Source organism: Ixodes scapularis, unplaced genomic scaffold, assembly GCF_016920785.2.
Source record: "Ixodes scapularis isolate PalLabHiFi unplaced genomic scaffold, ASM1692078v2 PGA_scaffold9__187_contigs__length_104089568, whole genome shotgun sequence".
Classification (NCBI taxonomy): domain Eukaryota; kingdom Metazoa; phylum Arthropoda; class Arachnida; order Ixodida; family Ixodidae; genus Ixodes; species Ixodes scapularis.
This window is the reverse complement of record NW_024609884.1, coordinates 75922588-75994676: the sequence shown is the minus strand read 5'-3', so window position 1 is coordinate 75994676 and position 72089 is coordinate 75922588. Positions and strand designations below refer to the sequence as shown.

General features: G+C 44.7%; 1 protein-coding gene across 1 annotated transcript; it reads left to right on the top strand.

Moving 5' to 3' along the window:
• Nucleotides 1-36974: 36974 nt before the first annotated feature.
• On the top strand, nucleotides 36975-55896 carry LOC8050953. The gene is made up of 3 exons (XM_002433508.3): nucleotides 36975-37214; nucleotides 37903-38014; nucleotides 55133-55896. Exons 1-3 carry the CDS (start codon nucleotides 37106-37108, stop codon nucleotides 55230-55232), a joined length of 321 nt encoding a protein of 106 aa, XP_002433553.1. The 5' UTR covers nucleotides 36975-37105; the 3' UTR covers nucleotides 55233-55896.
• The last annotated feature ends 16193 nt before the right edge of the window (nucleotides 55897-72089 follow it).

Here is a 72089-nt window from a genome sequence, read left to right as displayed (position 1 = left end):
AAGAGATGTGATAATATGTGAACGTGTTATAGCCACAAGCATCCTCGTTCGTTGCTGCACACTTATCATCTTCTCTTATGGCGAATTCCACTGGTCGTTTCGGAGCGCGCGGGGATCGACTTTTCTGGATCGAGCCTATTTCACTGGGCGATCGGAATCGAGACCGACGCGTTTCACTAGTCGTTTTGGATTAGCTCCCGCTCCAGATCTCGATCTGGATCCGAGAAAAGTCGCTCCCACAATTTCGGCGGATTCAACCGGAAGCCAGCCGGGCCAGCCCTCGCCGCACACACGTGACTTCCTTTCTCGTGGGCATCTCGCCTGATCCCGCCCATCTGCCTCGGAAGAAGAAGAAGCACGTCGCGGGCTGGGCTCCTAGATTGTCTCGAGATCAGAAGAATTGGTAATGGCCGCTGGCATGCCCCATGGCTCGACAGCCGGTTCGTTTTCCAGGAAGGAGAAGAGAAGGTATTGGCCGCGCTACGGGCATTCCGACAATCTTTGCTTGAAGCGCCTGAGCCGTTCCTGCCGCTCGTGCGTCGAACACGTGTTAGCGCCGCGATTGCGAAAACGTCTTTGAAACGACAGCGGCGGCCGCGGAAAGGGGATTTCCGGGCAGTTGAATGACGGGAAGGCATCCGCCGATCCCGGTGCAGTGGTCATGTTCCACAGGGGATCCGTAGGCGGCGCGACCCCGTTCGGACCGTGCGCTCCAGTCCGGATCTGGTCAACTGATCCCGGCGCGCTCCAAAACGCCCAGTAGAATTCGCCATTAGAAAACAGGATGCATTTTATTTTATTGTTTTGCTTCTTTCACCTTATTTCACCCTGTGTTAAAAGCTACTTGCTTTTTCGTAGTCAAACTTCTAGGGTTGGCCCACTTTATTTGTGAATTTCAACCAGGTTATCGCACCTCACTCACCCTTTTTGTGAGTCAGCTCTTTGTGAGCACTTCAAAAATGGTAATAGTCTTCCTTTCTGCTTCTTCTTCGTTTTACCCCAGTAGGACGCATCTTATCTCAAGCAGGTATTTTTACAAATAAAACATGATAGTGGCTGACGTAGACTTGATATTCTGGGCTTGAGGAGAGAGTGAAACTCGTGAGTGGGGCCATAGCTCGGCTTATCTAGTACTCTGCCCTTCGCTGCCCGTGGCATCAGCGGACGTCTATCTTGAGAACACCGGAGTAAACTAAAGCCCCTTGATAAAAGCGCTTTTTACAAGTACCGCCAACCATTGTTGTGGAAGCGCTCGAGACACGTGCCATGAGCGAGTGTTCCGCCGCCATTCGCTTCCAAGGCCCGCTCATTTCAGTGCTGCGCCGCCATTTGCTTCCAAGGGCCGCTCGAGACATGGGCCTCGTGCACTCGCGCATTTGACGCTACTTGCAAGACAAGCGCAAACACATAGAGGGGCTTTAGAGTAAACTGCAGTCGGTTCGTGCTCCGTACGTTTTTGAACGGCACCAAGAAAGGCACACACGGCAAACGTGCGTTTAGATTTTCTTGTTTTAACCGACTTACTAATTAATTGTTAAGAGTGGACCTTTTTTTTCAATTACTTCTATTTATATACTGGAAAAATTTTTTATTCACCAACGTCTCAACCGAGGCTCGACCTGTTCAGAAGTAAAGGAAGAAGAAAATCGAGCCAAACCTTATTTATTATTTAACTATCACCTTACTGTTACAACTATGCTTTGCTATTGTCTGGCAATATATGCCAGTATAGAAAAATGGACATAAATCAATTCTTATTCTAGTTTTGACTAGATGTACGATGACTTCTACAGATTCGCGATTTCGACAATGGAGCATTTTAGTAGATGACTCCGATAACGATATCCGATACTCCGCCGCTGCCTTTGCGCATGCATCATATTGTTATGGGGTACCGTTATCGGAGGTATCGGAGGTATCGGAACGATCTACTAAAACTCTCGAATATCAGGCAACAGCTTCAACGACGAAGCTTTGCCCTATCTTCGAGGTAGATAGTACTTCTATTGATTCGGTGAAAAAGCTCAATGCAGAGCATAAATATTTATGAGGCACAATATGGCACTCCCATACAGTGCCTCAGTTCAGAGGGTGTTCAGCGTAGCAGTAGACATCTTAAGTAAGAAATGACGCAAAATGTCTGACGAGACTTTCGAGAGTCAGCTGCTGCTCAAAATACTCAAGGTCATTAAATGGAACAGGTTGCTACAATGACAACTTGAATAACCCTCTTTAATTGAAGACACTGTTCTTGAAAGTAACGCCACGAAGGTAACGAATTACTTTTTGGGGTAACGGTCGCTTTCTTTTATAGGAGAGTAATTTTAATTGTAATAAATTACAATTTAGCCCTGAGTAATTGTAAATGTAATTCCTTACTATTTTTCAGTTACGTGTACAAGTGTGGAACTTGGATGTCGTCGGGAGAAACACCTGCGGCTATGGAGGGTTCCGGAAAAGCGCCAGGGGTTTAAAACCCGGGTTAGGGACGGTATCTCCATTCCAGGAATTGTTTTCGAGTGTTCTACGTGCCACGCGACAAGCCAGTCGCAAAACTAACCGATGGAGAGCGCTGAGAGTGTACACGTCAGTGCCACAGGAATCGGACTGAAAGCACACTTCTCATGTAACGCAATTTCCCAGCAACCTGCTATGTTTTTTTTTTTTTTTTTTTTTTTTTTTTTTGGGGGGGGGGGGGGGGTAATGGTAGATTTCGAGTGGGGGCGGGGGCGCTATATTTTTTTCCGGTTCAGTTCCGGTTCAGTTCCAAGATGGCGGCGAAGGTTTCGGTACGGTTCAGTTCCAGTTCGGCGGCTAAAAATAACGGTTCGGTTCGGTTTTCGGTTCGGTTCGGCGTTCCGGTTCGACACCCTAGTAGAGAAGTGATATTCAGACCGGAGGAGCAACAATGGAGTGACGAAGCTTGACCTCCGCCGCGCATTATGCAGCGATTGTACCGAGTGTACATGCAATCAGTACGTTAAAAGAGCGGAGTTAATTCAACTTGCACCGGACATTTCAATCGGCGCTTGCATTGATTGCTGGCGTCGTCCGGTTTCCCACAGCGAATGGGGCACGCCCCCCCCCCCCCAAAAAAAAAAAAAAAAAAAAAATTCTTCCATTTTATTGGCACCTCCTCTCCCCCCTCCCCCCTCATACAGCATTTTGTCATATATATATATATGATATATATATATATATATATATATTGTAAGAAAGACAAAGTAGAGATAAAAAACACCGGCTTTACTGGCCGAGCCCTGGAGCAAATCTGCCCCGCGAGCTCTAGCATGAGACACACACCGCCCGTGCAGGCGGTGCGCTGTTGTAGATTGTAATGATAGTGTGGATGTTGATGGTGATGAAGTTGCGCTGTTACAATATCCTCCCCGTAGAGGAAGATGGAGGCCTCCTGGCCGACCTTTAGGTTGGTGATGAAGTTGCGCCAAGGTCGGAGCGCTGGACGAAGGGCTTCATCCGGAATACATGAACGTTTTGTAGCGCCCGGCAGCGCCGATCGGTTGACGGCGTTAGCGGGGTCACGAAGTAATTGACTGGAGATGTTTGATGAAGGACAGTATATGGTCCGAGATATTTGCGGAGAAGTTTCTCGGAGAGCCCTGGCGTGCGTACGGGTGTCCAAACCAAGACAAGGTCACCTGGATGGTATATTACGGAAGTGCGATCTTGGTCGTAACGCTGCTTTTGTTGTTGTCGGTTGTCATTGGTGCGAAGGCGAGCAAGTTGACGGCATTCTTCGGCTCGGCAAACTGTTTCTGCTACGAAGGAGTTTGAAAGTTGCTGTCAGTGTACGGAAAAAGGCTGTCTATGGTGCAGGACACTTCCCGACCGTAAACAAGAAAGAACGGAGAGAATCCCGTTGTCGATTGGATAGAAGTGTTGTAGGCGAAGCTGAGGAAGGGAAGAATGAAGTGCCAATTCTTATGGTCGTTGGAGATATACATGCTAAGCATTTGTGATAGGGTTCGATTGAACCGTTCGGTAAGACCGTTTGTTTGCGGGTGGTACGTGGATGTGAATTGGTGAATAACCCTAGAAGCAGCAAAAACCTCTTTTACGAGAGCGGACAAAAACGCGGTTCCACGGTCGCTGAGGAGATATCGTGGCGCACCATGGCGTAAAACTATGTTGGTAAGAAAAAACTGTGCAATTTCTTGTGCAGTACCTGAGATGAGAGGAGCCATCTCGACATACCTCGTAAGGTGGTCTATGGCTACCACGATCCATCGGTGGCCAGCCGAACTCTTCGGTAGTGGTCCGTAAAGGTCGATACCGACTCGGTCGAAAGGCCTTTCGGGACAAGGTAGGGGCATCAACTGTCCATCTGACGCGTGTCGCGACGGTTTGCGGTGTTGGCAAGGAACGCACGATTGCACATACTTCTCGGTCGTCCGATACATGCCTGGCCAGAAGTAAAGGGACCGGAGGCGGGCGTAGGTCTTGTAAGTGCCCAGGTGACCCGCTGTGGGATGGTCATGGAAAGTTGCGAGGACGGTATCTCGTAACTGTTTCGGGATTACAAGTACAGGGTGCGGCCGTAAAAACTTTCACATTTGGCACGCCTAGCAAAAAAACGAATTTCAAACATACATATCTGAAATTGGGCACACGAACGTCGTTTATTCCAAAGTTTTTTGCCTATTTTTTTCAAGCATCAACTCTGGAGTAGCGAATTATTAGAAAGATAACAAAAATGGCAGGCGTGCATTTCCTATGGCCTATACCCACCCGTTCGCCGCCTGCTATCTAATTCGCGACGCCGCTCCCAGATGGCGTACTGAACGCAAAAACGCGGGAAACGCCGCACGAAAGGCTGGTGTCGGGCGAGATAATCGCGATAAAAAGTGATTTTACCGAAATATGTGAACGATTATGCCCTTTTACTTGAAATTTAGAAACTGACGGACGCCCTCGTTTAATAAAAATATGTTCTAAAGCAGACGAACGTGTGTCTTCATTTGTCGTCTGCTTATCTGTTGACGGGTCCGTTCCCGGTGAAAGCTCAACTTTGGAATCAAGAGTGCCGCTGTTGAGGCATCTTGATTGTTCCTATTTATTGCTTTTGTTGCACTGTCTTCTGCAGTTATTATCAAAATATTTTCCGCGCCGCCCTGCGATGCCGCAATACTCGGCAAGTGAGTGCGCCCAGGCAGTCAAGTGGTACGTGGAGCGGAACTCGGTGGCCACAGCACAACGAAAATTTCGCACTGCATTTCATAAACGCCCGCCTTCACGCCCAACTGTTTTGAGTTGGGCGGATCGTTTTGTGAGTGGAGAAGACTGTAAAAAGAAGAATCCAGTCAGTGAACGTGAGAGCCTACTGAAAAATGAGGAGCTCATTGAAGCGGTGCTTGCTGTCTTCGAGAGCGACCCGCAATTGTCAACAAGACGAGCAGCTGTACATAAATGATCTCGTCGCATCATGGTGTCTTCTTGCTTGCATGACGATCTGTCAGAAGTTGACTTGAAACAGGTAATTTCAACAATTGTTCATATATCTGGTACAAATCACTTTTTATCGCGATTATCTCGCCCGACACCAGCCTTTCGAGCGGGTTTCCCGAGTTTTTGCGTTCAGTGCGCCACCTGGGAGCGGCGTCGCGAACCAGATAGCAGACGGCGAACGGGCGGGTATAGGCCATAGGAAATGCACGTCTGCCATTTTTGTTATCTTTCTAATAATTCGCTACTCCAGAGTTGACGTCTGAAAAAAATAGGCAAAAAACTTTGGAATAAACGACGTTCGTGTGCCCAATTTCAGGTATGTATGTTTGAAATTCGATTTTTGCTAGGCGTGCCAAATGTGAAAGTTTTTACGGCCGCACCCTGTAGGTGCCGCGCGCCATCAGGGAGGTAACTGCGTTTGTAGAGGAGACCATTGAGGAGGACGAAGTTGCGTATTTTTCGGAGGAACTTGGTGTCTTGAACTGGGCTAGTGAGGGTATGAATTATCTTAGCACTCCAAGGATCTTCTGTTTGGTCAGAGATGAGATTTGTTGGTGTTAGGGAACTGACGCTAGGCAAATCGTCGTCGATGTCGTCGGTACGGGAACTCAGTGGAAGAGGGCAACGAGACAGTCCGTCGGCATCCAAGTGTTTCTTTCCACTTTTGTGAACGATAGTGAACTGATATTCTTGTAGGCGGAGGATCCACCTGGCTAGACGTCCAGATAAGTTTTTCATTCAGGATAGCCAACATAGGGCATGATGGTCCGTGACAATCGTGAACGGACGACCGTACAAATAGGGTCTGAATCGTCCGATGGCCAATACTATTGCCAAGCACTCTTGTTCAGTCACAGTGTAATTTCTTTCAGGTCTGGTTAGGGTACGACTCGCGTAAGCGATGACGTGAGAGTCACGGCTGGAGGGATGTTTTTGGAGGAGTACAGCACCCAACCCGGTTCCACTGGCATCCGTGTGAAGTTCAGTTGCTGCGTTATCGTCGAAGTGACTCAGTACCGGATCAGAAGTCAACGCGTTTCGAAGGGCGTTGAAGGATAATTCGCAATCGGTAGTCCATGTATGTGGGACACGGGGAGAAAGAAGATTATGTAATGGAGAAGTAATATGTGCAAAGCCACGGATAAAACGACGGAAATAAGAACATAGACCCAAAAAGCTTTTAAGCTGCTTTGTGTTTGCAGGGTGGGGAAACGAATGGACAGCTCTAATTTTTTCAGGGTCGGGTCTTATGCCTTCGTGGGAAATAAGATGTCCTAAAACTTTGATTTGAGCCGCTGCAAAATTGCATTTCTTTGCATTGAGTTGTAAGCCCGCATTGGTGATACAAGATAAAACTTCTGGCAACCGGACGAGGTGTTCTTCAAAGGTGGACGAAAAAATAATTACATCATCAAGATAACAAAAACAAGTACGCCATTTTAAGCCACGTAGGATGGAGTCGATTGTTCTTTCAAAGGTCGCCGGCGCGTTACAGAGGCCAAATGGCATGACGTTAAACTCAAATAGACCGTCGGGTGTCACGAAGTCTGTTTTTTGTTTGTCTGATTCAGACATCGGGATCTGCCAGTATCCGGATCTTAGGTCCAACGAGGAATAATATTTTGCTCCCTGCAGAGTGTCTAGGGCGTCATCAATACGAGGCATTGGATAGCTGTCCTTTCGAGTGACGTTGTTGAGTTTTCGGTAATCTACACAGAAACGGACCGACCCATCTTTCTTTCTGACCAAAACAACAGGGGAAGACCAGGAACTGTTGGAAGGACGTATGACATTTCGTTTCAACATTTCTGTGACCTCAGTTTCCATCTTGCGCCTTTCGACAGGAGCTATACGGTAAGGTCGATGCCGTATGGGGAAAGCGTCGCCGGTATCTATCGTGTGGTAAATAGAGTGAGCCCTGCCAAGAACGTCCGTCTGTGAGTCGAATGCGTGTCGGAATGACTCGATAAGAGAAAGGACACGTGCTTTTTGATCGTCAGGAAGAGCAGGATTGATTGTAAAGTCTAATTCAGTAGTGCTGCTGCTAGCTCGTTGTTCAGCAGGATGGTCAAGGGCAGAAACATCCAAGAGGTTGAAACCTGTCGAAGGAGTGGCTATAGCAGCCACCATAGAGTGCGGAACTACGATGTCCAAATTTGTTACGTTTACCGCTAACACGTCAGTACCAAAAGGGCCAAAAGTTGCCATACAAGAAGGCACGACAATACCCTTTTTCCAGATAATGTCAGGCGCAGATTCTACGAGAGCATCTCCAGTGTAGGCGTATTCGGGTGCAATGGCCATAATCACAGCCATTCTTGCTGGCACCAGGGTGTCTCTGGTTATAGTGCAACGTTGACTTGGCTTTGTGTTATATGGTTCGACAAAACTCTCAGTTTCTAATGACAGCTCGGGCGTGGCACAGTCTATAAAAGCATTGTTTGCGGCAAGAAAATCCCAGCCAAGAATAATGTCATGACTGCATGAAGGCAAAATAATAAATTGAACGTGAGGGTGCTTGGCCTAAATATTAATACGAGCTGTGCACATTGCTGAAGGGGAAATTACTCGTCCCGATGCACTTTTTAAGTGAATGCCAGTATACGGTGTGGATACTTTCTTGAGTTTGCGGCAAATATTTTGCCCCATGACTGACACTGCGGCTCCCGTGTCAATTAACGCCCTTAGAGAAAGACCCTCTACTTCAATATCGATTACATTTGGCGGAGGCATAGGAGGACTTGAAACGATGGAAGCGGTCGCAGTTGTGCCCCCGGGAACTGCGCTTACCAGTTTCCCCCAGAGCGTCGGGTTTCTCCGTTATGAGCAGGAATCATAGGAGACAGAGATCTCCCTCGGGGAGATGGTGATCTACGAGTAGTGGGTCGTGACGTGTTCGGCTGGGGACGCTCGTCCAATCCCGGGGACGGTGAGCGAAGCTCTGGACGTGAATGAAAAGTGCGGCGAGGAGCCCAGTGTGATGAGGAGAAGTGATCGCTGGGTGCCTGCTCTTGGCGGCGCCGACGGCAGTTCCGCTGGACGTGCCCAGGGATGCCGCAGTAATAGCAGACTGGGCGGTTGTTGGCAAAAGCGGCCGGTCGGTGATGGCCCCATTCAGCTACGAATTGAGAGGGGGTCGGAGAAAATGGTGCAAGGCCCTGGTTGTGCCAAGGTGACTGCACAGGCGCACGTGCGGCGACCTCGGCGTACGTTGGTCGAGGTGGTGGCAGAGGTTGCATTGCTGCCACGACTTCTGCTTGGATCATTTGTTTGAGTGAAGAGGACTCCGTAGGCTTGGCTTGAGAGGATGCTGTGATGGAGGCGATTTCTTCGCGCACAATCTCGCGAATGAGATTTCTAAGGCTCTCTGCATTGGTTGACGTTAACGCTGCAATGCTATGAGCGTCGTTGCTTGTGACTTCGGGAAAGGGGGATGTAACGCGTCGTGTCTTCGCTTCTTGAAGTCGAAGGCACTCATCCGAGAATTGTGTTAATGTGCTTGGTTTGATGACAAGAAGAACACGAAAGGCCTCTTCGTCGATGCCTTTGAGGAGATGTTGCAGTTTGTCCCGTTCTTGCATGTCTTTGTCAGCAAGCTTGATGAGGGACAGGACATCCTCGATATAGGAGGTGTAGGTTTCTCCTTTTTGTTGCACTCTTAGAGCAAGCTTGCGTTCAGCGACATGTTTTCGTGCTGCAGACTTGCCGAAGACTTCCAACATGCGCGTTTTGAATGTGGTCCAGGTGTCGAATTCGAGCTCATGGTTAATGAACCACGTGTGGGCTACGTTTGTCAGGTAGAAAATGACGTTAGAGAGCTTTAGATGGTCGTCCCAGCGGTTGTGACGACTAGCTCGTTCGAAGGAATCAATCCAGTCGCTCACGTCGTCGGCTCCGACACCAGCGAAAACGCTGGGGTCGCGTTGGCGGGACGTCACAGTCAAGGCAGGTACCGGTGGAGTGCCGGTTGTCTGAGTTGCGCTGGTAGTCATCGTTGCGCTGTCCGAGGAAACCACGGGGTTGGATTTGGCAGCGGTGACGGTTATGTTGCGGTGACGAAGCTCCATGATTTCAAATCAGGAGAGGGGCGGGAAGACCGTTGCCGACCTCCACCATGTGTAATGGCGAATTCGGGTGGTCAATCGCCGGCGAGCTCACGCCGGCGGCACAGGCAACGAAAACCGCGCCAGCGGCGCACCACGTGACCCTCTCCACCCGAACACAAAGCGCCTGCAACTGGCGTTTTCGTCTGCCTGGGTTGCTCGTGAACTTCGTTAACTTCTTCCACGATTATTTTATGATACAATAGGCACGCTCTAGGCATCAGCAACATATATTCGGACTCTGAGATGTGGGTAAACAAATTGTAATATATTTTGTTTAGATTCTCGAGGAACTGTTGCCATCTTACAAGGATCCTAGAAGGCTCACCAGCGTCGCCATTTTATATTCCATTTTCTTGTTATTACCTTTTTGCTGGAATCCTCAGCATTTTGATTTGACCCAGCCCTCTAAAATAGTAATGCGCGTTCAAGTGTCGAGCTGCAGCACTATCAATACATTTTTTACAGCGGTGTAATAACACGCTGTGTTCCATAGGAAACTGATCTTGCGGAAGCTTCCTTTAAAATATTTTATCTTTATCTCCGTTGTTTTTGCTGTCTTTCTCGGACCACAGAGGGGTGTCTGTCTCAGTGGCTTCGTTTTCTACTAGAACACGCTCTCGGCGACCATTGTTTCGTTTGGTTCCCTTTCCCGATTCGGATATGACGATACCGGATACAGTCTGGCAGACAGGCTGCCCGACCTCTTGGAGCTCGGGCAAAAATTGTGCCGGTAAATTGCCAGCACACGCCTGAGAACTGCCACCCGAACGGCGCGCACTCGCCAGCCTTTGACCACGCGAATGCCCTTGGCGGAGATATGGCAAAATATTTTGCCGGGAAATGACCACGCGAATTCGCCATAAGAAAGACAAAGTAGAGATAAAAAACACCGGCTTTACTGGCCGAGCCCTGGAGCAAATCTGCCCCGCGAGCTCTAGCATGAGACACACACCGCCCGTGCAGGCGGTGCGCTGTTGTAGATGGTAATGATAGTGTGGATGTTGATGGTGATGAAGTTGCGCTGTTACAATATATATATATACACCGACACGCGGGCTTGACGTCACGGAGCTGCGGCGGCGCTGCGATCGCTCTGGAGCCGTGGGTGTGGGCAAAAGCGCGCACCTTTCGCATGGGCGTCATAGCATTTCAGCATGTTGCGAAGCTGTGTTGCCGTTAATTGCACCGAAAGGTACAAGAAAAGCAGCGGAGTGAGTTTCCACAAGTTCCCGGCAGACTCTGAAAGGCATATAAGGTGGATAATATCCGTGGATCGAAAAGAATGGTCGCCTCGCGCGAACGACCGTTTGTGCGACAAACACTTTCTTGGAGGCAAGTGCGGCTTCCATTTTAATCTCCGTCCCGAGGCTTGCTTATGTGCAGGGAAACCGTTGTCTGATCGAGATCACCCGGATTTTGTTCCCACGGTGTTCGCGCACAACGCACCGGCCAAGCGCTCGTCGGAGGCTCGCTACGCACGTGCTACCGAGCAGAAGGGGATCGGCGACAGAACGGCAGAGTTGTAGGCGTTACCGAAAAAAAGTAACGAAATACGTCACTCGTTACTTGGAAATAAAAGGTACGCGTTACTGAGCTACGTTATCTAAAAATAAAAGGAACGCGTTACCGCTACCGATAAAAAGTAAGGCACGTTACTTCTGCATTACTTTTTTAAATTATGATTTAACAAATTTTACGGTTTTGACGATACAGGTCATATATCAAGCAGAAGCTGAACATAAATACTTTATCTCTTTTTACGGTTTCACCTAAATACTTACGAGAAAAAACGCAAAAAAAAACATGGCTTGACGCCTAAAACACGGAAACAATTAAAGTGTAATTTCTTTAAGACTTGGGAAGTAGTAACGACTAACGTAACTACGTTACTTGAAATAGTAACATAAGTACGTTACCCGTCACTGTGTCAAAAACGTAACGAGTAGGTTACTACGTTACTGAAAAAAGAAACGCGTTCCTGGTAACGCCGTTACTTGTAACCTGTTACCGCCAAGACTGCAGAACGGACAAACCTTTACTGGTTGTAATGCCTTGTGGTCACGAGGGTATGAAAAATATCATACCTTGACTTGAAGACGCTGTGTGTATTTAATCAATTAATGAATACACACACTTCCGCAGACCCACAGTCTGCTGATCCCGCCGGCAGTGCGGAAACCGACTCGATGTAATCGTAGGCCTTGAGAGACTTGTAGGCCTGCACCGTGTCGGGTGTGAACTGACTTGGCGAAAACTAAATAAACGACGACCTGAGCCGTCGACTTCCGCGGCAGCAACTTTACGTCGGAAGTCCAGCACCTAGGCCTTGTTTACGGCGTACGGATCCTCGTAGGCAACGCCGTCCACGCACAGTTTGTTTCGGTACCGCTACCGTTCAGGCTCGGGCAACAAGCTCAAATAGTCGGGCATAGCATACGACATACGTTATGCGGAAATACGACGCACAAATAAAGATACAAGCGTCCCTACAACGTCAACAACGAGCGCACGCCATAGAGCGCAATGGCGAAAACACGGAGAGCCGGGATGCTTTTGCCCACATAGCTACCGCGCATGCGCGGCCTTCCGGCCGTGTTGGTAAACAGAGCCGCTCCGCGTGTCGGTCTATATATATATATATATATATATATATATATATATATATATATATATATATATATATATATATCACCAATTTTCAGACGCGCCTGGGATGTTTCCGTGTTTTTATTTGGTGGTTCTTCTCTTATTGGAAAACTCGAATACCAGGAGTCCGAAAGTCGAATGGAATTATTCAGTCAATCACTATTCGATTCAAATTCGAATCTTCCCATACTCCAATTCAGAGATGGCAGTAATGGTATTACTGTAATAGAATTACAGTAATTAAATTACTTTTTGGAGTACGAGTAATGTAATGAATTACTTTCAGGCACTAATTTCGAGAAAATTACTGATTACTTTTGAAATTACTTTTGTCATAAATTAGAAAAATTGTTTGCAAACATTAAAAAAGAGAAAAAAAGTATGTTGCATGATGAAATGTTGTGAAAGAGCATCGGAGCATATAATCGACGGCCTCCTGAGCGCAAAGCCTTGTACGAAGAGCTGGACAGACCCAGAAAGGAGGGCTGGAATGGCGAAGGAAAAACGCTTACTTGTAGACATCGCTGGAAGGCAAAAGGCTACGAACTCCAGGCACGACGGATTCACGGCGCCGCGTCATCATGACGATACTATACTTCGTTCATCCCTAAGCTGACAGTGCGGTGGGAGCTGCAAGCTAAACAGAACCAATCAAACACCTGCCTCTAATCACCTGACCCGTCCTTTTTTCTGCGCGTGGGCATGAACAAGAGCGTGGTTACGTGGCAAAAGATAGACGTGTGACTGTTCCAGCGAGCACGTAACTTCCACCACACTGTCAGCTTAGGGATGAACGACTTTTAGGCTACAAGGCGAAGGGCACATCTCCAGTCAGGTCAACCCATTTTAAAACCTGAGGGGACAGAACAAACAGATCCCCAGTCTTGTACTTTCGTCAAGCAAGGTCAAACCGTAAGCTTCGACCATTGTGAACAACAAACGACCCGAATAAATAGTTAATTCCAAATGCCATGTCAAAGCCCCAGAACGTTTCGTGCGTCCTCGAGCAAAGCAGGTGCCGCTCGCGGTATGCCTTGCTACCTTCCCTTAAGACGTTTATTCGGGAATAAGCCTACAAGGAGATATCGCCCCCTGTTTGCTGGAAAAGTACACAATTTAGGAAGCTCGCGCCACTCCTCAACTGGCGACGTTTCTGCTTAGCAATTATCCAAGCCCTTTGGGTGACACTGCGCAAAAACTGGGGCTCTTCGGGTGTTAAGAAAAAAATGCTTCTTGAAAGAAATGACCAAGAATAGGTCAACTATACTCGTCGACAACTCTTCTTGGAAATGCAGCGGAGGGTACAGGCACGCATTCCCTTTCCCATTTTGAGCGCTGAATAAAGCTGCGCGCGGCCTCTCCTCCTCTTCACTGCATCGCCAAGAAAAGTTGTTGCCAAGCGTATAGTAAGTGCTTTTGGGAGAATAGAATTAGATTGCGTCTAAGACTGAAGGGAAACATTCCACGTGACGACTCCTTGTAAGAGCGAGCTGTCATTGCCCGACTTCACAAACTGACACGGACTACAACTTCTAAATCAGGAAGACGGAAACATATTACCCTTTTAGTAAGAAACTTCACCGTTCAATAAAGAGCGAAACCGGTGAATCGACTGCCTTTCTGAGCCGTCTAAAAAAGCTCTATTCATCATGTTTAACACTTATGTCGTGTGCGCCAGCAAAACCACTGTTCAGTATGGTTCACTTTGAGGCACGTAAGGTTGTTGCGGTGTGAACAGGAAGATCTGAGTTTTGGTACATATGGACTAACTCAGATCTTTGACGTCACATCACTGCGGTGGCGCTGCTGTCGGCACTGCGCATGCGCATCGCCTCGATTTTCCCGGATTTGGTTGCTACACAAGCGCTGTTGGGCAAACGAGGGCTTGTTTTGTAAACAGTGTGTTGGTTTATACGGTAAATAAAATGAGCACGAATTACTGCGTCAAGGTATTGAAAAGTAATGTCAAAGTAATTTCAAATTATTTTCATTACTTTTGGAAAGTAATTGTTATGTAAGGGTATTACCTTTAGTGTACGGTAAATTTTAATGTAATTTAATTACATTTTTCCAGTTTTCAGGAAAGTAATTAGTATGCAATTTAATCACTTTTTAAAGTAATTTGGCCATATCTGCTCCTATTGACTGATACCCTTATTTCGTGGGCAATTCAAAGGCCATCAGACCGAAGTTGATTAGGAAATTGGCAACCCAGCTCGCCGATCTCGACTCTGTCTCTCTACCCGTGCCCGCTGACGTGCGCTGCTTCGCCGCTTCTCTAAGGACTTCGTTCCGAAGGCCCCCGAATCGCCCGTCAAGGTAGAATTCCCAGAAAGTCGAGTGTCCTGTCATTGCGCTGTCAGCAAACCAAGGGGCCCACATCATTTGCATAATATTTGCTGACGGCGACCGCGTCCCGCTTCCGGGCACCGGGAAGTCCCTAAGCCGTCCTTCAAGAGGACCAAGCGGCCGGACTTGGAAGGCATTACGTCAAAGCCGCCTCCGAAAATAAATGGACGCAGCTGACCCGGTTGACCACGGATTCAGCGGAAACGCCCCCAGCGGAAACGCCCCCAGAGGATGTGTAAAGCTCAACATCCTGGAGCGAAAAAAAAAAAAAAAAAAGACGCACGCTCAAAATTTCACGCAAGAATGGAGAACCCGGCTTGGAATGAAAGTAATGCGTGCGTACTTTAGAAACTGAGAGAATGAGAGCGAAGACACGAGGCTCTCACCAGAGGAGGGACAACTCAAAGTTCGCCGTTCTCATCCTTTGGTAAGGGTGTTTATACGCAGTCAGAGTACCTAGCCATATGTGAATATGGTCGGTGCAACTTACTTGAAACCCAGGGTTTTTAAAGTGTCTTATGCAGTAGTGATTATACACGTCTTGCGTAATATTAAGGAAACTCTGAGTTGCATGCGCTCTTCGGTAATCACTCCTTCCGATGGGGATATTTTAATGTGTCGAATCATTTACCAGGATTCACATCCCGAAAGGAACAGCGACGGTGCTTGCAAAGGCAGAAATCAGCGTTTTTGTGCGTCTCTGCAGAACGTTCAAAAACTTCATTTATGCGCAAGAACAACTAAGGGCTTTATCAAAGGGTTCTTCAACTCACCCTTGAATTTTTAACAATGACCTTTAATTTTTCTTAAAGAGGCTCTTTTCGTACGATGGAGTCTTTATGCTCATTTTTAAATGTATTGTTATTATTTATAATTATTATTATTATCTTTATTATTATTATTGTTAATGTTATTAACGTCATCGACCATTCCCAGGCGCTACTGGAGCGCTAACAAGCCGCTACTGGAGTGCTAACAAGGCGCTACAGAAGCGCTAATCGCGCGCTATGTTAGAGCTAAGTCACGCGCCAGGAAGCGCCACATGAGCGCTCCTTGGAGCGCTCACGTAGCGCTAAATTAGCGCTCCGCTGTATGTGTGAACAGGCCTTTATTCTTCGACGTTTCGGACATCGTCCGGACTCCAGCCGAAACGTTGAAGAATAAATCGTCCGTTGTTGCTGTTTTCACCAAGGGTTTTTACTTCCCAGCTATATATATATATATATATATATATATATATACCGGGTGTTTTTTTTTAAGCTTAACAGATTTGTTTAAAGAAAGCCGTGAAGTTTACACTTATGCCGCTTGTGGAGGTGAGTTATACGACCAGGGGGACATATTATAGGGGGCTAATCGTAACGATCAATCGGCTAATTAATTAAAATTTGTTAATTAAATTTTTAATTAATGAAAATAGACATATGGTTCCAATTAGAAACTTGCTCAGCGTCATCGAAAACCACTAAATCAGTCATTGTCAGCAAGACTTTGAGCGCGTGAGAAGTGTAGTAGTGCACTAAAGTTACCACTCGTGGAGCAGGTACAAAGCTAGCTGCTGCGATAAGGCGCCCCGCGCGATTTTTCCGTCTCTTATCTAGCCCCAGCCTTGTACCTGCTCCACGAGTGGTAACTTTAGTACAATACTACGCTTCTCACGCGCCGAAAGTCTTTCTGAAAATGACTGATTTAGTAGTTTTCAACGACGCTGAGCAAGTTTCTCATTGGAACCTTATGTCTATTTTCATTAATTCGAATGTTAATTAACAAATTTTAATTAATTAGGCGACTGATCGTTACTATATTCATGCCCTATAATATGTCACCCTGGCCGTATAACTCACCTCGACAAGCGGCATAAGTGTAACTTTCACGGCTTTTTTAAAACAATTCTGTTAAGCTTAAAAAAAACACCCGATATATATATATATAAAAAAACACCCTGCGCCCCCTCTCAAGAAGCTACAACCGTCATCCCGCCGTCCTTGAAACTTGGCACCGACCGTCAAGCTTCTTCACCCGGATAAGAACTGCCCTACGCTTCCCCCTCTCGAAAGCTTCAACCGTCACCCCTCCGAAATTTGGACTCGACCGTAGCATTGTATAAATACCACCCGCGTTCATCTGTAAAAGTTCTTCCTGACGAAGGCCGGACTCCGGCCGAAACGTCGAAGATTAAATCGTCCGTTGTTGCTGTTTTCACTAAGGGTTTTTTTCTTCTCAGTTTTATATATATATATATATATATATATATATATATATATATATATATATATATATATATATATATATATATATATATATATATAATCAGTCAGAGATCTGTACTTGCGGAGGTGCTATGCTCGGAGTTATATATAATATCTATAGTCTGTCGCATGGACTAGGTCTTTTCTCACACCGAGGTCCTTTTCTTAAAACTCGATAATGCATTCTTATCTGTCTCCCTCATTTGTTTCTATAGACCTCCCGCAGAAAGTGCAAGGATGTTTCTTGGTGAGCTGAAGGCAACTCTCTCTGCTTTTTCCTCCATGCACCATCTTTGTTAAGCAGGCGACTTTAATATCGATATATTGAACACAACGTCCCCTATCGTATGTGACTACGTGAATATTTTATCTAATGCTGATTTCGAATGTATAATTTCTTCGTCAACTCGAAAGGAGTTTATAGGAACAAATTTAATTTCATCGTGCATTGATCATATTTGCCTACGAATGCCAAATGATCGTGTTGAACCTGCTGTGATCCTTGAAGCGTTAGCCGATCATTACTTGGGGATGTCGACTAACACAAAGTTCCGCGCTCAGCCCTGACTCTAGAGTTTCAAGGCCAGTTCAGATTATTGCCATTGTTTTGTTCGACAAATCGGTTGCTTCGCCTGATTGGGAAGGATTTCTAGGTTCAGTTAGCACTACCAGCGTATATTCACATTGTGCAGGTTTTTAACCATTTCACTGAAGTTGCTACACGAAGTTATTTTGAAAAAGCGTAGACCTCATTATCAATGGCTCAGCTCTAATATCCTTAAGCTAATCAAAGAAAAGGACCTTCTGCGGTGTTGATGTTGAAAGTGTCGCAATAACAACGAGCTGCGAAGTGAGTTTAGGCAGGTTATAAATAAAGTAAACGCAGTATATCTCTCTGCAAAGCGCCAATATTTGAAATCAAAATTTCAGGAATCAAGGTTTAGCTCGGCCAAAACCTGGTCAGTGATTAATCACTTCCAAGGCACAGCTGCTGAACGTTCCATTGATCAAGTTCTTGAAAGAAATTTTGGTTCACTTACATCACCACTAGCAGACAACTTCAACAACTTCTTCGCTAGATATTCTGGAGTATCTAAGGACCATGTGAAAAACTCGTGCACTTTGCATTCTGCATTTTTAAAGTCAGCTTTTCTTCCATCTTTAAATGATATTGATCTCCATTCTTTGCTGTTTAGTTTCAAAGCAAGCAAGTCAGCCGGTGCTCATGGCATTTGAGCTGATCTGCAGTGGTATTTTGTACGAATTAAGGATATTCTTCTAGGTATGCTGAATCGCTTTATTACTTTTGGTCACATACGTGATGATCTATAAATCGCCATTGTGGACCGCTTTTCAAAGGAGACGCTCGATATAAAATCGGAAATTATCGTCCTATGTCCATATTACCAAATTTAAGCAAAATCCTTAAGAATCAATGTATGTTCTTTCTTTTTTTTTTTGTGTACGCATGAAATATTTTTGTCCAGGCAGTACGGTTTCATAGCTGGAAAAGGCACACAATCGGCCCTTGATGACTTCTCTGATTACTTATATTCAACATTTGATAACAATATGTTCGCATGCGCACTTTTTCTTGACGTTTCTAAAGCTTTCGAAACAGTTAGCCACCCTTGCTTCTAAGCAAATTACATTGCCTTGGTTTTCGCTAACATTTATATTCTTTGCTAGAAAACTTTCTCATCGCTCTCAACTTGTATTTATGGGGGTTTCAGAAGCTCTCGTCTTTCACTAAAGGCGGGGTTGCCTCAGGGATCGGTTTTATCGCCTCTATTTTTCAATATTTGTGTTCATTACATGTATGACCACTGTTCTAAATCCAGGGATCCTAGGTTCAATCCCCACCCCTCCCCGTTTCGATCTGGATAAGCATCGTACCGGCGTGCGGTCGTGTTTCACTACTGCGTGGTGCGCGTTAAAGACCCCAGGTTAGCGGTCGTACAGCACTGACTGAATTGCTTCTCTTCAGCGAATGAGTCGTGGCAACTTTGAAATGGCAGACCGACTACACGCTGTATCAATATCCACACCATCCCCAATTATTATTAAAGATCTACCAATATGGCGATGACACCCTCCTTGTCTCGTGTCACATTAACCTTCATGATTCGGTCAATATGCTCGAAAATAACGCTACTTATATAATGGATTGGCTTGACAACATGCTAGACATAAACAGGTCCAAAACAAAGCTGGCTTGCTTTAATGACCCTCTCGGAAGCCACACTGGTAACAACAGTTTCGTTCTTCACCCCTCTGTTTGTGATTCCTGTAACCGCGCACCGGGGGGATCGAATATGTAAATCACGCTAAATATTTGGCATTTGTTTTGATTTCGATATGTCATGGAACACTCACCTGTCATACATATGTAGCAAACTGAGAACAGTATCCTGTATGCTTTATAATGTTTATTCCAGTTGGTGTACGGCTGTTAAACCCTCATGCGCGAGCGTATTGTTTCCTTCGCTACGGCGTAACCGTTCTTGGAAATTGTTCTGGTTGCTGGCAGGTCAAAGTTAACACTCTACTTAATTAAGGGAATACTTTCTGGCGTCGTATATAATTCCCATTGATCAACCAATGACGATGTTTGAAAACTCTCCAATTATCAAACCTCCGTTCACTTTATCGTCAGACCGTTGTAATTCGCAGGGTTTGAAATAACGATTTCGAAGCACCACTACTTCCGTTTCGCATATTGCGACGCACAGCTCGTTTGGTTGTGCCACGTTGCTCGACTCACTACAGCAAATGCAGGCGCGACTACTATGTTCCACGTATATTCAACGCTCTCCCGGATTCAATGCTGGATGTTACTTCACTGAGAACACTCAAGAACAAACTCAAGTGTATTGATTCTAGTATCAGTTAGTTCCTGATCCCAGTATGTGCATGGGGAATTTGAAGGGATATTTCTTTCCTAGATTACCTTACGTATTTTGTCTCGTATTTTTTTCTCCTCTTTTACAATATTGTAGCCATATTTTTAATAATTTCTTCTAATGCCCCATTCACACGGCCAGCATAAAGCTACCTTTCACAAAGGTCCCTTTGCATTCGGCGAATCAGCCCGTGCTCTTGAGTCGCGAGCACATGCCACGCGCGGAAGATCATGAATTCATTGGCCGCAGATAATCAATCAATAAATCAATAAATCAATCAATCAAACAATCAATCAATCACTCAATGTTTATTTTTCCCTTGTGCTAACCAACAGCTCGAAAGCCTACTGGGTTAAGCACACACACTTGAAATACATACAAAATACAGAGTTGACAAAATAAAGAGTTGTGAAAAAACAACATGCAAGCACACAAACGTGTATATATCCCAATTAAAAACACATGCATCAAAATGATCGTTCTCCAAAAGACAGGTTTGTACTAAAAATATTGACGTCAGTAAATTGCGTGTTTAAAAATATGCTGGAAACGCGTAACCGGTGATGCGTTTCGAATGAGGTCTGGGTAAAATACTCTAGGATTTCTAGAGTTCGCTCTAAGTGGAATGCGAAAGTGAACACATGTGAGGAAAGTAGGGCTGTCTATTGCATTATGAATTAGCCTATGTAAAAACTGGACATCCTTTTACATAAGGTGCCCAATGTAAATTTTGCTAAAATCGAATTATATTCATAAAAACACTTTCTTCTAAAATATCTGTCGTAAATGATGCGCACAAATTGGTTTTGTACATGTTTTATACTTTCACTTGCTGTTATAGATATGCAGTTCCACACTACAGATGAAAATTCTAGTTTCGAACGCACATGGGTACTATATAATCTCAAAAGACAGTGATGAGTGATAAATGGTCTAGTTAAGCGATACATTATTCCTAGCGTGCGTAATGACTGGCTAATAATGGAGTTTACATGAGAAAGGAAAGAAAGGTGGTCGTCCACAAGAACACCTAGGTCTCGCATCTGCGTGGTCCGACAGATCGTTTCATTTTCCAGAACATATACATAGGATAAATTGTGACGCTTTCTCGGCAGAGATATGACTTTTGTTTCACGTGGATTCAAGAAAAGATTGTTAGAACTGCACCATTCTACCACTGAACGAAGATCGTCATGCAGCAAAGTACTGTCAGTGATTGAGGTGACCTCCCGAAACAACTTCACGTCATCTGCGGACATAAGTGATTGAGAGTGTTTTACGGACGACACCAAATCATTTATAAACATAAGAAACAACAAAAGCCCAAAGTTTGAGCCCTGAGGCACTCCTAACATAGAAATGAATGGACGAGACAAGAAGCCAGATACCCTTACACAGTTCTGCCTTTTATGAAGATAACTCCTAAACCAGGTATTGTACTCAGGACTGAGGCCATAGCCCCTGAGTTTAAACAATAACAACTCATGATTGACCTTATCAAAGGCTTTGAACATATCCAGATATATTGTGTTTACTTGGCCCCGACACTGAATAATTGGAAAAGCAAAATTTAAAAATGTGCACAGATTTGTCTCGACGGATATCTATCTGCCTTTGACGAAACCGTGCTATACAAGAACAAACTTTCGTTTAAAATAATTATACAAACGATTTTACACCAGCTTCTCAGAAACATTTGAAAATGTATTGAGAAGGGAAACAGGACGATAATTACTAACATCACAAGAATTACCTGACTTGAAAATCGGGACGACTATCGAATATTTCCATATTTCTGGAAGCTCCCTTAGTGAATATACCTTTACGGTCGTGGGAATGGGGTATTACACTATATTAGTGCTACTATATGCACTTTTCTTGTCTATATTACTTTTTTTTTTGCTCCGGCCTTTTGCTTTTCCCAATATGTCTGATGACGTTACCGTACTTTTATTTTTTTGCATATTCTTTGTTCCTATTTTGTTTTCTGTTTCAAATTTATTTTTGTCCAAAATATGTTTGTGTACAGTTAATATTTATTTATGTGTATTTTTTTTTTTTCAGCGTGGTCTTGTCCATATGTCGCCTGCCATTTTTTCCCTCTGTGTTAACTTTTTTTTCTTTCTCTCTTTATTATTTTCCTTTTTCTTTTCTATCTTCATTGTCTTTCTTTTTTTTTCTTTTTTTTCTCGGTGAATTTCTTTACTTCCTCGGACTGTTTTCTCTAATAGTACTTATGAAGTGTATATATACTTATCTGTGCTCATTTTCTCTTTCTTTTTCCTTTTGTTCCTCCCTTTTCTTTTGTTGTGGTGTTATCACACAAGCCTATTTTTGGCCTTGATATACCCATAATCATAAAACTCATTCTGCTATGATGGGTGAAATAAATAGATAAATAATAATAATAATAATAATAATAATAATAATAATAATAACAATAATCTTTTTATTCACACAACGCTTTCGGTACGTCAAATGACGGGTGCGTCTAAGCCGACGATGGCTTGTAGGACTGAACCCAGCAAATTCGCATAGGCGAAAAAAAGAGCACATAAATAAACAAACAGGTAAACAAGGCTTCTGCTAACCAGACTCGCAAGGTAAATCCAAAAACAAGTATGCATAAGCGAGAACAAAACGAAGAACGCACATAGAAGCAAACACCCGATCATAAGCTTCGGCTAACCAACCTCCCAATTCAAGTCAAAACGAAAATAGCGCAATAATTAGCTTTCACAAGCATAATGACGAAGGCACTTTTTCAACTTTATCAAAAGATAATAATAATAATAATAATATTGCCCCGAAGATGGCGACAAAAAAGCCTCCTAGACACGCACTCCATACATCGATCACGGGACAGCAGTGTCGACATGTCGAGATGCGAGACGCCTTCATGGACCAAGAGGCTTCAGCTCGTTCGAACCCATTCTTTTCGCGGGAGGAAAAACCAAAACGGGAAGTCTAAATGTCCTTTAGAGAGAAAAAAAAAAAAAAAAAAAACGCAATACAAGAGGGCGAAATGTAGGCCAATGCCTCACAGGACCAAAACGCCGAGCGCAGTGGCTCGGCACTCATTCCGAGAGATGCTGAAATTCAGGATTTAAAGAGCTTTGCCGAGCTGGCCGGACAAGACATAGTATCGCCATCTATGAAGCATGAGGGCAACGAGAAGACAGGTTCTTCGTATACAGTACCTTCTGCGCGCACCAGATGGAAGGGTAGAAAAGTGTATATCGACAGAGCCTAGATTTAAGAGAGGGTGCAAATCAAACTATGGAGGGCGTTTGCAATTTAAAGACGGACGTCTCCTCCGCCGATAGGTCTCATGTGCGCATGCGTTGCGGCGTCGCGTGGCGAGAAAGAAAGCGGGTAGAGATGCGGAGTCGTCTGCAAGCGACACCCTTTCTTTACCTCCTTGCAGCTTCTAGTGCGAACGCGGTGCGTAAAGCACGTGACCTCGATCGAACAGTGGGAAATACTCTGAAATCTAGGCGCACTAGCTCTTTCGTACCTTGTGCTTGAATGGGAAGAGTCGACTGGAAGTCCGTCGATCTGGTTTCGTTTTCGAACTTGAAACGAAGTCTGCTTTGCGGGAATCCAATCGGCGGCTATAGCATGTGACCTAACCGCATTCTTAGGATGACCGCAACGTGCATAAAAGCGTACTTCGCGGAGAATGAGATTTGCGAGGCTAAAAGGATGTTGCGTGCGTCCTGCGGCGCGTCTCTCCGAGCTGTCATGTCCGAAATATTGCGTACATTTTGGTGACACTGGATTAACTGCACACGCAAAGGAGCGCGTCCACGTGATCCGACCGCCGCGTTTCACTTTACGCAGCCGCTTTACCAAATTTGGAAACCTGGTGCGTCGCAAATAAAGAATTTGAAAAAAAGAAAAAAACGAAAGCGACTCTAATTTTATTTATTTAGAAACGAAAGACCTAAGGGCCCCGGATGAGGGATGACCTAGCGACGCCACTGTTCTTCGATAATAACAGTTCGGAGCATGGCCCGTTATGCTAATTTTCGCACCACTCTGAGGACACCTGACGTCTCTTGGTAGTGGTGCGGTGGCTAGAAGAGGAAGTGTGACGGGCGCCGTATGAGTAGAGAGGGGCGCGAGGCGCGATGAAAATTTTGGGGACCACTGACTCGCCTGCTTGCAGCAGCGCCCCAAGCGGTCTCCGAAATTTCCATAGTGCAATTTTCATCGTGAATTGTTTATCGCGGAATTTAGGTGTACGACACGTTTAAAAGGTGAAACGTGCGCAATTCATATAGTTGAGAGACGAAGACAAAAACATTCATATACTTTTGCATTGCGGTTTGCGCAATTCATATGCTTATACATTGCGGAAACCTGAGTCAAAAGATAAAGTTATGTGACCTTCCAACGCACGCGCTGCGGGCAGAGCGTATGTTCTAAACGTAAGTGGAAAGCAGATTTTTTTTTTTTTTTCCGTTTTCGTTGAGTAACAGAACTTCAGTACATGCCGTTCTCTCCCTATCTCTCTCTCTCTCTCTTTCTCCCCCCTCCTCAAAAAAGAAAAAAAGAAATTATTAGCCTTCTTTTTTAATTCATACTGCTAATTTCTTTCGAGGTCGTAGCAGTAGTGGATAACACGTAAATACAAATATTTCACGGTACACCCATTGACAAAGAACATCACGAAAATCAGAATAGGTGGCTGCACTAACGACATTGGGTGGCAGGTTATTCCTCTCAGTTACTGCTCTTGGAAAGAAGGAATATTTAAATTATTCATTTTTATAGTTATATTGTTTCGGTGTCTTCTGATGTAAATATGTGGTTACTCTGGGGCAAAAAAAAAATTCAATCTATTGATTTTTGTCTATTTCCAGATCATTGTTAGCAATTAAATAAAGCAATTTCAGCCGATTTTGTTGCATTTCCTGTAACGTTTCGAGTCCTGCTCTATAACACAACTCTGTGGACGATACATAGAAAGAATACATATTATAAATAAAACACACTGCAAGCCTCTGAACTCTTCCTAAATCAGCTATGTTACAAGTCGTGTGAGGGTCGTAGACACTGCTGGCGTACTCTAGAATGGGTCTAAAAAAACATTTTAAGTAACATCAACTTAGTATCATATGATCCATGTTTAAAATTTCTGCGCAAAAGTACAAGTTTATTTATTGCTCTAGCAACAATTTGGCCAATAGTGGCATCGAGGTACTTATAGGAGGACACTCTAGGCCAGTGGTTCTCAACCGTTGATGTTGCGCGGACCCCTTCTAGATCGGGGGAGATGATGGAGGACCCTGTTTATATTGAGGGGAAGGGGAATGTATAGGTTAATTGTGATAATGATTTAATAAATGGATATAAATAAGGGTAGTGTGAAGTAGACACCTCTCATAGGCAAACACACAAGAAAATTCATTTGAAAGTTGGGACGTTTCTTCTCAATCTGAAATAAATACAACTTTTATTGCCGGGAGGCAGGGCTTCGCGGACCCCTAGGATGCCTTCGCGGACCCCAAATGGTCCGCGGACCCCCATTTAAAAATCACTGCTCTAGGCAAATGATGACTGCCGACAGCACAGTTAAAGTAAATATAGGATCCTATTTTCGAGTGATGGACATACGCATGGGCGTACCAACCCCGGGCCCCGGGGGGGGGGGGGGGGGGGGCTTGCCCCCCTTCCCCAGTTCTCAAAGTGGGGGGGCAAGGCATGTGGTTTGCCCCCCCCCCCCCCCCCACCCCCCTGAAACAGCCGCCACTGGGCAGGTCAAACACTAGCCGGCGGCGCCCAAGGGATACCAAATGTACCACCCTCCGGCCCTGGGGGGGGGGGGGGGGGTCTCGCTTGCCCCCCCCCCCCCACTGAAAAACAAGTTGGTACGCCGCTGGACATACGCACAGTTTGAGTAAGATTAAGTGACATTTGCCAATCGTTGCACCACATATGAATCTTTTCCAAAGGACAATGAAGCATGTCGCAGTCGGAGGAACTCTTAATTTCATGAAAAAAATACACCCATCTTCAAACAGTCGCAACTTGGCCGGAGCTCCAGTTTGAATGTCATTATTGGATATTAAAAACAACAATGACCCGAGCACTGAACCCTGCGGGACACCTGAAGAAAGACACCAGAGACACCTGAAAACCTATCATGGGATGATCATATCAATTATATTATATCTAAGTTATCTAGTATAGCCGGTATTTTATATCGTAATAAACACATCTTACCACTCAAAACGAAGTTAATTTTATATAATTAATTATTCTATTCACATATTATGGTCATCTCATATGGGGCACCGCAACCTATACCAACCTCCAGAAAATATACCTGTTGCAAAAAAAAGATACTAAGAAGTATATGTAATGTTGACATTGAATATCCGGTTAGTGATATGTTTGGTCAACTTGGTATAATAAAAGTTTTTGATTTATACAAATATCGTTTATGTGCAAAATATATTGTGGAAAAAAATCTACCCCAGCGTCACCTAGAAAACCTAGCGAACCTAAAACAAAAAGTGTATACGTATCCAACACGGGCTAAGGAACCCTGGGAAGTACCATTTTCTAGAACTAATTACGCCAATCAAACTATGGCATATACTTTACCAAATATCCTTAATCAGCTGACTAGGCAAGATATAGTTATCAACAGTACATCGGTAAGCATTTTAAGGGCATATTTTATTTCAAACTTTGTTATCAACAATGAGCGCTGATTTCTGTGGCGCTTAGTTTGAATGCACTGTGTGTGTGTTGATTCAATGTGTTATTGCTTTTTTGCTTTGTTAAACGCTGTTTCTTTTGTGTGACGATTTTTCATTTATGTTTATGATTTTGTAAAGTTTCGTTGTACAATTCCTCTGGTGCTTGCTTTGCGACTGCTTGTTAGGGGTGGCTAGGTGCCAGTCAAGCTGTTTTTACAGCTTTTTTCCCTGGTCACCTTTCAACTTTTTGTTGGAAAAATAAAGGAATTAATATTATTATATAAGCTAGGGAAGAGCGTGAGGTCTTCAGCTGCACATATTGTCGCCGATGAGACAGATAATCCTGAATGCAGTTTGATATTTGATCGTTTTTCAAAGTTGTGCGCAGTTTGTTTAACAACCTTTCGTGGGATACGCGATCGAAAGCTTTCGAGAAGTTTAAATAAAGTACGTCGATCTGTCCCCGTTCGTTAATAGAAGAGGCAAACTCGTGAACTAGCTCGACTATAGTTGCGTAATTGTGGACACTTTCTTCCGAATTCCACGCTGAACGTTGGTAAAAAAAATTGTTAGATTCAAGGTATGACGATGCGTGCTTGAACGCACATACTCTAGAATTTTACTACACGCACTCTTAAGAGAAACATGGCGATAACTGGAAATCATTTTAGAATCACCCGGTTTGGTACCGGTATTACTTTGGAAACTTTCCACCCCGCAGGGACAGTGGCAGTTCTTACTGAACATCGGAATATGGCAGCCAAGTATGTAGAACACCGTTCGGCATATCTTTTCAAAAATTCGTTATGAATACCGTCCGGGGCGTGTGCAGTCTTAACATTGTTAATCAGAAGGATGTTTAAGATTCCCTTGTCTAATATAACGATATCAGGCAAGGCATTCCTGTTTTGAGGATATAACAAGCGATAAAATATCACGCAGCGCTAGCCACATATCTACGCACGGCTGGCCGGCCGTAGCTCGCCTGCCGCTCGCCAGCCTCTCGCTCCTGCCCGTTGCACTTCCCCTTCCAGCCAGCATACTAGTGGGGTTCATCCACTGATCTATATGACAATTTGCTGGATCGGGCTTCCCCGCTTGGTCGCTGCAACGCAAGTGCGGCCACCGAATGTTCCGAATCGGCTATCTTGAACCTGCGTAAAGTCGGCCGGGTGAACCGTTGCAGAGGCCGGGCGGCTGCATGGATGCTGAAACTTGAAAGGCACGTTTTCCACTCGTTCGCCGTCGTTCGCCGAAGTAGTTTCTTGAAAACCTTCTGTAAAGGGTCATAGCTGCCTTTGAGAACCCGTGGAAAATTTTTACGAAAGCGCAGCACCGCAGGAAAAAGGCACAACACGTCGAATGCAAATCTCGTCGTCAGGCCCCCAGCGTGATCAAAAAGCATGCCTTCGCACACCGAAGTGCTGCGTCTCCGTGCCTTCTCACACTTGGATACCGATCAAGAACCGACACCTATATGTCTGTCTCTCATGTGTGTCTCCCCGTTCTGTTCTCGCCCTTTTGTGCTGTTGCGGGTTGCCGTTCACTGGATAGACTCCGGAATGTCGTGGACTCCAAGCGCCAAATAGAAGCTCTGTTCTTATCACTTTAGGCCGGCTAGCAACAAACGGGATTTAGGGTTGCTGGCTTTCGCTGGTTTTTCCGCAAACAATGAGATATAGAAGGATAAGGTTGTAATGTCGCTGTTGCCGTGCTGCAGTCTGATCGTGGGACGCAGCAGTATTAACTTCTTAATCTGATTTCAGATAACATATGGATTATAATTTTTTTTTTTGTCCAGGAGAAAAAACAATATCTAGAAGCGATGCATCCACAATAAGCTGCACCCACTGCGCCAACAATAAACTTCCGTTTATAATTCTGTGTGGTCGAACTCGCTTTTCGGTCGTCAACTTTATGATTAGCATTAATGGATTTATTACAGATACTGTATATCCATAATGCAACGCAGTAGAATATGAGCGACTTGCCCTCGTTTTAAAAAATACTTGCGCAACTGAGCACGCCGATGTTCCGCAGTACGAACGTGACGTCGCATGGCAGCGAAGTAACACTGTTGCCGTCCCTTCGCACAGGCAGTTTCGGATTTGCGGTGAGCCCCCGAAGAAAAACTTTAAATTCATGTACCTACACAATACAAAAGAAGTATATATATATATTTCGGAATTCCTGGGTTTTGACTTAGCTTAAAACTATCATAAACCCCCCCCCCCCCCCCCAAAAAAAAAAAAAAAAAAAAACGACGAATAAAGAGGAGGTGTTATTTAACGGCAGGGAAAAGTTAGCAGCATTTTCTGAGAATCAGATCGAACATTTGGTGCACAAATCCACACCAAACGTGTGGCGTCACTGCTCCCACAAAACCATTGCGAAGGGTGTTATTATGGAGAAATATTTGGGACCTGATTTCGCTCCGAAAGAGCGATCGTTCAAATATTAGGAGTGAAATTTGAGAATTTATACAAAATATATATTATAGAAGCTTGAAGATAACAAATATCACGACGAAAGATTGCCGAGGATTGTCTCTTTCTGAAATATTGACGACAGCGATTTGAGGCACTTGAGATGCCTGCACCATACGATATACAAAAGCTGACGACGGTTTCCAGAGAAAGAGAGAGAGAGAGAGAATAAACTTGATTGGCATTGCATCTGTCACGTCTCCACCTCAGATAGCCAGGGGCGGATTTATAGGTCAGGCTTGGAGGGAGGGGAAAGGGGGGGGGGGGGGGGGGGGGGGGATCCTGTGAGTTTTGACGTCACGGGCAAAACGTTGCGGATTTTATTTTTGTTTTACCTAATATTTGTCATCTTAAGAAAACCTGAACACTTCTTTCTAAACAAAGTTGGTGTCCCTAGCAGCACCCCGGCTCATACACCTACTTGGGCCAGTTTGGCGGAAGCTTGAGTCAGGCGTAAGTCAAGTTGGCTCTAGCTCGCGCCAGTCTGGCCCAAGCATGGGCCGAGGAACTGTGCTACTTGGGACGTAGGTCGCTTTCTTCATGAAATCTCCCCCCGCCCTTTCCTAAGTTAGCTCAGTTTGAATCGGTTGAAGTGTTACACGATTTCGATTTCGTAGTTATTGGGAACATTACAGGTCCAACACAACTCATCACGAAACTTTATTTTGGTGCGATACGAAATATTGTCTGACAAAAGTCAGGACATATACAGAAGATTGACCGCTTAAGTTATGCTGCTGTATAGAGAAGATCGACCGCTAGATATATGGCACTATATCGGCGAGGAACTCTTTTATGTCGCAGTAGGTGAAATTGAAGTGGCCTAAGACTTCATTATTTCAGGAGACGGATTTTAAACCAGTTCACGTACCTCTCCTGCTTGGACCCCTTGGGTGTTCTGCAGTATTGTTAAATAAATAAATCATATGAAATTTGCCAGGGAGCGAAAAATAAAGAAATATGTGGAAAGTAGAGCTGTGAAATGAATCGCTTAACTTACCGAATCATCCTATAATGATCACCGACGAATTTCTTCCCCGATTTAGCGATAAAAAGTGCTTCTTTAAGGTGGTGTCACGGACAATATGTTCGTCAGGCCTGTATGTACTTAAGTTATTTATTATAACCTTGAGAACTGATCGGGGAAGTGCAGGGTACATTTGTTCATCAGCCTCGACCCATACCGTTTGATTAACTGACAATTTTTTTGCGTTTAGTCCTTATTTCGAACTTCTTGTTCTCTTTCGGCCCATTAAAAAGCACGGCAGAAGAGTCGAAACAAGCACCTGGGTTTTTCGTGAGAGGAAAAAGGCGGAAGACACTGGGTGCCAGGGCGGGTGAATAGAGTAGGGGCAGAGGCAGAATATCATAGCCTAAGTAGTCACATATCCGTCACCGGTGCGTTATTGTGGCAAACGAACGTACTCCCTTGGTCAGTTTTCCGCGACGATTGATGACCTTCCGTAACCTAGTTAGAATGTCCCTTCAAGCTTACGAGCCTGGTTCGTCAGGTGTAAGTACATCATGGAAGTTCCAGAAAGGCTAATCGTTACCTTCCCCGATTACGATTCCGCTTTCACCTTCTGTGGTGGTGTTCAATCCGCGTGTTTCCAATGTTCGCTTTGTTTCTTTGTCTTAGGGTCGTAATGGTACACTCAACACTCATTCATGGTGATCAGGCAATCAAAGTCGTCATGGTCGGCTTGGTAAATCTGCGTCATTTCTGTTGCAGGTTCCTTTTGGAGATGTTTATTGCATGCGCGTGAGCCATCGCGGAACCAGGGGTTGTGGACCGTCATGGTGCGCGAATAATTGGACGTGCGCAAATCATTGGGCATTGTGGGAAACATTTTGAACTTGTCGAGACTACAGGGACGTGGGCTTGCCCCAAACCGATAATGTTCAAAAATTATCTTTTTTCCCCTTTCTTTTTGCAGCTTTCAACGCGAACTTTATGAACGCCATTCGTACATATTCTAAACGGGTCCCCCGTTTCAAAGCGCTCTCCGTATAGAGCTGAAAAGTTTCGGCCGAATGGACTTGCAATAGGTAACATGAAAATAACAAAACATGAAAAAACCCTGCTTCTTCTTACTGTCGACGCTACTTCGTCTAACTATTTCATGTAATTCACAAGGCTTACACTTGAGAATTCTTGTTTCTTTGCCCCAGAGAGGTAAATAAGCGGCACGCCTCTCGCAGTGACAGCAAATCCAACCGGTGGGGTGAACAACATCTCCAAGGTCAGACTTCCAGTCTGAGCATCCCGTGGAAAGGGTGGGCACAAGAAATTCGCTGGGTCCCGGCGGGCAGCGACCAACGAACTTTTAGTGTTTTAAAACCACCGCAGCATGTTGTATACTCGCAGAACAAGTTCACCCGGCAACCATCCTCCCCAGGAAGCCCAGGTTAAACAAGGTCCAGCTTCGTCGGCTTTTCACTTTCCCCGTGACCTTGACGCGTGTCCATTCCAGGTTCCCGACAAGGGTCATTGGCAGTCCATCGTACCCACACTGCCTGTCCAATGACAGGGCGACGAGGAGTCACGTGATAGCAGCAGTCCGATAGGTATTTAAATGACTTCAGTCGTCGCTCCGCAGTTTGGAAGGATACTGGGATTAGTCAGTCATGGACACCAGGACGCTCTTGCTTGTGCTCGTGCTCGCGGCCTTCACAAGCGCGGAGGTGTCGAAGAAAAGAGTGAACATTAAGAACGGTAAGACGCTTGTTACTGTGGTCTCCAGATATCCATTTCTGAAGAAACACTGCACACTAGCGGAAGAACATACCGAAATTACAGTTGAAGCGGCGGTTCCCGCTCCCACTTGTTTGCCGAGCTAATAGAATACAGGATTTGAAGGTCTGCGACGAAAAGAAATAAGCGATCTATTTAATGTAGGTTGCAGGTCTATACTGCGTGCTCTACAAGGAGATCTAGTCAATGTTCCACTGACTTTAAATAGTTTAGAAAGCAGCCGTCAGACTGCATGAGATATAACTTATAACTCACAGTGAAGTTGGTGCTCCGTTTGCTCCGGAGTTTCCGTTCAGCTGAGCAAAGGCTGGTTCATATAATGGCGTTTGACTAGGACGGGTTGCGTGAACCTCGGCTGTCGGAGCAACCATCTCGTTGTAAGCAGTCATGAGCGGCCGTAACGCAGTTGGTCACACTAAAACGCGAATGTCTGAACTATCCTTAAGTGTGAGGAACGTTGGGCGGAAGCGCAAGAAAACCGGTCTTATATATAAACACGTTCACAGGTGGGAAAGTTCATTAATCTGGAAAAGCACAGGTCTATGAAACTGCGAGTCCGAGGCCAATACAAAACTGTGGCGGAAACATGGCCAACCTTTCGAAGAGAGGCTATGCATTTTATGCAAGAGTCAGTGTTATACTGACTCTTGCATAAAAATACATAGACTACCTTCGAAAGGTTGACTTGCATGTTTCCGTCACAGTTTTGTATTGGCCTTGGGCTCGCAGTGTCATAGGCTTCACATAACGAGGCCTTTGTTTGAACGTCTTGTATAGTTAGCCTGTTTTGTTGCTGCTCTGTTTTGCGACACAGTGCCTCGAAGCCACCCATTTGAGTGTCTTGAATGTGACAAGTTTTATGCGAGCGCCTCCATTTGTATTCGCTGCTGGCGTGTGGGAACGGGCTCGGTGAACGCAGCGCGTATATGGGGTGCCGCGGGCTTTGGGCGTGATGGACATGCTCTCCGGCACATAAGTCGGACTCGTCTCCTTACCTGCGGAAGCACGTACGGTAAACTCGGATACCAGAGCTAATTTGCAGCTACGAACTGCAAAAACTGCCCAAGACTATACTCACTAAGAAATGGGGTGCGTCTACTTTCTGGCGAAGTGCTTGGGAGAGCGGAAATTTTCAATTTACGGAGGGAGAATGACGAGGCGAAAATATGTTTAAGTCTAAAAGTGAAGTCTGCGATGTGACACCGCGCATGTCCTTCCGCGTGCTTACGTGATGCTCTGTGTCACATGGCAGTCTGGTTTTAAGGTTTAAACATGTTTTTGGCCTTGTCCTTCACGGAGATCTGATTGTAGCAATTGGCTCTCTCGAGTGTTTTGCGGGAAAGTAGACGCTCCAGATATCTCAGAGTGTACGACAGTTCTTCATGACTTCAATTAGTATGCATCATTATTTTCGTCTAACAATGGTACACGTGTGCGACGCCGAAGCCAAAGTGGGAGTAAAATAGAAAGCCCTGAAAGCCAATTCTGAAAAAGCACTAAAAGTGCTCGTACGTGCTTCCCCGCAGAGTATGCCCAGTCCACGAAATGACAGCAAACGACAAGCCTCAAATTACGCTCTAAAATTCGTACTTAAAATTCACTTTTCACCAGATCGGGGTTACTGGGTGTCCAGAACCCGGGGACGGGTGGCTAACCACTCTTGTGAATCGTAGTGATCGGCTCTCCCCGCTCTCTGCACGAAGGCGAAGGCGCTTGTCTTTTCTAGCGCGAATACCTTGTAATTAGTTTCCCTTCGTACATTAAAAAAAATGTATATATACGAGGATCTAACTTCCCCCAGAGCTCTCGGAAAATCAATAAATAAGTGACCAGGCAAAAAAGAAAGTATGAAAAAGACTCGCTCTGAAATGAAGTATGAAATGTGACAGTCGCAGGGATTGGCCCTCCGAGCGTGCTGCGCGAGAGGAAATGAAATTTCGGTGGTCTGGTAAGTAACCCCTCATTTCACTAGCACCATTTTGATTCAGGTAAATGCGTGTACGCTGGACGAGAGATTCCCCACGGTCGGGTCAGGAGACATACGCCCTGCCAGCAAATCTCCTGCGACATCCGCAAAAGGGAGGTCACCATCGAGAGGTACGTCACCGATACCATCACAGCTGGGGCTCGAGCACTCCGCCGCAGAAATCGGATAGTGAAGTGGATTGCACGCTGAAGTATGTTACGCTGACCAGCCGAAGTTTAAAAAAAAATAGAAATGGTACGGTTTAGGAAAAAAAAATCTTTGATGTAAATAGCCACTTGATAAATCCACTTGAGCGGTTGTATACGGTTTAGAAATTTGTATTGTAAGGCAGGTAATCGGTAAAAGTTTATCTATTTTTGCTTTTAAATGCCGCATTAAAATATAGAGACGATGTTTGGCGGCGTAATTTGTGACGCAATTTTGCTATTGCATTTTCTCTTCCAGTTGCGGCCCAGTTCCAAGCCCACGGCCTGGTTGTGAAGTCAAGATTGACAAGTCCTACTTCCCTGACTGTTGTCCCAAGATTATCTGCAGATAGAGCGTGTAAATGTTCTTTAAAAATAATAATAAAAAATGCCCTAATCTATGCTTCCTATTTCCATCGTTAGTTTCCAGCGAAGTTTTGTTTTATCTTTCAGGCAAAAACGAACAGTTGCCATAAATCTCCAGAAATGGCTGTGTAGTGGAGGCAGAACTAACTTTTTGTATAGTTCAGATTTCGGCATCGAAAAGAAAGCAGACTGCGCATGGAGAGGCGGGGAGAAGTTTTTGGAACAACTATTGTATAGACTGCAAACGACGTAATTTTCGCGACTTCGCGAATCGCCTACAATTCGCGAAAAATAGGTTCCGCGAACAATTCCGGTAAAATGTAAACACATTGGAATCTATATTGAGATCCCACCGCGTCACCAAAATTAGAACCCGCGAATTATGCCAAAACTTCAGCTTTGACCTAAATCGCGAAATATTGAGCCCGCAAAAAATAAGTCGTTTACAGTACTTGGAATGCATTTTATTTTTCTCCCGCCGCACTGGTAAAGATAAGCGTCGACTTCACTTTGGTAGAATACAAAAAAACAAAAAACAAAAAAAAACGACGCTCAAAAACTGAGAACGTCAAAAACACATGGGTTATTTTCTACCTCCGTCGGGTCATCAAATTACTCGAAACTGGGGATAAGTTACGAGGCGATCCAGTTCCTTTACCGACGTTCCTAGAGAGTTACACTTCCGTACATATTTTTTTTTAAAGTGTTAAGCCGAATGCTTTTACCGTGTAAAAATGAGACGAAAAAAAGTTTCCTCGAAGTAAGAAAATATCTAGGAAACAAGGATATACAGCATTTGATGTTGAAGTTAATATTGTGTTACCCTTATCTCCGAGATTTTTTCCTTATGTTCTCAATATGTTCGCTTTTAGTATTATTTGTAGTAAACACTGGGCGCGTGATGATGTTCGCACCCTTTGCTTTGTGATTCGATCATCGGCGTTCTTATCGGCCGTAGTCTCATTGGCTGCACGGCGGTGATAAGATGTCCGGGACTTGCCATATCCTGCGTTCCTTTAGCTGTCAGCGACTATATAGAGTCACTGACCGCACAGCCCTCGACAACCAATCGCGGCGAGTCCTGAGCGCCTCATTTTCTCTCCACAGCCAATCAGATCATGGCATTAAGGCGATAAGAACGAATCGCGAGGCTAAGAAATGCACGAATAAGCCACGCAATGCGTACCCTTGAGCTCCTGCTGTGCGTGCAGATAACGGCATTCTCGAGACAGTTGTTTTGGGGTAGCCAAGGGAATTCTCAAGAGTGGCAAAAAAATAAAAAATACAGTCTGAGTTGTGACATTAAGCAATGCAAGCGTGACGTTTTGCATTGCTTAATGTCACAACTCAGACTGCGTGTTTTGGTCTAAAGACATGTTTCGGCGTCGTCATTCGCTGAGCTGCCTCCGTAAGCTGCGCTGATTGGCTCTCCGAGTGTTGTGCGGGAAAGTAGACACACGGGCTTTATTTAGAGTGCACGCTCTGAGAGATCTACAGCGTCTACTTTCCCCTAATGCACCCGGGGAGAGTCAATCGCTGCCACCTTGGGAGGGAGGGAGCTTCGCGACAAAGTAGTCACACCCGAGCTCTTATAGTGTACGAAGTGGAACAACGCAGGGGGTTGGAAGTGGCTCGAGTTCGTTCAAGTGCCAAGGTCAATGACCGCAGCGACAGGGCGTCTTGTGTCCGCAGTTGCGGTGGTGGTGGGTCCGAGCAATTTGTTCTTTTCGAGCTCTTTACGACATGGTGAAAGGAACAGCCGAATGTGCGCGCGTTACAGGTCCGTCAGTGACGGACAAACATCGCTGTTTGTAGCGCAACCAGAGCGCGGGCGATGCTGGTAGGAAAAGGCGCGATATATATTATTCCAACTCTGCCATGATTACCGCTTTCGACCACTGAGTTCTAGTGGCAAGGCTTTCAAAACGTTATTTCGAACTACTTTTGCACCCTCTAGGTTTGGCCAACACGGGGCTGTAAAATGTCGCCGCAATGACGAATAAACGAGTGTGTTCGCTCCCACATTGTTGCGCTTGAGGGTAAACTTGTCACTGATATTCATGGCCAGTTTGAGGCTGTCACGAGAGGCAGAACCATTTATTGTTGACAAAAAAAAAGGAATAGAAAAATAGCGCACCTTGAAGTAAAAGCATAATGTTCAAAGACGCTACGCATAAATTTGCCGATAGGAAACTGGTTCAGAAGTGATTTTGGATAATTCGCTTAGGTATCCAAAACATAGGAGGAAATGATACTAAAGGCTGACAGCGAATAATTCGTGCAGATAAATGCCATTGTTATTAATAATTCAATGACAATTTCGGGACTATCGCATTTCCCGAGCAGGGACTTCCTGACAGAGAGCTCGTCGGTGCGTAAGGAATCCCAAACAAACGTTCGTGTCAACCGAAGCGTTAGCACACACCGGGGTCGTCATGGGACAGTGTGCTTCCCACCGGTCGAGATCGAAACACAAAACCTCTCTACCCAGCATCGCACCAGATGCATGTTAAATGAAGGCCCAACAGACGCAAACATGAGCTACAACTAGGTCGCTTGCAACCCGATAGACACGCACCTACGCTGTGCCACATACAAAATAGCAGCGTCTGCGATCACGCCAGACACAAAGGCATTTCGACAGCTTCTGGGGTTGTGGGGCTCGACCGCGTCGTCGTGAACCTTACAGGGCTCTCGCTTCATGCCTGCTCTTTGAACTGGAACGATAGAGACGCCACGTGATATCCTCAGGAGCACTGGTGACACAGACGGCCTTGGGTCTGGAGGAGCGGAAGTGTGCACTCTGAAGCGCCGCATTCCTATAAGAACGACTCGCCCACGCGCGAGGAGACGCGATTCCTCTCGCAGCTTGTTAGCGTGCCGCCGAAGCCAGGATGCCGAAGCCGTGTCTGGTCTTGACACTAGTCGCCCTGTCCGCCATGGCCCACTGCATGACCATTGGGAACGGATACCGCGCTGACTTCGACATGCAGCTCGTCAACGGTGAGATGGGTTTTTCTCTACGCGGACTAAGTTGGACGGGGGCCAAGCCTTAAGCACCCGCGTGGATTGCCGGTTCGAATTGTTCCGTCGTTGGAGTTAAGTTTAGAACCAGCGGAGTCACGTTCTCAAGTTCCAAGTGGGAAGCTTTGTTGAACCGTGGCCCCAAAAGATAACTTTCTCAGGGTTCTTGTGTTTCGGACGGCCCAAAGCCTCTACGGTTCCACAAAATATTATTACTCTTTTTTTTTTTTTTTTTGCTTGCCAGAATTGTGAATAAACTTTTGAGTAAATCTAATTTCTGAAACGCCTAGGACAACACCGCCGTTATCATCAAAGAGCCCTGGATAGACCAAGGGTGTTGTTCTGGCAACGAGAAACGGTACAATAATACATAAATACAGATCCAATATATTACGCAATACTATTCTAGGGTTCCCGCCACTCTGTAGGGCGCCAATAAATTCCTAATTTCTCGCATTACTCGAATGTTTGTCAACGCAGTAATCAAAATTGATTAACCTACTGTAGTCATTGGAACACAAAAAGAAGTAACTGAATGTTTTTTTTCTGGCGTTTGAGTCGTTTCAACGGTGCCCAATTGCCACTGGGACGCCGCAGAAAACTCGAAAGTAAACATTTTTTTTTTCTATTGAAATCCTTCAGCCATGATGTCGGTTAACTTCTCCAGATTCCTGCGTCTTCGAAAACCTGACAATAGCCACGGGGACAAGTATACGCCAGGAATTGCCCTGTCGACGGCTAACGTGCGTCGGCCAGCACAAGACGGTCTTCATTCAAGAGTGAGTATCGCAGATACGGCTCGCGTTTCTTTCCCAGAGATTATATTTAGAGGGAATGCCGCCATCAGGCATTCCCCATAAATGGGCCGGGTCGTTTTAATTAGGGGCAGCCTTACTCTTGTCCTTTTTTTTTTTTTTTTTTGATGAAACAGAAACTCGGCTGTCCTTTTCAGAGCGTCGCAGACCTTCAGAAATGCGAACAATTTGCGAGCTTTCGGAACAACAGGCGGGCACGATGAAAGTGAAAGAAGAAAGTGAATCAGGACGGTGGGGATGAAGAAAAAAACAACAACATAAAGATAAAGCATGTTTCAGGAGCGCGCCGTCTCTTTCGATTATTGTATGCTATTTTATCGGCGACGTGAGGATTTATATAATTAGAATTTGCTTTGAGGTACCTTCTTTTTTTCATCTCTGAAACCGATAAGCAACGCGGCGTCGAAAGGCCGAGCTTCCGTCCTTATAATCGAGAATCCGGTCGCGGCGGATGTCATTAATGCTCCAAAAAACCAAACTAAAAAAAAAAAAAAAACAACAACACTAAGACTATCTTTTCCAACCTTTCATGAGTGTTTTTTTATTTGTACGCAAGGCTCTCTTTCTCTCTCGCTAGTATGCGCGGTTTCTAAAAAGTAGTAACGTCCCTGTTTTTTTTTTTTTTTTTCTTTTTTTTTTTTTTTTTTTTTTTTGTCGTGCTATTTTCGCTTTTTTAGCTCGTTGAATGCACAGTGGTACAGCGGCTTGTTTGAAAGGCCGTACACGTTTCCATGAATTATTCACGCGCATTTTCTTCTCGTTATTCGACTCGAAGCAACCTGTCAGCCGAAACATCTTATAACATTATTCTACTGCGTTTTTTCTTGTTTTCTTCCGCTTTCTTTATCGCCTTACTCAATGGATTTGGTGAGCGGCACACCTTTCTGCAGTTTCTTCTACACCATATGACTGTTCGGGCTCAAACAGCAAATATGTTTCACTTTTTTTTTTTTTTATCACGTGTATACTTGAGTTTCCTCTTTCGTTTCCAGGCGTTTGTTTTGCTAGAAACGGATGCGTACTCGTTATCCTTAACAGCTCAAACATAACGGCTAGGACGCAGCCAATTATGAAGTTTTTCGTTACTGTCCGAGAGGCTGACTAGCGTAGACGAGATGATCGGGGTTGGCCATGCCCTCGTTGTGTTACTCTCTCCCGCAGAGGACGAGCCGTCCTAGCCAATCGAGCGCTGTGATCGAATCACGTGACTGTGCAAATCGCGTGTCGCAGCGCTCCTCCCGAACCGGACACACAAACAGCATTGGATTCTGCCCAAATAATGCGCTCAAAAAATACATTTGTTTTTAACTTTATTTATTTTTTTGCTTTGTGACACCCACTTTGAGCAGACGCGTATTTTTGCACCATTCAAATTAATAATGGTCAGACTAATAATGTTGTGTCCTTTCGGTCCAACAATAAGTGAGAAAGAAAATGCGGTCACCCACCGCACCGAAGTATTCGTTTATGCGTTGGTAAGACACGAGTGCACAACTGGGAAAATATGACAGTAATCAATAATGGCGGCACCTCTTATTGGTTTCAGTTTTAAACACGAACCTGCGACTGTGTGCTCCGAACCACATACTTAGTAGCAACTTAACAATTATTGAGAGAAAAAACGCACGCAAACACTTGTCGATGAGGCTTCTACTTTCTTGTGGCTTGCACGGTTTGGGGTTTCTTTGCCCGAAAAACGTATTCCGCTCTTTCCCTGCCAAACAAGAACATGCTTTCCCGAAATAATTAATGATTGTTTTTTTTTTTTTTGGGGGGGGGGGGGGGGGGGGGCAGCAGTTTTGGCGACATAGAATGCTCTAAAGCTATCTTTTGTAACAATCAAGCCTTTCTTAGAGTTAGGAACAATTTTCCCCCCGATTGGCACCTTCCTTCTAAGAGAGTAATTTACTCCCGCAGAACATTCAATGATGCCCTTTGTACTATTCGCTCTGCCTTCTGCGATCGTACATGCTTATTAGCCGCCTTGATAAAAATGTAGAACCGTACCCACGGATATCCGCTTACGATCCGCATCCGCAGTCCCTGGCATCCGCCCCGACACGCAATCTGCCAAATCTCAATCATTTCTATCCCCATCGCCAGTTTACTGCGCATATCCGCGGATGATCGGCGGGTTATACGCGGATATGCAGGGAACTATGTAGAAATTCCATATGTCTACTTAAAGACTATTTATTTATTTATTTTAAATTTATTTATTCTTGAGTTGAAGATGTCCACCAACAGCTAAACACACTACCGGTGGTATACCATAATACATTCAAAACGAAACAAGCGATCCGAACACTGCAATAATGAAAGTACAACGGCAACATTGAATTGCAGATGTCCTATGTCATTTCCGCTACCACTATGTTTTCAAAATCGTTAAAACTCATAAAGACATCTTTTGCAGGGGACGTAAGATTATTGTACAAGTGCAGCATTCTCGTGAGATGCGAGAGGTTTGAATGCCTAGGAACATAAAAAGAAAAAAAAGAAAATTAATTATATCTCAAGACGCGAGATCGTATACGCTTATGTCTGTTAGCAAGCCTGGGCAAGCTACTCTGCCGTTCAATAGTTTGCGGAAAAATAACAAATCCCTAATATATATTCGCAAGTGTGATCATTTGCAATTTACGAAGTAACTAGTTATAGTCATCATAATATTTGTTAACGAGGTATCGGTCGTAAACCAAACAAAGAACACGTCTCTGCACTCCTTCAGTTCTCTCTAATCTAGAAAAAGACAATAAACTCCACGCAGTTGATGCAAATTCTAAATGCGAGCGAACGAAAACGTTATACAGTGCTATTACAGTTTTCGTGTTTAAAAGGTTCCTTGTGATTCTGGCCACCATGCCAAGCATCCTCAATGATGAAACAATTACAGCATTCACCTGTTCTTCCATTCGAAGGGCGGAATCCCAAAACACACCGAGATCTCGAATTTCAGACTTCACACATGCTCAGTATGTAAGAATGCGTATATACTATATTTTTTGGCTACATGTAATGACGTTGGTCTTTTCTTTATTTAAGACAATTATTCGAACATCTCATACTAACCAAATTAATATCTCTGCAATTTCAAGCAATCTCAAGGGGTTTTAATTTAGTGGAATATTTTTACTTTGTCTGCATACTGCAGCATCTAAGAAAAGTTCATACAGCCAAAAATATAATTGCAAAAAAAAAAAGATGTATAAAAGGGGAACAAGATTTGATCCTCGAGGCACCCCAGAAGTATGGCCCAGACATGACTACTTGAATGCGTACAAAGTTCTCGCGCCCCGACAAATAACTTCTGAACCTACTTGTTTACCTCTCGGCTACTCCATATGTAGACATCTCAAGTAAAAGAAATTCATTATTGACCATATTCAGAGCTTTCGTCATATCGAAAGAAATGACATCAACTTGTCCTTTGTTTTCAATCGCTGGAGCACAAAACTGCATGAACTAAGAAAGCGTTGTTTCTATTGGTCTGGCATTCCTGAAACCAGTGTTGTACACGTTCCTAAAAAAAGGAACGAAAGCTCGTTTCTCGTTCCTTCTGATTTTTGGAACGCGTTGCCGTTATAAGTTCCATTTCTGTAAAAAGAACTCGTTTCCGTTACAGTTAAAAAATGGAACGTATCGTTACATATAAGCAGGTTTGGGCAGAAATACTCAAAAATGTATTGGGAAATACAAATACTGGGATACATTAAAATAGTAGCTAAAATACTGATACTAATATATATCTGTAAAAATGTATCGCGATACGTATCGCAAATACATTTTAAATAGAGGCAAGAAGTATTGGGAAATACAAATAAAGGAATACATTTTAGGGAGGGCAGAAATACAAATACAGAAATACTGATACTGCAATACATTTTTCAAATTTGTTTGAGACACCAACTGAGATTAAGCTTGAAGTTTAAAGTGGAAGTTTTTTTTCAATCCCGAAATAGCTCTCCCGAAGGCTTGGCACTTAGCCTTGAAGGTAGTGGTTTCGGACGACGAGGAGTCTTCAATGGGCACAAGAAAAAAAAAAAAAAAAAAATACGTTCCATCAAGGACTGACCGAGGTCAATTCCCTGACATCCTGTCTGTCTGACGTGGGATGCAAGAAGACTTCGACCACTAAATAAATTATATTTCACCCTAAACCCCATCAAAACGCCACCACAGCCCCGTCCAATAAGGAAACCCCTGTCAAAATTGATCACATGACATGACGGTGGAATGAACTGGTATTCTTCATCTGTAGGTGTGGCCTTGAACGAGAAACTTTACCACGCTGCTGTATGAAAGGACAATACGTACACTCTTTGTAGGTTACCTCGTTAAAGATCGTCCACGGGGTGTCATTTGGAATTTTCGAGAATAGTGGACCACCTGAAGCATCCTGGAACGCATGTCTTATCTTCTTTTACGGTTGAAAAAACGCTACGGTGGCATCCCTTTTGTGAATGTCCTTCCTGCCGACCCTAAGCCACCGACGCATAGACATGCAGTCCTCAGGTTTCGTCTAGCATCATCCAAACAGAGACTTCGTGGATTGCGACCTGATATTGCCGGCACAGGTGCGAGCTCTCCGAGAAACAACGGGCTCGAGACGATTTGCAGGTGTACAAAGTCTGGGTCGGCTCAGCGAGGCCACGTCTGGCCTCCTTCCTGGGTTTTGGATGTTTTGGATGAACTTAACTGCGTGAGTCATCCTACTACTTCAAGTCAACCACCGCCAGGCTCGTGCTGCAACGGACTGTGACTCAGCTTTGCCGGCTGGGTGTACTGTGTAAGCTAAGGCAAGAGAGACGGTTAGCAGTGGGCATCGAATGCCAGCAAACAATGACTCCAGAAATCCCTACCTAAGGACCTGCGGCAGAAGATGCTCTGACTCCACTCCTGGCACGCCGCCTGGTTCGAGTCCCCGACTACGCAACAGTTCTCAGAAGAGAGGAGAGGACGCAAAGAAAAATAGTTTGGAGATCAGAAGGAACCTTGATCAGCATAGTAACAATGCCCCAGCATTGTTACTATGCTGATCAATGCGTTCGGACTTGCTTTTTTTTTTCCTGAGAGGGGGGGGGGGGGGGGGGGGGGTTAGGGAAGTATTTCTAAAAAATATAACGAAATACATTCCATTCTAATTGTATCGCGATACAAAGGACCATTCCAAATGTATTTCGATACAGGAATACAGATACTGGTGAAAAAAATGTATCGCGAAATGTATTTCTGAAATACTATCGCGATACATCTCTATCGCGATACTGCCCAACCCTGCATATTAGTGTATTTTACTGATTACCATATTTAGTTAGATCAAGCAAAGATTTTTTTGTTTTGCTTTTAGCTATCTCATCAAATGGGAACATACGAATTCGCATGTCGTGATGGAAGGGCACCAGGAGAAGAAAACAAGCGGGAGCAGGGTTTTATTTGTTGATATATTCAAGTTTAGAAATCTCAGTTTTAACCATATTCATGTTTGTGATGGGCGATTCAGACGAGGCAAATGTGCAACTGCAACGAAAAAAGAGTAGCACTAGTGACCGATGATCGGAGCAGTAAAATCGCGACAAGCGGCGCTATTGTTCCCGAGCGCGCCGATTGCGAGAATGCCAGTCACGTTCCATGTCTCAACGCGGGAGCGGCTGGCAGAAAATTCAGTTGTGAGATAGCTTTAAACTGCGAGCTTTAGAATGGACTGCTTTCTGCCGTCCGCCCCCGCGCTGAGACATGGAACGTGACTGTCACTCTCGCTATCGGCGCGCTCGGGAACAATCGCGCCGCATCACGCGATTTTGCCGCTCCGGTCGTCGGTCACTTGTGCTACTGTTTTCCCGTCGCAGCTGTACTGTTACCCCACACTGCCCGAACGTTTTACAACAACCTATAGCACGTTTCAATCTAACAAAGTCCCTTGTTCGAACAACAGTTGCTTCTCGATGTTGCTGTCCGCAAGCGAACAAGTGAAGAAAAGGGCAGGGCTTTTGGAAGGTCAGTCTCGAAAACCACAAGTACTTCTTTGCGAGGGTTGGATTCGTTGTTCAGTTTGAAGGTGGGGGACAAGGGGAGAAGAAATAAAGGTTAACTTTTGTCTATATTTTAAGTGATCAATGTTTGGGATACAAGGGTGCGTTCGATGTCTGGTAACCTGTGATTTTGTTGTAACTGTAGGTCTCTTTATACAAGTTCAGAAATGGCTGTAGTCGGCCTTAGATTTCTGGGTGTATGAGGATTCGTGAAAGCAAAGAAAGTAGCTGAGTTTGAAACGTCCCTTTTTCTGTGTCTTTTCCTGTGACTAAAAGTTTTGCTTTTTGCACCGCAGTCTTGGGCACACAAAAAAGAAGCAATGCCCACTACCTCTCCTGCACCCGACTCTTACCAAGTGAGGGCCACACAAAATGATCCCAAAGATAAGCAGCCAAATGGTTAACGAGTTAAAAAACAGTATCTTATTTAATATATAGTTTTTATACTTTTAGAATTTCCCTCTTAGAAATAAACTGAAAATTACCCCACTGGACGAAAAAAAAAAGGAACGCCGTTACTTTTTCCGTTCCAGCAAAGAAGTAACTCGGCGAGTTCCCGTTCCAGTTCCACCCATGCAAAATGTAACGGCAGCGTTCCTTCGTTCCTCCTAAAAGGAACGCGTTCCGTACAACACTGCATGAAACCATGCTGAGCAAGGTTAATTGTGTGTTCAAAAAAGCTATACCATAGTGTTCAAACAACCACCTCAAGAGCTTTCGATGCATCATACATCAATGAAACCGGCCAATATTTTTTTTCACTCTCTTGTTTAGGTCTTTCGATTTAGAAACAGGTACAATAACAGCGCCTTTCCACGCGGTAGGAAATGACTCTGACCTTAAGGACAAATCAAACAGAATTACAGGAGGAAGCTTAATTTTCGCCTTTACGAGTGGAACGCGTAAGCCGTGCATCATGTCGGCGTGGCCTGTTGAATAAAGCAAAAAAAATGACGGCGAGGCCTGTTCCGTAGCGCGTCTGCCTCGCAACCGAAGGGACGTAGGTTCGAATCCTGCCTAAAATTCTTGAAATATTTCTTTAAAGCAGACGTATTACTTGTAAAGTGAAATTATTTTAGACATGCGGCGACCTTTAGTTCACATTACATTTCACGTTTTAATCACTCTCATTTCACCTGTGACGCCACGTTTCATGCGAGCGTTGTGGGTTGTTTGAAATTCCCGCGCGAGGTAATCTGAAATCGACCAATCAGGATTTCTGATTGGTCTCTGACGCCTGCTCCGGCTTTTCTGCGACACGAGCTGCTAGAATTCACTTCTAAATCATTTTTTCCAAGAAGCTCCGGAGCTTCCATTGAACGCTCTCGCGATAAAATGTCTTAAAACGGGTGCAAATATGCTACAACAACCTTTCAGAATAAAACTGGGAATGCCGTCAATTCCCGTAGATACCTTTGCCTAGAGTTTCCTCACTGCATTTATTATTTCGGAAATCTCTACCTCATCCGCTAGCATTCCATTCCCGCGACTCCAAGGAGAGTGGAAGGTGTCAACATCGAGTGTTTGAGATGAAAACGATAACGAAAAAGCTGACAAGACATCTGGGAGGCATCTGACGGGGAGTGATAATTGCAAGCTTCTTCGTTCAAACTAATTTTCTGTCGAGGTTCTTTTGTGTATTTTTTCGTAAATTGCCCAAAATATCTCAGATACGTCCTTCGGTTTCCATCAACTCTCCTTTGAGCCTCATATCATCTTGCTGATAACTTCTTCACTAAAGATCTACACACACTGTATTTGAGATACCGATACTTTAATACAGTCAGCTTGTACCGCCTGTGGTAATTCAGCTTTATGTTACAATTCCGTCTCAGTTCCGGTGAAAACCAAAAAGGAAACTTTAAAGAATTTACTGTACCCACGGGAACGAACATACGGATTCCATCCAAAACAGTTTTCGTGAAACGCTCTGTCGCAGTGTCAACATCGCTTAATTTTGTTACCGGGGACCAATCTAAATCATCGTAATATCCCTGCAATCCATAAGAATCTCCTCTATTATACCGAAAAGAAGGACAGCTATTCGTTTGAGCACTGGGAAAACTTAATGAAACAAGGAGCTCGATAGGGGGGTGATACTTGTCAACCCTTAACAACGCAGCACAAGCAGCATTGACTTTGGGGCACTGGTCATTTAAAGGGACTAAATCCAAGACGTTACTAGCACTATTGAGAATGTTATTACATTGTGCGAAATCATTAAGCTGTGCAAAATCAAGCAAACGAAAGGCTCTTAATCTTGTTGGCGTGTCACTGCAATCCACTGTTCCAGATTGCCGCTCCACACCTGGGAGGTTGAAACCGCAATATATGTGCACACGGGAGTCGGACGCAGTAATTACAGACTCCAACATATCAATGTAGTCATTAAAAACAGCCTTGTCCGAGATCGCTGGAAGGTAGTAGTTTCCTATCAGGCAGCTTGTACCTCCAGCAGAACGTATCTCAATCCACACACATTCTCTATACGTCTCAAGGTCATACCTCCGAATTGCAACAATTCTCTTATTCACTGAAATATTCACACCATCACCTAACCTGCAGTTACGGTTGGCATAATCACGATTCCATCCGAAACATCACATAATTTGAAGAAAAATACTCGGAATTAAATATGGCACTCTGCAAACATGTTTCTGTTAAACACGCGATGTCATAATTTGAGGTCAGAAGGCCATGCTCGAATCCACTTGCCATCGTCCTCAGCCCGCGCACATTTTGATAATAAACTTTCACATTCATATTCATTCATCTGCTTTGCTCCTCTCGTTTTCTGAAAACTCAAAACGCATCGATGGCAATAATCGACCAAAGAATTGCCTGAAGATGCTGCCGTCGGGCCAGAGTTCGGGTGAGTTGACACGTTCAAACATATCATCTGCCACAGACAAAGAAAACGAAGAGCACGATGGGTGTTCTGGCTTCAAATTTGTACAAATCACCTCCTTATTGCCTAATACAGATGCCACAATCGTAACCACGTTCGTTTCGCTTTCGTTTGGCGCCAAGCGTGACACAAACAAAGATTTCGTTCTTGGGTGAGCAGAAACGGCAGTCATGGCGGAATTTTTAGCGACTCCCGTTTTCATCGTAGGTTTCCGTCTCACCACTTTGGTGAATCCATCGTCATCTTCAGTTGTAGGCTAGTAGCCTTGGCATTTTTCGCTGTTGCTGAATCCGCTCGTGATACCCAAATTGTCCTGCCGACGTCCCGTCGTTGTTGCCGTTCATTGGCAGCCATCTTCGCTGAGGCGCCGGAAGGTTCATTTTCCTTCACCACTGCAGCATACGCAGGCAAGGTCTCTGAAGCACAGGTCACACCATCCGAGGTAATTGAGCGCCCAGCAGACACACCCACCTGCTGGCGCAAGGCCTGACATTCTATCTTCAGATAGCAGACTTCGCACGTAAGAACGTCGACTTTCCTCAGCCGTGGCCGAATCAAGTCGCCAGTTGTTTGCAGATTACCTTCTTTCGAAGACTCGTCGCTTTCACTTTGCTTCCCGTTGGCCTCACTGGAAACAGATGAGTCACCGCCGCGGTGAGATGGAGCAGACCGTCTTCCGCACTCCGGCAAGTGCAATCACTGCTAGTTTAATGCGCTTGAGCCCTTTTGCACCAAGATTTCATACTCGGCAGGTCCCACGTTTACGCACTTACAGTGATAGCATGGCGTGGCAAGGACCGGAACAAGAAATAAACTGCTGCCTGCCTTGAATCTTGGCAGAGCATTTTCCGCAGACCGCTCGGGCCGCCATTTTGGAGCCTTAGAAGACGTAATCAGACTTCCGGAACATCTTACTTCTGCGGCAATTTGTCAGCTACATCTTTGATTAAGGCATGCAGGGAATGGCTCATTATCTTAACGCTTCTTGCTTCGTGATTCCTTCTTCGGCATTGTTATGAGATAATGCCACAATTTTGTTATATGATAGCTTATAATATAAGATATAAAATATTATAATAAGATAATATTCTGCTCGGGACTCACGACGCCCTAAGCGCTGCAACAATATTCAATTTTTTTTAGATGAACTTACTGACATTAGTTAGATTCAAGAATATTGGCCTACAACGTCACTGACCAAGTAACTTATTTTTTAGGGGTGAAGCTCCTTAGGGGCTAGCCATGTCCGTATGTCCGACCGCCGTCGGGTGCACATGCTCCTGCTCGTAAGCTCGCTCACGTGCTCGTGTAGGGAAAAAAAAACCGCATCTCCACGTGGTGAATGATGCAGAGCCGTGTATTGGGAGGGTTTGGCTAATAGGCGGAGCAAAGGCCGCCGCCAGCGCCGAATATTTCCCACACGCTTCGACCGTAAACAAAATTTGTGACACAACGTCGACCAATCAGGAGACCGCGACGTCACAATATTGCAAACATTTAAAGCGTGAAATAGGAGCGTTCAATCTCCGCCTCTCTACTCCATCTCACAAATGCCGGCAGTGAAGACAAAGGCACAGGCGCGTGAGCCTAGCCCAGCAAAGCGCTTTTGTTTGTACTAGAACCCGTGCATAGGAGTTACTTTCCAAAGCCACGCGCTGGTGCCCATGCCTTTGTCTGCACTGCTGATGTTTGTTCGCTCTGGGCCGGCTTGCTAGAACAGCGTCCTGAGACTGGCTGAAAGAAAACAGTGCAAAGGGTGGGGCGCGCTAGCGTCTTGAGACGTGGAGTCCCGCTCGGCTCGTGCGCTGGCCTTGGCAGTGCTTTCTTTCCCCGTCTCAGCTGAGACGCTGTTTCTAGCAAGTCGGCCCTGGTTTGGAGCGCACGTTCGTTTCTTCTACACTTGAATATTGGCGTGACTAAAACCTCACATGCACAAAGTTTTCAGTCACCGAGAGCTAAACCTTTTCACTCTAGCGACGCTAAAACGGCTCAAATTAGTCGTGTCACATATTTAGAGCACACGACCACCACTAGGGGCTGTTTCGCGGCCTGTGGTTGGCCCCGAGATGCTCGCCTATTCAAACCAATGTATGGCCAAACTCTCTCAATAAACGGCTCTGGAATGATGTTGATTGGGGCGAAGTAGTGCCTAGGGCGAAGCTCTGGTGGTGCTTGTCTGCGTAGAAGGTGAGCCGCAGCATGCCGAGCCTTTCGTTCGTTTTCATCCATGTCAGAAAGAGAATGTGTGGTCTGGAACGTGGTTATATATGCATTTGAGCATCTGACCGCAGCGTGACATGGATGAAAACGAACGAAAGGCTCGGCATGCTGCGGCTCAGCGTCTACCCAGGCAAGTACCACCAGAGCTTCGCCCCAATCAACATCATTCACTACGTGGAGATGCTTTTTTTTTTGTTTTTTTGTGGTGTAATTTCAAAGATAAAAACAAGCGTTTTCTCTCGATCTCACTTTCAAAAAAAAAAAAAAAAAAAAAAAAAAAAAAACTTGATGACCTAGCTCGGAGGTGTTGGCCTAGTCCCCCATGTGACGATTTTTGAATGCGGCTCATAGATCGGACACGAGCATTGCGTGAACACTCAACTGGGGCTCGTGATAATCAGCAGGGACTTTTAGCGAACTGTTAGCGTATTCCGCGTACCGCACTAGCGGAGCTTTTAAAGCATGCTTTTAAACGCGCGCTCGGGCGATATACGTGACCACGGGGCGCGCGCTTAAAAGCACTGCTTCAAGGCACCGGTATAGTGCGGCTCGCGGAACACGGTAACGGTTTGCTAATACAGCCTGCAAGTTCGCCTTCACCTGGCGCACCTTGTGCGTTTGTTTACCCCCGACCACAACCAATGACGGCGCGAGCTTGGCTGCCTTTATCGCGCGTTATCTACGCGCTCTATATATGTTGCGATTTGATTGGCGTGCCTCTTTTTACGTTCCGATGCGCCATAGACGCATTTTAGAACACTTGCTTGCCGTATAGCTCGAAAAGGATTCGGGGAGTGGCTCGTGTCCAACCGCTTTAATGACGGCAATAGCCGAACCCTAACAATGTTGGGAACTCAGCACATGTCTGGCTTTACCAACCCCAGCATGTGATTATGATAGATGTTCAATCAATCAATCAATCAATCAATGTTTATTTTTTCTCTTGTGCTAACCAACAGCTCGAAAGCCTACTGGGTTAAGCACACACAATTGAAATACACCCAAAATACAGAGTAGACAAAATAAAGAGTTGTGAAAGAAAAAAAAACATGCAAGCACACAAACGTGTATATATGCCAATTAAAAACACATGCATCAAAATGATCGTTATCCAAAAGACAGGTTTGTACTAAAAATATCGACGTCAGTAAATTGCGTGTTTAAAACATGTTGGATACGCGAAACCGGTGATGCGTTTCGAATGAGGTCTGGGTAAAAGACTCTAGGATTTCTAGAGTTTGTTCTAAGTGGTATGCGAAAGTTAACACAGGTGAGGAGAGTAGGGCTGTCTATTGCATTATGAATTAGCCTATGTAAAAACTGAACATCCCGAATAGACCTTCTTTTACCTAAGGTGCCCAGTGTTAATTTTGCTAAACTCGAATTATATTCATAAAAACACTTTCTTCCAAAATATCGGTCGTAAATGATGCGCACAAATCGCTTTTGTACATGTTCTATACTTTCACTTGCTGTTATAGATATGCAGTTCCAGACTACAGATGCAAATTCTAGTTTCGAACGTACATGGGTACTATATAATTTCAAGAGACAGTGATGAGTGATAAATGGTCTAGTTAAGCGAGACATTATTCCTAGCGTGCGCAATGACTGGCTGATAATGGAGTTTACATGAGAAAGGAAAAAAAGATGGTCGTCCACAAGAATACCTAGGTCTCGCATCTGCGTGGTCCGACAGATCGTTTCATTTTCCAGAACATATACATAGGATAAATTGTGACGCTTTCTTGACAGCGACATGACTTTTGTTTTGAACGGATTTAAGAAAAGATTGTTAGAACTGCACCATTCTACCACTGAACGAAGATCGTCCTGCAGCAAAGTACAGTCAGTGACTGAGGTAACCTCCCGAAACAACTTCACGTCATCTGCGAACATAAGTATTTGAGAGTGTTTTACGGACGACACCAAATCATTTATAAAAATAAGAAACAACAAAGGTCCAAGGTTTGAGCCTTGAGGCACTCCTGATATAGAAATGAATGGACGAGACAAGAAGCCAGATACCCTTACACAGTTCTGCCTTTTATGAAGATAACTCCTAAACCAGGTATTGTACTCAGGACTCAGGCCATAGTCCCTAAGTTTCAGCAATAACAGCTCATGATTGACCTTATCGAAGGCTTTGGACATATCCAGATATATTGCGTCTACTTGGCCCCGAGACTGAATTATTGGAAAGGCAAAATTTAAAAATGTGCACAGATTTGTCTCGACGGATCTGCCTTTGACGAAACCGTGCTGTACAAGAACAAACTTTCTTTTAAAATAATTATACAAACGATTGTACACCAGCTTCTCAAAAACCTTTGAAAATGAATTGAGAAGGGAAACAGGACGATAGTTACTAACATCACAAGAATTACCTGAGTTGAAAATCGGGACTACTATTGAATATTTCCATTTTTCTGGAAAGACACCACTCTGTATAGACAAGTTAAACACTTTTTCAAGAACAGGAGCAAAACATTCGGCACATCCTTTTAGAACGAAGTTGGGAATACCATCTGAGCCTGTGGACAGTTTAGAATTCAGCTTTCCAATAGCTAAAAGCACTTCGTGAACAGTACATCTAGTAAAAGGTAAATAGTCATCAAAAGTAGTATTACATGTCATGGGTAAAAGGGTGTTGACATTGGAAAAGCATGAACTGAAATGATGCGAAAACAACTCACAAACAGATTTTGGGGACGTTTCAATAACTGACCCGTTGCTCAGCGTTATATCGTTAACGTTCTTCGTGGTATGCTTTTTCACATAGCGCCAGAATTCTTCTGGTCGCTTGTTCAGGTTACGCTCCATCTGCCTGCGGTAGTGATATTGGTCGTTAGCAAGAAGCTTTTTTGTTAATTCACGACAGATGCTAAATTTTTCATACCATACGCCGAGCCTCGTTTTTTTATATAATCTGTGATAACGTAATTTTAATCTCAAGTAATATCGCAAATCTTTGGAAAACCACTTAGGGTACTTCTCTGGGCGGTTGGTGCGCTGGGGAACAAACAAGTTCATGGCATCATTGACTACCGCTGTGAAACTATCCACCATCGAATCTACGTCAGAGCATTGTAAGACATCAGTCCAATCATATTGTTCAAAATATTTGTATAAACTAAAGTAATCGCCAGCGCTGTACGCGTACTGTAGTGCACCAGACGAAACCCTTGACCTTAGAAACATAGGAAACGAAACCGTAAGGGGAGGATGATAAGCATCAGGGGTGACCAGCGGATCGTCTACACGAGCCACTTTCGAAGTAGGAATGTTAGATAAAACCAGATCAAGAATGTTACCGGAACAGTTCACGAACATGTTGTGTTGTGTAAAATCATTAAAATCTATGAAGTTAAACAAACAAGACGCTTTTTGACGTGTGCAGGAGCTTTCACTGTTAATACGACCATTAACCCAGTCAACTTTCGGTAGATTAAAATCCCCGTATAGTTGCACGCGATATTTAGTAACGTCTATTTCATTTTCAAGAAAATTAAAGTGGCTTACAAAGAGAGCCGCATCTGAAGCGGGAGGGAAATAATATGCTCCAATTAGAAAGTTGAACCCGTCACCAGACGGTATCTCGACCCAGACGGATTCTTGATAGGTTTCCAAATCATTTCGCCTATGTGCATTCAGTGATTGTTTGCAAGCTATCAATACACCACCTCCATATTTTATCCCGGAAGTATAATCACGATCTCTACGAAACACAGTAAAGGCAGGTGTAAAATATTCAATATTCGCAATGCCGTCATGAAGCCATGTTTCTGACAATATGACAATATCGTAATCGGTACCTAGCAGATTGGACATAAATTCATCCGATTTTGTTCTAAGGCCGCGGACATTTTGATAGTAAACGTTAAGATTTCGAGCCATGAGTACCTTCGGTTAAACTTTCCGCTGGAACCACGTAATGCCGGGAATTAGGTAACCTCCCCAAAAAAGGGCGAAAAAGAGAGCCATCTGGCCAGACGTCTGAGTTATTTAACACTTGCAACGACTCCTCGTCAACGGCAAGATGGAACGAGTTATACGTGGGGTATTTTGTTTTAAGTTGCGTGTAAATCACAGGCTTGTCCCCGATAACAGTTGATACTATAGATTCGACGTCAGTGACGCTAGTGGATGGGTCCAGACGGGACACAAACAAGCCTTTGGAAGGCGGTGGGCGAGGCACCGCTTTGACGGTGCAATTCTTGGCTTGACCAAATGAGGCCTGAGGCCTTGGACCTCAGGCATATAATCGGCTTTAGATGACGGGCCCGCATGTCTGGCTGCTAGTTGAGGGAGTGAAGGCTGCTCGTTTTTCCTTAATTATTTCTGCGATACCATTGCTTGGGGAGAAAAACTAATGCGTGTTCCATAGGCTCTAAACATCAGGGATTCATTCTAAGCGGCACTTGCTCAAAGTACAAACATCGTTGCGTTTAATATAATCCCGTATGAAAATGTCAGATATGGCCCTGATATATATTATATATGGCACTGTATGATGATATAAGGAGTCAAATATGGCCACATACCGCCATATATGGGAGAAAATACGGTTACATATCGTCATATAAGTGGCCAAATACTGCCATATATCGCCATATACGCGTGCAAATACGGCCATATGTCGCTGTATAAAAGTTCGAATAGTGCCATATGTAGCACGTTCACGACATTAATGGGTAAAAATATATCCCCTGATAACGATATTAGGGCCCGTTTCAGTCGTGCACGCAAAAAGTTATATGTACTCACGAAGACACTAGTTGATTTATCTATATTGCATGAGTCTCATATGATTGGTTAACTATTGTTACCATCCTTAAAGTGAAGTTATTCCAGATATTTGGACCAATTAATCAATTGCACAATTTGAATATTGAAAGACAAATGAAATTTGGTTTTATGTTTGACGTGTAACAATATGCCAAAGTGCATAAGATCGGAAAGCGAGTTAGTCAAATAATGGATTTTAGAACGCATCTCTTAGGCGCCCGTTTCCGCGTTAAGCGGTGTCGGCGTCGCTGTCGGCATCGGTGTAACCGCCCTGCTAAATTTAGCGGGAAATTGAACTGGTGCTTATGTCACGTGAAGTCAATTTTCGCGGTAAATCTAGCAGTGAAACTAATTTTGTTCATGTTTCCCCGATAAATTTAGCGGGGAAACACGAACCGTTAGCTTATTGAAGATGCAAGACGCTACTTCGTCGTCGCGAATCCTTTCCCCTTCGAACGACTGCGAAGCCGCTCCGCCCGGAGTACCCTATGCAGCATCTTTCAAGAACCGTTCGCGCAGCATCGCAACCTTCCGTTTGCGAGCGTCGGCAATTCATTGTGTGTTGAAAGTCGGAAGATGTGCTGTCCGTCGTGTCTTTTATGTGTAACTCTTTCGTAAAAATATATGAAATTTAAAAAACGCGAACCTAGCAGCAGTGTACACATAAGTTTAAATTTATTGGTAATATATATATATATATATATATATATTTATTTATCTATTTATTTGTGGACATCGTGCACAAAAAATAGTCGCGCTTATTTTTCCATTTAAAATTATAATGTGGTTAAACGGCGTAAAACATAGTATCTTAAAATTTGCATCATTTTGGGTCACTTTCGGGCTGGACAGCTTTCCTTCTCCTGCCCCTCCGCCCTCCCCTGCCCCGGGCACCACTCTAAATCAGTAGAAACCGAGGGTAATGTTTCAGTTACGAGTTTCCAGTCTCATTTCTGCTTAAAATGCCAACGAGCACAAGAAACAAGTACCTGGAAATATTTAACCTTACAAAAAAAAAACACGACACTTTGTAATAGTTTTAGCACTTTACGGCCAAAACAATGTGTGGGATGACGACGCAGAAAGGTTGTGATACTGCGCTTGTCCCAACTCTGAATGATGTGCCTGTCGCAGGTGCACCACTTACCACTGCCCGACCTCCAAGTGCCGACTGGAAAGGCGGGAGGGCCCTTACCCGGACTGTTGCCCGATGCCCGTGTACGTCGACTTCTGAGCCCTCGCCTTCTTTCGAACACGCGGGATCGCCTCGGTACTGTCCTGACAATTCAATAAACAATTACCCGTTTCTCCGGCAGCCTGACCGTCAAGAAGCGCTGGCAAACAGTATATCATAGACGCATCTATATGCTGTCGGTGGCCTCCGCCTTATAAAAAAATCCTATAGGGGTTCGATTCATTTGCGTATCCATGTTTATCGATACGTTGGAAATGCTGCGGAAGCTGTGTGCTTGCTGGGTCAATCAAGCGTCTGTCTGAAGCTAATATTTTTAGGAAAAAAGACATACTTTTTTATTTTAGAATTTCCGCGTGTTATTGGTTTAAATATTGGACTCTATTATACGTTTCTTTTTTTATTTTGTATACAGAGTTTTGGAAACTAATTTAAAGCAATTTTATACTGTCCATGGAATTGGAGATTCTCTACCAGGATACTTTTTTATATTCTGGCAGGTTTCAAGTGTAGCTTGGCAGATTAACTATTGTCAGGCAATTGTTCTGAATTTAGTTGTGCACCTGAAGAACATAATTACAGTAATTTCAAAATTTCAATATACTCTGAATTATCCAGCAGATTAGTTTGCAAGATCTTCTTCCGCGGAGGAACAAGTACAAAACTGTATGCTTTTCGAGTAAAATAAAAATTTTCTTAATGTTTTCACCTTTTCCTTGATGTCATTAATATAATAAAAATGACAACACCAGCATGGCCATTTTCATTACCTCCAAGTCAGTGTAATTTGCCGATCAGACATGGCATATTGTTTGGTTATATGAGCGGTTGAACTAATAAAAAAAACAATAAAATAAAAATATGTGTGCCTGAATCGCAAGTCGCCCGCGCCATGGTCAATTTTTCGCAAACCTGAAATAAAAACATTCTACACAAAAAAACTGTATCAAAGTTACAAAAAAATCCAATTGAGCGAAAACGCGATTTGCACTCGCAAAGCTGAATTGCTCAGTCTGTTAAAGGGACCATGAAACGATTCTGAAATCGAATTTCATCCACCGCACGTCGTAAAAGGTGTGAAAAGAAACACAAAAACGCAAAAATAGGGAGCCAAAAATATTCTTCGCAATAGAACTTTTTAAAAGAAAACCGGACTCTTTTGCGCCTTCTTTCCTTCGAAAGCTCTCTGCTTTTTCACTGCGATGCATCCGCGGAACCGCAGAACGTCAGCCGAATCCACGTCGCCTATTGGGTAAGAGCCTACCTCACCAGCACCGCGATCATAAACAATAAATAGCCGGCGAATGTTTCCTAAAAGTTTTGTTAAATAATATTCAGATCCACATTTTGTAGCATAATTAGAGATGTGACGAAAATTGACAAATTTGATAATGCTGAGAACCAAGCTCCATCTATCGTGTGGTAAACGAAGCAGCTACAATAGGGCCGACAGCGTCGCTCAGTTACTTGGCCGCGACGACCAACGAACGTTTATTTTTCTACGTGTTCTTCTCGCGCGTCCCGACTTCAAGCAGCAAGAAAAAAGTACTTGAAACAGACCACGACGAACAATAACGCTGGATCCACAAACACCCAAGAAAAGCTACAACGGCGACGAATCTACCGACGCCGACCAAGCGAGCTCGGCAGATAGGCCTAGCAGGCACTCCGACTCGGCGCAGCGTTGCTTCAACGGTACTTGGCTAAGACAATTATACATGCTCGTTCGTTTAAATTTTTTTCTTCATGACTTTACCACTAAACGGATAAATCAAGATGCAGATTGGATGTGCGTAACCCGTCACGAGAGGCTTAAAAACCGGTCTTGTCTCAGTCGGTCGGAGGCAAACGCAAGTGGTGAACGGGACTTCACAGCGGCGTCTCTAAGCCTTTTCCGACTTCATGCGACAACGCAGAAGAACGCAGGAGAAGAAAACAACAAAAAAAGCACCTACGAATTTTAACTGATTATAGCAGAATTTGAACTGTACTCACCGTTATTGAACTGGCCAAATTGTAAATCAAGCTTCTGAAACCAGACCAAATGGAAATCAAAATGGACAAACTGAGAAAGGGAACTCGCCCAGCTGGCGGCTTAACTGTCGAAAATGCTCAATAAGAAACAAACTAGACAAACTGAAAAAAAAAATAGTGTCGCCGAACTGGTGGCTGAACTATTCATAACGTCAGTTGAACTCGTGAAACTGCTAGCTGAACTGGTAGACGGGTTGTTAAACGTTTCAAAACTGATACTTGAACTGAAGTCTTTTTCAGGACAATCGCAGCGTCGGACTTCTCGAGGTACGTTCGAAGCTTGATGTTCAGAAGAGCAACGGATGTTCGAAGTTTTTGCTGAAGTGACCGCATGACCTCTGTCATAAATCACAACCCACAAAGATAAAACTCAATTAATCAATCAACCAATGTTTATTGTAGAGTTCAGGAAGAACAATGGACCTTTTCCGAGAAGCGTTCTGCGCACGCGCGAGCGCCCGATGCCAAGCGGTGGAAGTCGGCACGAAAAAATCGAGGAAATTCAAAATGAGGCTGTAAATCGACGAGTAGAATACGTAATTGCAGCATATATATAATTGCGTTACACAAAAAAAGAAAGTGGACGGAAAGAAAAACACGACGTTTGGGTGAACGCTACGGATTTCCTTCTTTAAAGTCGCGCTAGGCCTACCTCGTTGCATTGGGCACGCGACGCTGCTCAGAGAGCGAAGCAACTGGTAACGTAGCTCCCATTATTGATTGGTAGCGCAGGTCACTTCCTCGATTTTTTAGTTCGCGCAGCCACCGCCTGGTGCCGTCGGTATATGGAAAAGGTCCATTGGGCTTCACGATGGCATGTTTCAATAATAATAGGCTATATTACTAATAGTACTAATAATATTAATAATAAATACATTAGTGTTTATTACAGTAACCAGGAACATCCAATTGATCTTCGCACTGGCACAGTTCAGTAAAGTGGACACCGACACACGCGCGCAGACGCGCATACTGCAGGCGCACATGGACGCACAAGGAACTTACGTACACGCGCACGCACGCACAAGCACGAAGACACCCGCAGACGCGTCCACATGCGTGCGCACAGACGCACGCGAATACAAATACACGCAAATACAACAAAGGAACCGATATAGCTACGGTTTTAGACAATAACAGTAATACCTAAAAATATTTAATTTAAAGAGGTAGAAAACAAAATACGTTTTTTACCTTTTATTTGTTGCCAAAACAAATCGTTGGCAATGCTAAAATTGTAAATGAATACTGTGCAACGTTCTTTTTTTTCCATAAAAAATCGCGACCAGATTTCAAAATACCAAGGCTTAAAATACCTGTAGTTGGCGATCACGGGAGCCAGGGTTTCTTGTTTGCTACTACCACCTTCTCCGTTACCTCTAACTTTTGATCGGTGTCTCTCGTGTAGAAGTGCATTCGCGTCATAACAAAGCTAAGTAGTTGGGCAGTGAAGTTTTCACAGTGGTCTTTGCACCCCAGCCTTCCTATGTCCCATTCTCAGGGGCTCGGTGAGGTAGCTCAAGATGTATTTATTTTTACTTGAAATAAATCCTAGAAGCGTCATGACATCGATAAAACAACATTATCAAGAATTTGTTTTAAGTACAACTGTAACGTTAAGAAAAGAGTAGTGAACATAAATCGAATTCAAGTAACGCGCTCATGCATAAACACGTCAACAAACATGTTGCAGAATCAGGCACTGGAGAATGGGATCCCTGTCGTTTCATCGAAACTCGTTTTGAGGAATTACGTTTCGTGAACAACTATTCATGGACTTACGTTTCGGCTACACGACAGTAGTCACGCGAATCGTATGCTGTAGGGACCGTAGGGACATTTCATCTGGTATGTATTACTACCTTATTACAGAAAAAAGCTAATCTCGAAAACTGCCAAAGCTACGAGGGCCCGGCGGGCGTGAATTTACCTCAAAAGTCCCAGGAAATGTTGTATCAATCCAGACATTCTCACACTGGCAATAGTCGTTGGTAATACTCTCCGTGAACTCACACAAAAACTATCTGTTTCACGCCGTATCCAGGGGCATCAAGGCCAGTCACACCGAGCGGGTCGGGCGGGCTGCGTCACGAGCGCCGCTACGCGACAGTGAATGGCTAATGCGTAACTTTTTTCTCGGAGCTTGTCAACTTTGCCGCTCCAGTAACATTGCTGGAAACTTCGAGAGTCTCGCGAGTCACCGTACTTTCTACGTTTAAACCGTTTTACTGGGTATTTTAGATATCTTTGTTATGAATACTGTGTTCAAGAAGAGCAAATGATGACTGAGAGCTGGGTAACGCTTCTTCTTGCCAACGACCTTAAGTTGTGGACAGCCCACTGACGACCATACCTCGGCAAACCTCACTCATGAGGGCCCTCACTCACCCTCACTCACCCTCATCTTCACAGGTGAGGTGAGGGTGAGTGAGTTTCTGAACCAGGAAAATTCATGAGTGAGGGTGAGTGAGGGCCGTGAGGGCTGTGAGGGCGGTGAGGGCCGTGAGGGCTGTGAGGGCGGTGAGTGCCGTGAGGGCGGTGAGGGCCGTGAGGGCCGTGAGGGCCGTGAGGGCGGTGAGGGCCGTGAGGGTCGTGAGGGCCGTGAGGGCCATGAGGGCCGTGAGGGCCATGAGTGCGTAAGGGCGGTGAGTGGCGTGAGGGCCATGAGTGCGTGAGTGGTGTGAGGGTGGTGAGTGCGTGAGGGGTGTGAGGGCCATGAGTGCGTGAGGGCAGTGAGTGGCATGAGAGGCGTGAGGACCGTGTGGGCCGTGAGGGCGGTGAGTGCATGAGGTGGTGTGAGGGCCATGAGTGCGTGAGGGCGGTGAGTGCGTGAGGCCCCTTCAGATCGTGCATCTTTCTCAGCAATTTTGGTGTTAATGGCGGGTTGTTCTCTAGCTTTCCCTAGATCGACACGAATTGCTGAGTTCGGGTCCGGCTCGAAATAAGCAAGCAACTCGGAGCAAATTCGAATACGTTTGAAGCGGCTGCATCCAATCAGGGACGCAACATTTTCACGTGATACCTCTTGCCGGTGATGATGACACCGAAAGACTTGGTCCTGGTATGAAATCGATCGTTTTTTGGAAATAAACTGTTTCAGAAAGGTGCATTAGTATTCTTAACGAGATTTAAATGCATAAAAACACGTTTATAATGCGTAATTGTGTCTAAATAGTGCAAGAAAAATAAAATTTTATGATGACGATGGCAAATTGCAGCAATTGGTTGCTGCGTGTGATCGCGGGCGACCCGTGCTGCTGCTGTTGCGACGTAAAGTTTCTGGGCGAAATTGCCCCATCTGAAGCTGGCCTGAGTGGCGTGAGGGCCACCAGTGCGTGATGGACGTGAGGGGTGTGAGGGCCGCAAGGGCGGTGAGGGCGGTGAGGGCCGTGAGGGCGGTGAGGGCGGTGAGGGCGGTGAGGGCGGTGAGTGGCGTGAGGGCTATGAGTGCGTGAGGGCCGTGCGGGCGGTGAGGGCGGTGAGGGCCGTGAGGGCGGTGAGGGCCGTGAGGGCGGTGAGGGCCGTGAGGGCGGTAAGGGCGGTGAGGGCGGTGAGGGCCGTGAGGGCGGTGAGGGCCGTGAGGGCGGTGAGTGGCGTGAGGGCGGTGAGTGGCGTGAGGGCGGTGAGTGGCGTGAGGGCCATAAGTGAGTGAGGGGCGTGAGGGCCATGAGGGCGGTGAGGGCCGTGAGGGTCGTGAGGGCGGTGAGGGTCGTGAGGGCGGTGAGGGGCGTGAGGGCCGTGAGGGCGGTGAGTGCGTGAGGGCCCTGAGGTTCAGTGAGGGTGAGTGAAGGGCTGAAGGTGAGTGTGACTGTGAGGGTGAGGGTGAGTGAGGGGCTGAAGGTGAGTGTAGCTGTGAGGGTGAGGGTGAGTGAGGGGTTTAGGTGAGTGTGGCTGTGAGGGTGAGGGTGAGTGAGGGCGACCTAAAATGCCGACCTCTGCTGACGACTGGCGCAAGCGCCGGTAAGCGTTTCGCCGCTCCTTCATTCTTTGTAGCGTACCGTGTGCTTGTTGAGTTATGCTTTATCCTATTTATGTGTCTCCCCGGTGTTGCTTCGTTATTTGAAAACAGCGCACCTTTAAAACCTATGGCTCGCTCCGCCGAGTGAGAAAGATTCGCGTGCGCCGAAGCCGTGGGCCTGTTCTAAGCGCCGTCCCACGAGGCTTTGGCGAGCCGTTCCAATGCCGTTTGACGGCAGTTCAAGCATTCAGTCGGCCGTCAAGCGCAGCTAGGTCATACTAGTTCTGACGTATGGTCCCAACAGCCTCTCGCCGCCGATATGTTTCATAAAGAGGGAGTGAGACAAATGTGACAGGAGCGAGCAGCATGCTTTCTTGCCTACACTCTTAGAAAAAAGGGTCAGTATAGTCCTCCCTAAATTGAGGAACGCTCTTGACACATATGTTCCTTCAGAAAGGGAGAAACTTTCGTCCCTTAAGCAGGGGAGGAAAAGTTCCTCCGTCGACTGCATCTCATTATGGCGGCCACGAATCGAGCAAATCGAGCTCGGTAAGGCTTAACGAGAACACTTAGTCTATTGCACGAAGCGAGAGGAGCAGGAAATAAAAACGTAACACGAGCTTTCCGCGAACTGTATTTATTTCCGAAGTTTCTTTACCCCTGCAGGTAAAGAAACTTACGTTTCGAAAGCACGCAGTCACTCAGTCTTCTCATCGTCAGCACTGCGATGTTCAACGGAGACAACCGGCACTCAGTTCGCGCACTTTATGTCCTACCTTTGCTATTCCTCGAGCCACAATTCCTTAGTCAACCGTTGCGTCAACCGCACATCACGGAGGAGTGAAAATCATTCGCCTGCAAAACCAAAAGCCGCTCTCAAAAAAAAAGGAAATCCGAAGCAACCTCTTGGGTTATCTCAGCACGGTAACACGAAATTATGGCGTAGCCGCGTAGCGTAAAAGGATGTTTAATCGCTTGCCACCAGATGGCAGGGTCAAGCAGAGTAATCGCACGTAGCTAGGCTAGGTGGCGCTAGGTACCGCCCAATTCATGTTTTACAAAAAAATATCTTTATTTCCTTACGGCACAATTGCGTTTGCTTTTCTTCGGAATCTCTAACACATGTAGACACGTTGCGCACACTACAAACACCAGGTCAACATATATTGAACGCATACACAGCCATCGCACATACAAATATCAATAAAACAGCACACTACCCCGATCACTACTACCGAGCCCTGCATTTCCGTCTTTTATAGTGGTCGTTTTGAACGTACGGAATTTTTCGGTGACTCCCTAAGCAAAAAAAAATATTCCGAACATGTTCATTTTTTTCCAGCAATGTAATACATCTGAGGCTATTTTTAATGGCTTGGGGGATGAATCTCTTATTAAAAAGAAGACGCTCGATCATGCCATAATTATTTGAAAGCCAATAAATCGAGCCGCTCCAATGTGGTTCCAAGCCATGAGTTTGTTTTCCCGCATGGCCCTTCGTAGCCAGTATTTATATTGTAGTGTTCGTTTTTCTATTTGTGCTGTTCGCGCAAAGCTGCAATTGCCGTCTTGAATTAATCTTTGTAGAGCGGATATCCACTCAGCTGGAAGTGATGCTTCACGGGCACAGAAATCGCTTTTCGATCAACTTGAATGCAGTCAAAGCCGCGACTTGCGACAACTGTTAAGTGTACGGAGCTGCGCCGTTGCGAGCTCGAAAACTTCTAGCGCTCATCCCAGCGCGCCACTTAGAGGGCAGTTTCTACAGGAACCGTAATATATTTAAACAGTAAAATAAAGGATAGCGGTTTTTTTTTTTTTTTCGATTTCGCCTGTCTTTTTTTTTTATGCTAAACTTCCATTATAAATATACGTACTTTCCGTCATACTTTTGTAGTGTTGTCTTTTCCCCAGAGCGCAATCGCTCTCGGGGACCGACAGTCACATTGGCCACTGTACGATAGGAGCTTACCGTTCAGACCAGCGTTCCAACATGACTATCCACACGTCGATCGACTGCACCTAATCCCTCAAGTGGTTTTAAACTCTTTAATGTAAAGCGGAATGTCATCCTGCGACACCCCGGCCCCTCCGATAACGGCCCGACCAGCGGCATCAATGCCCGACAGTTTACGTCATCTCATCTTGTTGTTACACCACTGATACGCGAACACACGGTCACATCGGCGATAATTCCAGTCTTCTGTTCACAACCCACAACACTGCCATCACGATGTCGCTGACACGAAGAAATACAGAACCACGTTGACGATGTTGCTGACACGCAGAAGAATCACGTTGAACGCCGGTTGGCACTCGGCACGGGACAACGGAACCGAACTCAGCACGGAAGGCACCCAGGCAGCCGGCAGGAAAACCTGCCTTCCTTGGACGCAGTTCCCGCGATTTCCATAACGTCGAAAACGTCGACACAGTTCCTCGTGGTTTCGCCGTTTCGCTGCTGTAGGTCCGCGTGTGTCCCGCAAATTGGAGACGGCCGTCTTACCCAGTGTATGTAGCGCTGCTGGCACTGCTCCGGAACTTCGCTGTTTCTAGCGGCTTCGTTAGCTCGTTTGATAAAATTAGTGGTAAAAACGTCAATGCAACCGAAATGTTCTGCACGTTTGGACTAGAAGACGGAATTACAGGCGGCCTTCGCTGCCGCTGAAGCTCAATCAACTCAACATTAATTTATTAAACAACGTGCGCGATGTGCTCGAAAAACGAAACCGAAAGAAGATGAGTCGGGAGGGCGAAAGCTTTCGCCGGTCTGCCTGGAGGAGGAAAACGTCTCGGAGAATAATAAGGACTTTAATTTTCCTTTCATCGGTCTGGGTTTGTTTATGTGTGTTTTGGTAAACAAAAAAAATAAAAAAAAGAACTTTACAAAAAAAAAAAAAACACTCTTTTGGGGATCGAACCGTTGACAACTTGATCAGTAGCGCGATGTTCTACCCCTGCGCCAACTGAACAAGAAGGAACTCGCCCTCCTCCTTTCATCTGAACTGCCGTTCCTCCCTTCTCTGGGCAACTTGTCCGCAACAAGGAGGAACAGTCGCTTTTGCTACCTTTCTCCTCCCTTTTTTCTTAGAGTGTATGTTATACCTGTGTCGTAGGGACGCGCGATCTCTTCGCGTTTTTATAACCTTGGTTTAGGTGTCTATTATTTCACATTCTATTTCATGTGTTTATTATTTCATCACATCCGTGGAGCAGTGGTGATTTCGTCGTTTGACATTGCTTCTGGCCAACGGTGGTGTCTGTGCGTGTGTGCCTGTGTGTGACACGTCGGCCACACCTGTACCCGTTACTTTAAGAAAGTAATGAATTACAATTAATTGACTCTTAAAGTAACATATTACAGTTACAAGTTACTCACTGCAAAAAGTAATCGTATAATTACTTCGTTACTTCACTCGATTACCTTTCAGTTGCTTCCAAAAGGACCTGCAAAGACGGGATTTGCACTCAGCATCCTTGTAATGAGCTGTTAAAATTAGATTTTCGATTCGGAGATAGCAAATAATTTATGTTTGTCTTCCGCACAGCTGAAGTGAACCAATGGCTGGCGGCGTGACAGTTCAACCTGTCAACGAATAATCGGTCCTTGATTTCCTTCACGGCGGTATATCGCCCCGAATGCGAACCCAAATACTCGGTGATAAATTGATCGTTACCGAGCGCAGTCTGCCTGACTCATGCTCGTATACAATTCGAGAGTTGATTCTGGCTTTCGTGCGTGGACACCGCGGATTATTGCGAAGCTAGAAAACTGGAAGTAGCATCATATATCAGATTGCCATATACGGGGCTGATATTCAGATATATGACATTTCTGTAAGGGAACGCTCCTCTCTGCGGTGCAAATGTCGCGTCTGTGCGCGTGCTACGTATTTTGTTCTTTTCGCAAATAAATGGACAATTCATTGTCAGTATCTTAGTGCAGAATGAAACATGAATTTGTGAAAACTTAACGCGCAATAAAAAAACAAAACGTGCAACTTTTGATATTTTCAAAGACATGCCTCTACGGATTCCATGGTTGTGGATTTATAATGCATCCAAGTCGTGTTCTTATTTTTTTAATGAAAATACGAAGGACTCGTGTGGTTCTGTACTCACGTTTCTTTATTAATTATTGCACTTATTTTTTTTTAATATTTATTCACAAAGTGCCCTTTTTATGTGATTTTGAAGTGTCGTAGCTCAGTTTCATATCATTACGCAGCAACTACATTCGAGGGCAGGCTCCTGGAAAACATAAGAACTCGGCATAAAAAAATATTAGCAGGGCCAAAGCCATCAGTTTCTTTTTTTTTTTTTTTTTCGTAAAGAGCATTTGGTTATGATAATGATTCCAAAATATTCCCTACACGCGCTTGTTTTTTTTGTTTTTTTTTTTTTTTTTAATGGGATTCTGGCTGTTGATCTCATTTTCTTCGAATTGTATGCTAGAGGAACTAGGCTGGTACTTTGAAGGGCAGGCTTGGTTGTATTAATATTCAGATTCGTTTCAAATTATTTTAAATCATGGTACTATTTTGAAGCTATATATATATATATATATATATATATATATATATATACTCTAAAAAATGCCTGCGGTCTACTTACCCACATAACACTCGAAGAGCCAATCCCTGGAATCTACAAGACCAACTCAGCGAATGATGAAGGCGGAACATCTGTTTAGACCTCAAAATGAAGTATGTGCTGTGGCATTACGCAATGCAAGCATGGCGTTTTGCATCGCGTAATGCCACAGCGCAGACTTAATTCTGAGGTCTAAACGGATGTTTCGCCTCATCATTCGCTGAGCTGATTGCGCGAATCACAGAGATTGGCTCTTTAAGTGTCTTGCGGGTAAGTAGACGCGCAGGCATTTCTTAGAGTGTGTGTATATATATATATATTATTTAATTATAGCTTTTCTTGGTGTAATTGAAATCACTTTCCATGACTGTATTGTTTTTAAAGCGTACTGATTGTCCTAAATATCAGAAATAACATGTTGTAGCAGACAACTCGCACTTGCGCCATCTTTTAAAAGGTAGCGGAAATTCGAGGTTGAGAAGTTCCGAAGTGGCGCTGATTCTGTCCCTGACGCAAAGCAATCCTGTCTCAAATATTTTCTCGCGCTTCTTACTCTTTCTTGCAGTGAATCTAAGTTAGTCGTGCGAAAACGAAAAAAAAACAAGAAGCGAGTAGCCCGTCACATGGGTCACGAGCAAGTTGCTGCCCGCCATGTTCCGGCCACTGATCTCTATTATAGGGAGATCAGTGTAGATCCTCTATGTGGATATCAGTGGAGACCCTCTAGTGGAGATCAGTGGTTCCGACACCACGAAAGGTGCAAACATTAAACTACATATGATGACGATGACGAAGTTTCCCTTCACTACAAGATGAACAAACATACGTGTTTTCCAGCTTTCCAACCGCGCCGGTTCTATTCTGTCCGCCGTCGTGCAGGATTTGAGATCTTCAGTTTAAACATTACTCGTAGACAACTCACGGAGAGTGTTATGTGCAAAACGCAGTGATTGGACTTCAGGGTGAGGCGACAAAAAGCCAGTCATCGTGGCGCAAATCTGACGCTAGGAAAAGGGCCTAATAAACCTCTTTCCCGTGAGGTGCGCTATCAAAAGCGTTGTACAAGGGCGAAACCCTCCCTAGGTCGTCTTTCTTTGAATTACTTTTTAGTTCATATATTGGAGCAAGAATCACGTCAGACGACCAACTTTCACAGTGTTGCTTTAAGAATAAAACGGTTCCAAGCCTCCACTTTGCGCTTTGCACCCACCATGACTATTGTCCTGTTAAACTAGTGATAGGCAGCCGGGGTCGACTTGCTATAGAACCGGCGCCTCAGCTCAGACTGCGGAAAAGAAAACACTGCCAAAGCCAGCGCACGATCTGAGCGGGATTCAAGTCGCGTCTCAGGACGCTCTCGCGACCCAGCCTTTGCAGTGCTTTCTTTCACCCAGTCTCAACTGAGACGCTGTTCTAGCAAGTCAGCCCAGGATCACAACTCGTTGCGTTTCCTCGAGCTTCTCTTTCGTTCTTGCAAGTAACCACATTCAGTGTTGCGAAATAAAATCAAGCGAGATTCTCAGTGTTGCCCTGCCATGCTCTTCTATGACCGTGCGTGAGAGCAGTTTTTCTTGCTGCCTTCACTGTCGCCTGGAAAAATGGGGCTTCTTTAGCCGCGGGTGTGTGTGACCACACTACCATGCCCAACACCGCCTGAGCTATCCGGAACAACTGCTCCCCGTCTACTGCGATTGCAAATGTGTGCCATTATACTTATTTGAAATAACTGTAGTGAGCCAATTGACATAAGTTTTGCCTTATGATAATTAAATGTTTCTCTATACAAACTAGTTTGTATAGAAAAACATTGTATATACCCAGCTAATTGAACTAACTCACGACTTGGCGGAAACAATTAACGAGCGGGGACAAACTGATGTGGTATTTTTGGATTTCTCAAAGGCATTTGATAAGGTTTCGCACCCAAAACTAATAGTCAAGCTTTCAAATGTACTAAAAAACTCTCAAATAACTGACTGGATCACGGCGTACTTAACAAACAGGACCCAATATGTTCATTACAAAAAAGTTGACTCCTCCAAACTTCTGGTCACGTCCGGTGTACCTCAGGGGTCTGTACTTGGTCCCCTTTTGTTTTTAGTCTTCATTAATGACATAGCTGATAACATCGACATTCCCCTGCGTTTGTTTGCTGATGATTGCATAATATATAAAAAAATAGGTGACCTGGATGATAATTATAAGTTACAGAATGCACTCGACGAAATATTTAAATGGTGTACTCAATGGAAAATGAAACCAAATTATGATAAAACAGCTGTTATGACAGTATCATGTCAAAAAAGACCAATTTTATTCAGTTACAATCTCAGCGGTCAATCATTACAACGGGTAAACGAATTCAAATATCTTGGATTAATATTCGATAACAAGCTAAACTGGAACCTGCACCTGGAAACGACCGTCAACAAAGCAAGAGGTACCCTGTTTGCGCTAAGAAGGAAATTAAAATTTGCCGATCCTGATACTAAGCTCATAGCCTACAAAGCATTCGTAAGACCAATTTTAGAGTATGCCTCATCAGTGTGGTCCCCTTACACAAAGGTTGGTATTAACAAACTCGAAAGTATTCAAAAGCAAGCAGCCCGATTTATATATAATAACTTTAACAGGAATACATCCCCCACTCAGTTACTTGCAAGGGCCCAGCTTCAATCATTGGATAAAAGGGCCGATGTCGAAAGGTTAAAAATGTTATATAACATACTAAATGGCAGCATTCACATTGATAGCACCAGTTACTTACAGCCATCATTGTCCGGGTCTTCACGATTAAACCACTCTAGATCTTTAAGGCAATACAGGTTTACAAATGACTGTTACCGGTATTCTTTTTTTCCTCGGGCAATTCGCGGCTGGAATAATCTAAGTAATGATATTGTCACCTTAACCTCTGTTCATGCTTTTATAGCGGCTGCGGAACGCTACGATTAACGTGTTTATTTAATGTTCGCTTGGTGTTGCTGTGTGTACCGTGTTTATGTTGGAACCACTCCTACTATAGCTCCTTGACTGGAGCTGGTAGTATCCCTAAATAAAATAAAAATAGTTTCTTGATGAAACGAAGAGAAAGAGGTGTTCCACACAAGTCCCTGCAGGCAGCTGGCCTGATGACCTGTAGGTCTCATTACTCAAGAAACTTCTCCAACTCAACCCCGGAGCGAGCAGGCTAACAATGGGAGGAGCGGGTGCCTCGCGGTAGAAATTCAAGCACTGCAGGAAGGGTTAGAGTTCCTGTATAAGCTCCATAAGGGAGCCAGAGTTGCGCGTCTGTTTTCCACGTGCCGCCGCGTCGGTATTTGCCGAGATCCGATCACGTGATGAGCCGGATCAAGTACCGTGCAGGAAAGTAGACGTCGCGCGCGCCCCGGCGTACGTTCCCCTGCTTTTGAGCGCGCCGCGTGCCTCGAACGCGCGGCGGCGCTATTCGCCAAATTCAGTCACGTGAGGAGCAGACTCCGCATGCCGTGCAGGAAAGCCGGCGCTCCGGGGGTGAACGCGCAACTCTGGCTCCCGTAGGGAGCCTATACAGGAGCTCTAGGAAAAGTAGGGTCACAGTGACCCCTTCGAGCTGCCGCCGCAAGGAAGAACTACTTCCTGTGCAAAAGGTTAAGAGATCGCCTGTTAGCCCTATCCCGTTCACTCTATGGATCTTCCCATGGATCTTCCAACTCCTGAACGAGGCAAGCGCTTGCTCATTAGCACACTTGACTTCACACCTAAACACGTCAGGAGAATTACGCGGAGGGAAAACTTGCACCGGAGTACCCAGGATTCATTGACTCGAACCACGCCGCCGCCCGTTTCGATCTGGATGAGCATCGTACCGGAGTGCTAAATTTCTCGACCACGTAGAGACACCAGGTGCCTCTTGGGGTAGCTTAACTTTCCACTGCCTAAACATCTAGCAACAAATTACTTACCGTGTATTTGCACAAACAGGCTTTTCTACACAGAAAGGAGCAGACGTCATCGCGTTTCTAAGTCACGTGCGCCAAGTCACGAATGCTTGCTAATCCGCGTATTACGCCACTTTGCGGAGAGCTGGGGATTGTCCCACCGTTCCGGCGGGAAAAAAATATGGCGTCGAACGAAAAGATTGATGCTGTGTGTAAAAAGCATGGTAGAAGTTTGAAGGCGTCCAATTCTTGCTCCAGCAGCGACAAGGTTGACAGTCTGATATTAGGATTAAGTTTTCTTTCAACGCCGTAAATAGTAGCACTGTCAAGTTTGACGTTGTTGGTTGAGATTGCAGCGACTTCAAGCATCAACCACGCTTTTCAAGAACATCAACAAACTTACCGAACGCATCGTTCGACGCCATCTTCCTTTCTCGCCGGAGCGATGGACAGCCTGTAGGAAAGGAAGAGTTTGTCCTCGGCTCCCTGCAGAGTATGGGGATTAGCAAGCGCCGGTGACGTGACCCACGTAACCTCAAAACACGGTGACATATATTCCTCCATACTGGAGAAAATCTACGTCGTGTGAGTGCACCGCAAGAGCAATAAAACACTGTCAACTTTGACGCTGTTGGTGTAAGAATCCTCGCCTCTCGCCGGAGTACGAGAATGAGCAAGCATCCGTGATGTGGCGTATGTTACCTCGTAGCGCAATGACGTTTGCTTCTTTTTGTGGAAGTAGAAGAAATCTCCGTCGCGTGAATACAGCATTAGAAGCTTCACCATGAGAGGTACATGGTGGCGTGGGAAAGACGGTTCTTGCATGCAGTGCTTCATAAAACTAACTTCGATCTTGCTAAGATTTAGCGTGACATTCCCCCAAAACTGCCGTACTCACACGCAGACATTGTTCAGAGAAAAAGTTTACTTTCATCCGGGGACGTTAGGCAGATAACTCGACCCGCTGGGTTGTGATCGGGAATCAAGACTTCACCACGCCATTCGACCAGTAGCCTTAGGAATAGCAAAAAAAGTGCCAAAACTAAACTTGCGGTGTTTGAAGATGTGTGCTTGTCTTTTGTCCCCTTTGTTCCTCCTCTCCAGGGATTATTATCGTTTATTTTTGTCCAGCTCGCCTGCACCTTTGCATTAAATTAAGGGAGCACTATATTTTTCCATGGTGTATGCAAGTTTTAATTTACAGCGTTGAAACAAAGATAAGAAGTCCTAAATGAGCCATTAGTCTCAGCGTACGTGGATAAGGGGCAGTTGAAAAAGTGCGAATGTTCAAAGCTAGGCTTCTCTGCGCATGGATAATACTTTGTTTGCCCCAATTGCCCTGGTATCCCGCATAAGACTTTCAGGGGGGAATATTTATGAGCTTTTTATCGTCATAAGACAATTTCAGATGATTTTTTTTCTATCTGAATGCAGGCACGTGTTTAAATCCAATTTTTAATAATAATAATTAAAAAAAAAACATGTTCTAAGGTAATTTTTTTAATGAACGACAGCGCAAACGGCAATCTTGGCGGACTTTTCTTTTTGTTTTGAAGTTGTTTATTGAAGCGGCCAATGCGAAAACAGACGTTCCTACCACCTGTCGGAGATAGCACGTTTGACCGCTCGCTGCGCGTCCACTTGTCACACTGCTGCACTAGAACCCTTCTATGACAATTTCAAACTAGATTATATGACGCTTAAAATTATAATAATAATAATAATAATAATAACAGTAATAAGAATAATAATAATGCATTCAACAATTACGTAGTACACAAAACAGAAACGGGTCTGTTGAAGCCAATGGAGGCTTGAAGGAGGGTACCCGGTAAGTCGAGCGACAAATACAAAATAATTACGTTCTCTAAAAATATTGAATACGTAATAAAATGAAATCACATTACACATGACCACGTACAAAAAAACACTTGATATCACCAAAAAGATTAAACCTAGCTCTATTAGTGCCCCTAAATAGAATAATCTATCTGCAAAATAAAATGCGTTATATACAAGATGTCCCCCCAAAACATTAAGTTTTTTTTTTTTTTTTTTTTTAACGCCAAAATAAATTACGCATTGCCGAATGCTCCTTTTCATTGAAATGTAGCCATAGCGGTCTGACCCAGATGCCAAAGTTTCAGCACTAACCGTTACTTTTTCGACAGTTATACCAGATTTTCTTGAATTTTGAATGCAAACTACCGACCGACAGAGCTCTCGAATACATCTTGTGGCGCCAGTTACCGGAAACGGGCAAAAAATAAGCCCCATTTTTCCACTGAAATTGTCAGAAAATAACATAACTTTTGCATAAGATAACGCTTAGTGCTGGAACTTTGGCAAATGGTTCGGACCGCTAGCACTACATTTGGGCGGAACATAAACGCT

What these genes read in the sequence shown, in the direction of transcription:
- LOC8050953 (XM_002433508.3), top strand. Translation starts at nt 37,106, where the DNA reads ATGCCGAAGCCGTGTCTGGTCTTGACACTAGTCGCCCTGTCCGCCATG. An exon ending in CGACATGCAGCTCGTCAACG is followed by an intron (nt 37,215 to 37,902) that starts GTGAGATGGGTT and finishes TAACTTCTCCAG; the next exon opens with ATTCCTGCGTCTTCGAAAAC. An exon ending in AAGACGGTCTTCATTCAAGA is followed by an intron (nt 38,015 to 55,132) that starts GTGAGTATCGCA and finishes TGCCTGTCGCAG; the next exon opens with GTGCACCACTTACCACTGCC.